The sequence below is a fragment of the Dermacentor albipictus genome, chromosome 5 (genome assembly GCF_038994185.2).
Source record: "Dermacentor albipictus isolate Rhodes 1998 colony chromosome 5, USDA_Dalb.pri_finalv2, whole genome shotgun sequence".
Taxonomy (NCBI): domain Eukaryota; kingdom Metazoa; phylum Arthropoda; class Arachnida; order Ixodida; family Ixodidae; genus Dermacentor; species Dermacentor albipictus.
The window spans coordinates 129,207,121-129,276,814 of record NC_091825.1 but is presented as its reverse complement, the minus strand read 5'-3'; the positions used below and the strand labels follow the sequence as shown (position 1 = coordinate 129,276,814).

General features: G+C 45.5%; 2 protein-coding genes and 1 long non-coding RNA gene across 5 annotated transcripts in view; 1 reads left to right on the top strand and 2 right to left on the bottom strand.

Moving 5' to 3' along the window:
- Window positions 1-9,874: 9,874 nt before the first annotated feature.
- Window positions 9,875-40,151, bottom strand: LOC135906367 (endothelin-converting enzyme 1-like). 2 transcript variants are annotated; one of them, XM_070538889.1, is made up of 9 exons: window positions 38,680-40,151; window positions 37,661-37,802; window positions 26,788-26,888; window positions 25,779-25,869; window positions 20,557-20,718; window positions 19,273-19,435; window positions 18,051-18,268; window positions 17,388-17,674; window positions 9,875-15,687 (listed from the first exon to the last, which is right to left on the bottom strand). In XM_070538889.1, exons 1-9 carry the CDS (start codon window positions 39,978-39,980, stop codon window positions 15,396-15,398), a joined length of 2,757 nt encoding a protein of 918 aa, XP_070394990.1. In that variant the 5' UTR covers window positions 39,981-40,151; the 3' UTR covers window positions 9,875-15,395. The 2 variants fall into 2 exon arrangements, with proteins under 2 accessions (XP_070394990.1, XP_065293787.2); XM_065437715.2 differs by lacking the exons at window positions 9,875-15,687; window positions 17,388-17,674; window positions 18,051-18,268; ... (2 more) ...; window positions 25,779-25,869; window positions 26,788-26,888 and adding an exon at window positions 33,517-36,409 and having other exon boundaries at window positions 38,680-40,148.
- A 5,138-nt stretch (window positions 40,152-45,289) lies between these two features.
- Window positions 45,290-45,925, top strand: LOC135906360 (uncharacterized). Its single transcript, XR_010565704.2, has 3 exons — window positions 45,290-45,541; window positions 45,605-45,732; window positions 45,811-45,925. It is a non-coding gene; the product is annotated as an uncharacterized lncRNA (long non-coding RNA).
- Window positions 45,926-55,592: 9,667 nt separating this feature from the next.
- The window catches only part of LOC135906356 (protein shisa-5-like), a 16,992-nt gene continuing 2,890 nt past the window's right edge, over window positions 55,593-69,694 (bottom strand). The window contains exons 3-4 of one of the 2 annotated variants that reach the window (XM_065437708.2): window positions 64,421-64,554; window positions 55,593-60,233 (exon numbers count right to left, since the gene is read on the bottom strand). In XM_065437708.2, coding sequence (XP_065293780.1) covers window positions 59,944-60,233; window positions 64,421-64,554 — 424 coding nt within the window. In that variant the 3' untranslated portion in view covers window positions 55,593-59,943. Of the gene's footprint in view, window positions 60,237-64,420; window positions 64,555-69,694 lie in introns of both variants that reach the window. The other variant, XM_065437707.2, reaches the window with a different exon arrangement.

The window sequence follows — 69,694 nt, the reverse complement described above, 5'->3', positions numbered from 1 at the left end:
GCTTGTTCGACAGCTGCACCACGTGTCCTCAGTATCAGTTTTCGCAAGCAACAAGGGCGTCAGAAACGAGACAGGGGGCACTGTCATTAGCAGCCAGGCGCTTGAGAAATATAGGCCTGTCTGGCGTTGTCGATAGTGCTCACGAGGGAACGAAAGCATGCAGCACACCCCGCGTTCCTCGTTTTCCCATCTCCTTTTCTCCTAAACCGGCCCCATCCGGTTCCCCGAAAAACGACCATCTGCCAGTACGTGTCGGTAATTACGCCGCGCTGGACCATGCCGATGAGCCCCGTTCAGTTGCCGTCCTCCTTTTTCAGGCCCCACAGAGGGTCCTTCGCCTGTATCAGGTCGTATCTGCAGGCAAGAGCAGTCAAAAACATGCCATCATTTAGTGATTCCACGTGTTCATTTGTTAAAAACGGCGCCACTCTAATGCATGCACGTGTATGTCTTTAGTGCAGTGGGTTGGGACTTGTCTAACTGAACTGTGTGCTTGGGCAGGTTATTTTGGCATAGAGAGAGGAGAGAGAGAGAGAGAGAGAAAGAAAGCAGAGAATCTGATAAGACTTTGTCGACTTTGCTACCTTACACGCGGGTCAGAAGGTGGAAAAGTGAAATAAGAGAGAGGGAGGAAGAGAACGCATGGGTCTAACTCATTCACACACACTAAGCGAAATGTCGAGCATCTATGTACAGTCGGCCACTCAAGACCATCTCTTTCATGCACGAGTGGTTATGCTCTTTTAGTGCAACAAACTAAGAAGATACTGCTAAGGAGAAATTTAAGTGCTGATACTGATAATACTGCATCATACGATAATCATATAATAATAGTGGATCATTTGCTTGATTCTGGATTCACAAATGAATTTATTTTTAGATTAGTCTAAAGCATTTGACAAGGTTAGTCATCATTTACTACTTTTAAAGATTGGCCACTTACATCTAGATCCTAATGTGCATAACTGGATTCGAGCTTTCCTTTCTAACCGTACTTAGTCTGTTTCTGCTAATACTGTTGATTCCCCAGTCCAGCAAATGCTATCGGGTGTTCCCTAGGCGTCTGTATTTGTGTTATTTGTCTGACACCAGACAAATAACACATTTGTCTGGTGTCAAACGTGGAACATGGAATTAAACATTTCAAAATACAAATCAATGCGCGCATCTTCTCCCTCATTAGCATGTCCACACTGTCATCTTGATAATACGTATCTTGAGTTTGTTTCATCTGTCAAATATCTCGGTGTTCATATTTGCAGTAACCTATCATGGAACCACCATGTAAGGTACGTCATCGCCAAAGCTAACCGTTCATTTGGGTACTTTTGAAGAAAGTTCTATATGGTACCCGCATCACTTAAAAAGCTTATCTACACCACTTACTTTCATCCGTCACTTGAGTACGCATCATCTATCTCGAATCCCGGTGGCACTGCGCTGATAAATAAAATTTAAAGAGTGAAGAATCGTTCCATTTGCTTTATCTTATTTAATTTTGACCGCACAGCCAGTGTTACCATGATGAAGTCAGTGCTTAATCTTCCAGAACTTACCATTCGGCGTAAGATAGCCCGGCTCACTGTTCATCGTAAGATAGCCCGGCTCACAACAATCATCTTTGTGAACAGTTTATTAAATCCCTTCCCTTCATATAATATAGAATTGACCACCTCCAAGAAGTTGATGTTCTTCGTTGCAGAACCGTGACCTATTCACACGCATTTTTACCTCGAAACACCTCCGAATGGAATCACCTGCCAGAAGCAACTACTACTACTGCTACGCGCCTTAAGAGTTTTTTTTAATAACATGCTCAACATTGCTTAATTATACGTACTCAATTTGTTCACTTGTTTTTAGCCTGTTTGTTTGTTTTTACTTCTAGATCTTGAAATCACTCTGTTTCTTCTTAGTTGCAGCTGTATATTTTTGTATTAATTTGTTGGTCATCCGCGCTCCTTATTATTATAGTATCAAGTGTTTTTTTTTCGGTTTTGGTCTGTAATGTTCTTCCCCTCTGTAATGTGCAAACCCTGAGGGTGAAGTAAATAAATAAATACATAAATACTAAGGAGACACTGAAGCGTTAGCTGGTTGACTGTTGTTGTTATTGAGGAATCAGTGCAGTTGTGAGCACTTCAAAAATGACAAAAGCAGAGAGACACAAGCGCTTGAGTTTGTTGCTATGGTTGCCTGGGTGCCTAGAAGTGCGGCAGCTGCTTCTACAGAAAGAAGAACGATGACAGCTGTGCGCTTTTTCCCCTTTAAGGTCTCTTTCTACTGCTAGATAAAGGCTGTAAAATACTTTACACTGTAAAGTATCTACTTCTTTGCGCTGGAAGCTTTATAACTGCAAAGTGCGCTATACCGCATGCTTGATATTAATCATTCGCCATACAGTTGCTATAAGCTTTAGCCCAACAACATACTGTTTCGCCACCGCTAAACGCTAACTGACGCCCGCGGCCATGGCAGAGCAGACAATCTCCAGTACCTCATCCACATGGATGAGACAACAGCCTTCAGTATTTCGCCGCAGACGCCCTGGATGGGGGCGTCCAGCTCTCCGTGTTCGGAGACGTGGTACAGAGCATACTGCAATAGAAAGTCAGTAATGCTCAGTGTAGTTTTCCGTGAACGAAAACAATTATCGACTCTTCTCCTTCGTAAAGAAAGTGCGAACGTATTGCACTGAATTCAAATGAGAAGAAACCGCAGCAGCGGGGAAGCTGCGTGCAGTTTGGTAGCACGCGTCACACGCTAAAAGAAAAGCTAACTTTACGGTAGTTCGTAAGCAATTTACTTTGAATTAACAAGCACATGTATTAGCACTGAATTGACGAACGCAAATCACAGCAGTCATTGCCCCAATTATCCCTGTAGTTCACTGCCCTAGACAACTACGTCGGGCCAAAAGACAATGAAACCAAGGAAAGTAATAAAATTTAACTGTGTGTTTTTTTTTAATCATATGGTGAAATAAGCGAAAAATTAAAGCGGACCAAAGGACAACTTGGCGCCGGTGATAGGCGAACCCACATTTTCACATGACGCGTGCTATGCTCTACCGAATAAATTATGGCTGCCGATCTTGCTTGCCACTTGGGCATTTGTGTATGGGTGTTAGATGTGATCCTGAGAGTGTTAGCCAGCGCCACCCAGACCCATGACGGCGGACGTGGAACGTTCCTTTAGACGCGGGCGCCACGCAGTACGTGAACTTAAGATCAGACGACTGACCAATAAACACTTGCCTACTACCTGAATTAAGGCATCAGGCCAGCGAGAGCCTCCGCTAAACAGTTTCGCTCTGCTGACTACCACCCAAAAACAAACACGAGCTCCTTTCCCGCGCATGGAAGCAATTAAGGACACTTTATTCGGCTATTAAGTTACCTCCATGGTCCCGAACTCACAAAGTATTTCATTCGTTAGTGGTATCCGTCACTGGCCGGCAGCCTCTGTCCAGCATCGGGATTGGCTAAGATTTGCTCTTACGAACAATTTTGTCTTAAGAACATTGCGTGAATACGGGCCTTGCTTCGCGGTATGGATCAACATCCCGTCGGCCTTCGTGGTCAGAGTTAGCTGCGACATTCGTAGAGTTATAATCTGGGCAATAATTATGAATTGTTATTTCCTTACTTAAGGTGCGATGATGGACGGTGTTTGGCGGTTGGCAACACAAATCGGGCCTAGTTCTAACATTTTTGATGAGTTCTAACACTTCTAACAGTTTTCGTGAAATATTATTTCACAGTATACACTTGGAAGGCACTGTACCCTTGCCTCCTAAAGTTGACACATTCTTGCAAGCGACACCTAATCTCAATGACTTGTCTATCTCTTGACGAACGCATAAAGTATGCTTCGATCGTGAACTGCTCAACATTAGGTACGCGAGAAGATGCGGGCGATGCATTTTTTGTTCTACTCATGTGTACCACGTTCGAATCTTTCCAAGTACAGCACAATGGCACGTCGACTGTAGCCCGAGAACATGGCAGACAAGCGTTCGACTAATGCGCCTCACGAGACAATAGCGAAATTGCTAGCAATCCGTTACGAGCGCCTCCTCGAAAATATTTGGATTTACCCAAGATGCATACGCAAACACGCCGAGTACAAAAGTGATTATATACTGTACCAAAAGAATATTCAGAGAATTCAAAAGCACTTTGCCGTCATTGAAAATCTTTGCCAAGTCTCAAGCGTCCATCTTAAGTTCAGTATTTCAGAATATGCCTTTTAGAAAAGAGAAGATTCTGGAACTATTGTCTCCCGAGTCTGCTATGTGCAAAGTCACAAAAGGGCTGCCGCACTTCTTTTAGTGCACCAGGCTGTACGACCGCCTCGTGGTGAACTGAACAATGAACATTTCCTTGCGTGTGTCTCTCCATAGAGTGAACTTCTCTTGTTCTCAACTTTCAGCCCACTTCCCCCTTACCTAGTGCAGGGTAGCCAATCCTTCCTGTCCATCCACTGCAATCTCTCTCTCTCTCTCTCTCTCTCTCTCTCTCTCTCTCTCTCTCTCTCTCTCTCTCTATCTATCTATCTATCTATCTATCTATCTATCTATCTATCTATCTATCTATCTATCTATCTATCTATCTATCTATCTATAAGAATAGCTTTGCGCGGCGGATTGAGAAGTTTCTGTTACTGCTTGCATTACTTTTGTCTCTTAAAAAAGGCGTGTTCCCTCTATCTCGCTTTCCTTCTTTCTGTTCCCCTTTCCCTTCCCCCAGTGTAGGGTAGCAAACCGGACGCTCGTCTGGTTGACCTCCCTGCCTTTCCTCTCTTTGCTATCTCTCTCTAAAAAAGGCGTTAGCCATGCTATATAGAAGGCTTTGGCTGTGCGTTGCGGGGGTCAGCTGCTCCGAGCTTTATGCATCTAAGGCGCTCTTACGTCCTTCCCGGCTGTAGCAGACCCTGTCATCGTATCGTTGCGGCTTTTGAAAGCGTAAATTGTTGAGGAAAGACCGACGCTACCTGCCTGCTCGAACACATCTTTTTACTACTTTATTAAAAACAAAACAAAAAGGCTAGAGTACTGAAACGTCACCGTAGCTTTCGCTAACATTTCTGACCAAACCATAGCATTGGACAGGTTGTTTTGTAACCTCCATTCCATTGCACGAAAATAAAGAGATGGCGTATAACGATCTAACGATAGCGCAATGTCGTTTGCTGCATGCAAGGTCATTTGAATAAAGCCATATTTCTGCGGAACGAGTCTTTTCGCGTGGATGGCTAGAGTACTCACCGTGAATGAATGAATGAACTCACCGTGAATTAAATATAAGGCAATGGGCCTCACTTGCTCTGGATAAAAACTGGCGTTGTGCAGGAAACGCGGCACTTAGGCAAATTAGATCCCCGCGGTATCTGATATGCACGAAATATAATTTCAGTAGCTGCGTATTATGTGAGGCATATGCTTTTACTGTAGCTTTTCGTCTGGGGTCCCTTCCAAATCGTTGGAGAATAATGACTTATTGTTATGATTCTGAAACCAAAAGTATATGTTCAGAAGATACGTTTACGCGGCATTTGCACAGTGAATAAAAAGATGGAAATTTGACAGCTGCAAGTTCGTAACTGCGAACTCGTAGCTACAAACGTAAAGCATACAGATATTTAATGCAAAGAGAGGTTATGAGTTAGACATTGTGCCGATTGCTAGCGTGCGTGCGTGCGTGCGTGCGTGCGTGCGTGCGTGCGTGCGTGCGTGCGTGCGTGCGTGCGTGCGTGCGTGCGTGCGTGCGTGCGTTCGTTCGTTCGTTCGTTCGTTCGTTCGTTCGTTCGTTCGTTCGTTCGTCCGTCCGTCCGTCCGTCCGTCCATGAAACTTTGGTTCAGCCACCGAACATTGCGACATAAAAAGCGTCCGCGTAATTTACATTATATATGCATCCGTTTCTGAAGCACTAAACATTGTACGAAAGCGAAAGTTTGCAGACATACTAAGCGTGTTATGCACGCTATGTACACGAAATTACAAAGGTCTGAGATCATTGTAAGAGTACAACAATTTATCATCATCAAATAACAACCATAAAGACGTACTTTTTAAAAGTCCCGTGTAATAACTATCAATAAAATCAGAGTGAATCTTCAAAAGAATACAGTGGATATAGTGCCCGGACTCTACACGAGGAGCTATAGACGTGGTTGGACACTTGAGGGAGTCATCAGAAAGGATCGAAGTCGCACTCATTGGAACGCGCCGCAGAGATCACGGAGAGACAAAAAAATAACATCCCGCTAAATTACGGTAATTACAGCTCGTTACTCCAAAGAGGACCAGAACTTGCAACTCAACAAACTTACCGTGAAGCTGCCAATCCTCAGAACTCTCGAGAAGCTGCTGTTGTCAGCGTGAGCCATAACGCAACAGACGCTCGTGCGCAATGCGCTCACTGGTCATTCTTTTACGGCTAATGCCTACAGCCATGACACACAAAGTGTTCTTGTGACCGGGACAATGTATTTGCCCACCAAAGCACACGTGCTCATTTCGCATCATCGAGTTGCACGACGAGAAATTTGAATTTCCGAAAACCACATCAAACAGAGAAGGTTAGCTATTTTGAGTACTCCTCGCCTTCCCCCTTTAAGTGCGTCAATGACTGCCCCGTAAGTGCCATAGAATATATACGATTCGTCGTTATCTGACATGAGTGCTTCGCTGCAAAGCGTGCGTGAAATCTTTCAGTTCGCATGTGTTCGGTCTGTTTGAACTATTTGTGCCGTAGCCATGTTGAGGATTCAAACCCGGCACAGTGTAAGTTCATTTTGAGGTTGCAGTGTTCTGCATAATTGGTCTGAACAAGAAGCGAATCATTAAGCATCTACACGCTCTTCTTTTTATTTACCTTGAGCAGCGAGTAAGAAAATTAAATAGAAATTTTACAATTTCCCGAGCACGGACACCTTTCTAGTTTCCTTTTTTTTTTGCACAGAGAACCTTTAACAAATGAGTAGGAACATTTCGATTATTCAAAAACAGGCACTTCCTGGCCGACATTAGCGCACGTGTATTCTTCTTCCGGGAGTAAATAAGTATAGTGCAGGTGGAATTCTGGACATGTCTAAGTACTTTCGAGAATCCTGTTTAATGCATATGCTACTAATGCGCAAGTTACGCGATCAATACTGTGTAAAATAATCGTTTGTAGCGTATTGTAACGTTATATGTCCTTAAGCACCCAAAGTGAACCCAACGAGGTTAACCTATTATAAACGCAAGAGCTTCGCAAATAAAGCACAGCAGCAGTACGTTCTTGCATAATTAATGACATTGCCTTTTCTGCAATTCTTGCATAATTTGTTTTTGGACAGTAAGTGAATAGTTTTTAGCGTAACATTAGAGACGCCTTCGTCCGCTTCCCCACACTTGCAAGATGGACTCTGGTAGCTTATGTTTCAAACAGAAAGTACTTCTCATTAGTAACAAGGCGCGAGATAAGATTGGTGCAGTGTTAGACAAAAGACACCACTGGCCTTAGGAATGGATGGCACGAGCCTACCCGATCACAACGGCAGTATTTTTTTTTTAGATTTCATTAATTTCATTAGGAACGAGCTTGGTACTTAGTACCAGATGTTTCTGCTGTCAGCCCTTAAAAATGCGGGTATAAACATGTCGCGAGTGCTCGGAAAGCTATCAGTTTTTCGATTCCTTTCTTCTTCTGTAGCCCTGTAGTTCAGCAGTGAATAATGAAACTCCTTCCCCAATCGTGCAGGCTTACACATGCAAGGACGAAAGCAAACAACTATTGACATAGATGAACACACCTTAGCGACAAGACTATTTCATCGACATGCAAGGACGAAAGCAAACAATTATTGACATAGGCGAACACTCGTTAGTGATAAGACTTTATTTTATCGCTTGTCGTGAACAGCGTACATGCGCAAATTATACATTAAAGTAAATAATAATTCTCAATTTTCTTTTCATGCAATAACATTATTGTGCTAGTAAGCAATTATATCTCTTGCCATGCTACCGCAGTGATAAAGTTCTGGCACTTTAATTTCTTCACTGCCCCGATTGTCTTATAATAATACAAAAATGGTGCTATATCTTTTCTGTCCTGGTTGTTGTTGTTGTTGTTGTTTGTTGTTGTTGTTGTTGTTGTTGTTGTTGTTGTTGTTGTTGTTGTTGTTGTTGTTGTTGTTGTTGTTGTTGTTGTTGTTGTTGTTGTTGTTGTTGTTGTTGTTGTAAACGGAAAGAAAAGGCAAGTAAGGAAAACACGTGGACTCAAAATAAGCACCTCAAACTGGTTATTCCCATCGTGATCGTCATTACTGAGCATGCATGTATAAAAAATGTTAAGTTTCATTAAAATCGCAAGTCTTGTTCGCTCGTTATGACCGGCTTCTTTTTTGTCTGTAATAAACGATTAAAGCGGAAAATGAGTCGTGGACTGCAGTCATACTTCAATATCACTTTTTTATTATTTCTTTTACCAGTGGAATCGCAGTTTGATGGTGGCGCCCGCCGACGCTGATAGGTACTGCTATTGAATACTTATACTTGACGCACATACTATTGCGTTGTAGACCCGCATTTTGCCACGACTATTTCTATATTTAATTACTTCTGCCTATTGTGGTTAGGTGGCACAAAGCCGCGCCTTCGTTCTCGGTTGTATCGGCCGCCGACTGCAACGGATAATAAGAAATGAATAAAATGGAATCAAAATAATCTGCGCATATATTACGGCCTTTGCAAGGTCACACCTGCGACATTTGCGACCGGCTGCGGTTGGAAGATGTTTGAGTAAACGTAGACAGGGTCAATTCTTTCCAAGCTCAAACGAGGGCTCTTGCGTATATCTATCAATCAATCAATCAATCAATCAATCAATCAATCAATCAATCAATCAATCAATCAATCAATCAATCAATCGTATTGATAAACCGCAAGAAATAAATATAAGCTATCTGGGACGATAGCCTGCATTGGCTAGTGGCCGGTCCAGTGAAAGAATGCATTAAACAGCTCACCAGTGAAGAAGATATATATCAATAAAAATATAATAAAGATGTAAAAAGATACGTCCATAATCGAATCGCTGCAGCAGATAATTGGTAGCATAATTAAAATAGTCTGACGGCTGCAAGTGAAAAGAACCGCGGTACCGCGGAATTCAAATAATCGTTCGCTGCATACATTGTAGCACGTAGGAAAATTAAAATTGTTGTTTGATGCGTGTCTGGTGCTACGAGACGGCATGCTGGAGAGACTAACAGATATAGGAAAGCTAGTGGCTATTATTTTGCTAACAACAAGGAGCAACCGTATAGTTACGAAGTGCTGAAAATGATAGTATAGTTTTTTTCCTGAAATGTAGTGTTAATATTCCATTCACGACATTAGTACATAAAACCCTTAGCGCTCTTTTTTGTAGTCACAGTTGCGGCTTTAGATATGTTATTTATATTACGCAGATTAGTTTGTGGATCCTTTTTTTTTGTAATCAGTAATGGTTTGAGTAGACAAATTACAAATAAACGCCAAATAAACGCCTGCAGAGCGTAAAATTTCGTACGAAAGCCGTTTGAATGTTAGCGATTTCACCGCGCCTCGAAATAGTGAGACGTCGGTTCTGTTATGAGCGAACCGCTTGCAGTTAGCATAAGCTTAGATATAAGAGAAAATAGAAACGAAGAGAAGGAAGAAGCGGGCGGACGATCCACCTGACGACATACAAATCATAAACAACTTCATTTGACAGACATGCTTTCCGGACGAAGGCATCGCTGCCGACTGACGATGTCTGAGGTTCAATTCAATTCAATTCAGTTTATTCGGACATATATAGATGGTACAGAATGCCCACGAGGCGCGACAAAAGGAGGCAACAGTGCCTCCTGACAGGGTCTTCACCTCGGGATCACATTATGACAGCAGGTCGGCACGACAAAATACTGCATTCTGCAGATTTTACTACATTGCAAAGTCAAAGAAATCAGTGGAAGTTCAGAAATACAAAACTGTGTCACATATGACAAATTATGCTATGATTTAGTATTATACATTGAATTCATCATTCTAATTCACGGAAACAATGATGTAGAGAATCATTCAAATAGCACTTGCTAAAAATAAAAGAAAGGTACAATTCTAAGAAAAAGAGGCCGGAGAAGAAAGCATCATTTTCATTTTTTTTTTTTAAATTGAGAAAGGGTTTGGCAATCATTTATGCAGTTGATCATTGAAGGATAAGTGTTACAGAGCGTAACTATTTGGTTGTCTATGATCTGAGTACCATAATTTGTGCGTGGCTTAGACCAAACCATAGATACAGTGCGCAAGTTATGGGTGAGGTTCCTGTTTAAGTACTTAGTGCGGAAGGATGTAAAATCTTGTTTAATGTAATGAAAAATGAGTACAGCCAATGAGAAGCTGTAAAGTTGATAGTACGGCAGAACCTTAACTGCGTCGTACAGGGATTCTTTGACAACAGGTGCGGAACGGAATACCGTCTTCAACGCCCTGAACTGAAGCGAGAGGCGGTCTGAATCTGATTTGTTACATGTACCCCAAACTAGCTGACAGTACATAAAGTAGGAGTAAACTACGGAAAAATAAATCTGCTTTCTCAAGCACAGAGGTAAAAGATATTTTACGTGTTGCAACAAACCGATGGACCTAGATGCTTTCAAACGGACCTGATCCGCGTGATCTGTCCATGTTAAGTCATATTTGAAACAGACGCCCAGGAAGCGGCAAGAATTTGTTAGCAATAGATTGGTATTATAGATCTGTAGTTGGACGTGATGATTCAAGGGCTTATTTTTGGGATGGAAAATAATATATTGTGTTTTCTTTATATTTAAGTCAAGTTCATTGTTGTTTAACCAGATCTGTAGCTGACTCAGCCACTGATTTGCATGTTGTTCAAGTGAGGCTAGATTTGAACCAGAAAAGAAGACATTAGTGTCATCCGCGTAAAGGATAATATCAGGTGTCAGGGGGATGTTAACGATGTCATTGATGTATAAAATAAATAACAAAGGCCCAAGAATAGATCCTTGCGGTACACCGTACTTAATTATTCCTATATCTGACAGAAATTGATTCATACTAGTGTATTGTTTTCTTCCTTTGAGATAACTGTCTATCAGTTCATGTGCTATTCCTCTGATACCATACTTTCCCAGTTTTTCCATAAGAATTTCATGTTTAATAGAATCAAAGGCTTTTCGGAAGTCAAGAAAAATACCCAGTGTATATAGTTTTGGTTCAAAGTTTTCCAAAATACGGTCCTTTATGAATAGCAGTGCTGTCTCCGTTGATTTTCCAGCCTGAAATCCATATTGTTGTTTACATATTATATTATGAGCATTTAAAAATTTGTTTAACCTCTTGTATATTATGCGTTCGGGGATATTAGAAAAGAGCGGCAAAACAGAAATACGTCTATAATTATTTAGATCATTTTTTCCTCCTCCTTTGAATATTAAGGTTACGCGTGCAACTTTCATTTTTTCAGGGAATGTACCGGTCTCTAATATGAGATTACAAATATATACTAGAGGACCCACAAGTAATGGAACTACGGCCTTGATGGGGCGTGCAATAATATCGTCATTTCCTGGCGAGCACCCATCCTTCATTGCCTTCACAACACCTACAACTTCTTCCTCCGATGTAGGTATCAGAAACAGTGAATTGCTATTAGTGGAAGGAACATATGAAGTGACAGGCGTTAACGCTTGGCTCATGCGTGAGCAATTTGGTGAACCTGCATTGAGAAAATGTTCGTTAAACTTGTTCGCAAGTGGTACCCCTGAAAATCTTTTACCGTCGATGTAAAAATCCAGCGGAATGCGTGCTTTGCCACCTTTTATGATGTTGTTAGCTGTTTGCCACAACAGTTTAGGGCTGTTCATGACTGTGGAAAATTTGTTGTCGTAGTAAGCTGATTTTGCTTTCTTAAGATCTGAAGTTAAGTTGTTACGAAATTTTTTAAATTCCGTGAAAAGAACCGGATTTGTCGTTTTTATGAAACGAGCAAACAGCCAGTTTTTTCTGTTTATACGTCTGTATAATACCGGAGTAATCCACTCTTTTCTTATCCTCCTGTGCTTTTTTATAGCCACGAGTGGAAAAGCACTGTTATAGTGGCGAAGCACTTTCTCTAAAAAAATGTTATATTCCTTACACGGGTTGCTTTCACTATATATATCATCCCAGACTACGTCAGCCATCAATGAATGGAACTGCGCAATGTTATTCTCATTGATTATTCGTCGGAGGAAATTAGTTCTATCCATTTTTTTCACCAAGGAAAAGAAGGCAAAAAAAGGAAGGTGATAACTTAAGCTCGTCAAAATTACACCGGATGTTATTTTATTTAAAGGTAAATTAGTGAAGCACAAGTCTATGAGCGTTTCAGAGTGTTGACTGATTCGTGTGGGCTTATCTACAATATTTTCACAACCATATGATAACATCAACTCGAGGAGATGCACCTGGCTAGCATTGCTTCTTAATAAATCAATATTCATGTCACCAAATATAATAACATGTCGTTTAGTGAAGGTAGCATATTCAAGAAAGGACTCAACGTAAGTAAAAAAGGTGCTAACTAATCCGTGAGGGGGTCGGTACGTGAGAAATATAATTGTATTCTGATTGGTCACACCAACTGTCTCAAAGTCATCACAAACTACGGTGAATTCCGGAAGAACCCCATAATCAACGTCTTGCTTTATATTCAAAGATACGCCACCGCCACGTCTTTCTTTCCTAAATACAGAGACGTTGTCATAACCTGTTAACTGTGTAACATCGCTATTTGATATATACCACGTTTCTGTAAATCCAATTATGTCAAAGTTACATTTTATGAGCTCGAGATCAGCCTCAATTTCAGCAATCTTATTTCTGAGGCTTTGTGCATTCAAATGATACAAGGAAAAATGTTTGCAATCGCTATTTTCATTTATGAACGTGTTAAGGGAGTCGCTAGTATAGTACATCGTGAAGGTAAACAATAACAGCAGCAATAAAAAAGAAACCAACTTAAGCAATTAGCTCAAGGTCTTGTTCAGAGGTCTCTTCCACATTCGCATTAGCTTAGTGCTTCTGTTGCGACTTCAAATTCACAGGTTATGACATGTAAAGCGCCAAGAGGAAAGCGATAAGGTGAGTACACTTTGTCTCCCATGACATGCAACACAAATGAGGCGCTCCTCATTGGTTGCTATGGTCGATGACGACCTAAGAAGTACAAACAAGCTCCGCCCACAAAACCACAGTACACCTCCCCTTCATCTCTGAAAGAGTACGCAAAACCGCTTCACGCCACAGAAATAAGCGAACCTATTTGCGTATCGCATCTATGCAAAGATTTTTTTTTTACTTGGATAGCGTAAAAGTACCATTTTTTTTTTAGGTTCTCTTCAACCTGTATAGTAGTTGCTAGTATAGATTGGTTCTAGTATATTGTTGCTACAGGGAGGCTTACGGGCTCTAGTTCCTTTTGAAAAATTATCAATACCGTTTCCTTCTAAGACGAAGCTTTCCTAGCATCACCCCCGCACTTTGGTGTCCGTTTCATATCAGCTTATACAGAGCCCGATTCGGATCTCATATTCCTGATCCTTTTGCATACCCTTAACTCGCATGTATTTCTAATCAGCTCCGGTTGACTGGGGCGTTTTACTAAAGAGTGTGCGCTACATGTGTACTTAGTTCACTCACGCGATTTATGACGCATGCGCATAGCAAAGAGCGGTTCAAATGCCCGGAAGTCGACAGCACGGGGTCTTTCGTTACTAGCAAGAGCTGTTTCGCTTCGTAAATAAGTGAAAAAATGTACTCTTAACTACAAAACAATTAGGATGAAGCAATTGGCGTCATCAAACGTATATGAAAGAGACGGCAAAAGGCCCTTTCTCTGAGTTGTAAATGAAGCCCGCCTCGGAAGAGCCAGACACCTGCGGAACCAGAAGAAAAGAAACGACCTGAAACCACGGACACCATCGTAATCTGTAAATAAAAATACCTGCAAATTGTAGTACATACCATGTGTTGTGTTTCAATGCATCGTTCTCCAAAACTAAGAAAGCTTCGCTTACATAGACAACATGAGGAATGTGTTCTGCCTAATTGTTACCTCTTGCTGTTCAGCAATGAATCGGGTCATATCGCTTTTCCACTGCAATCTCTTATTATTTTTCTCTCATTTTCAATAAAGCTTCCATACACACACTTGCTGATTCACTAACTACGGTACTAAGCTGCCAATAGGAGCTTTTCGGTGAATAACAAGACTTACCCCTCCCCAAACCCTCCTTGTGGGTGCGTGCCATCTCATTCAAGCAGCAACTACTACTCTGAAGCGTGCGTGAAATTCCTGTGAGAACTAGAAGACTGCTTTTTTGCATTGTATACATCAGAGTATGAGAAATGTGTTTTTTTTTCTTTAGTGCCGCGTTTACTTGGAACTGCTAAATAGCTGCAATGTCTCGCTTCACTCAGCTGTTATCATCCTTCATTCATTTAATTTTACGTTGTGGAGAAGCTGGTGGCATACTGGGCACAGTAAAAACGTTTGTACACTTAAGGGTGCTGGTATTTTCCGTATGGTATGGTATGGTAAAACTTTAATGAAGTCCTGCAGATCGCGAGTCTTCACGAAGCGGGCCGCTCCCATTTTCCGTGGCCAGAAACTTTTCCCTGAAGGGCAAGATCGAATCGTTGGTGAGGACATGTGAAGCCTTACTTTAGGGCAACTTTTTTGCGGCAGAAAACCATTATGATAGCTGCGGCATAAACGACACGGTAACTTCAAGGAATAAACTTCAACAGATATCCCTGTCGTGCTAAAGTATCCCATATCTTATCACACACCTGTTTAGTCAGAATTGACACACAGTTTTCAACTACGGCTTATCTCGTCGCAGACATACTCTGGGATCGCTGTCGTGTACAGTACACAATTTGTTTATAGCGTTAAGGGTAACGTGCAAAGAATGCCTTTATATGCGTCAAAGAAGCGTCCACGTAGCTGCACTCTTCTGATTAGTGTTTTATGGATACCGCTTTTTGACACGCACGAATTTTATGTCGACGATGTTCCCGCAGTGACGAGATGAAGCGATGGTGCGCACGCGCACAAGATAGCACATATACCGGTGGGTGCCCTGTTAATAAACATTTGATAGCAGGGCCCGTCATTTGTGTTTTTGTTTGTGTCTGCCCGCCATATAGCGCTAGGTTACCATAATCAGAAGGTTCAAAAATATTTACCGTGTAATATCTGTCGCAAACATTTCCAAGACCCTATAAATAAATAAATAAATAAATAAATAAATAAATAAATACTGCAGTGGCTTTGCGCTAAATTTTCCTCCCAAGCACCTAGCCCTAAGTGCGCCTGCTGTAAGCGCCGACTGCTTCCGATCTTCGGAGTGGCCCAACAATTCTCCGCAAAGAGTGACCGACGGCAGCAGTACGAGAGCAAGGAGTGGCACAGGGAGACTCGCAAAGGAACACGGCCGTGGAGATGCCCAGCATAGCGAGCCAGAAGAGCAGCAGGTCCTGGAAGTCCGAGAACGTCAGGCGGCCGTCGCTGGTGACCTGGCCACAGCCTTCCCAGTTGCCCGAAGACTCCTGCCACCACTTGGCCACCAGGCCAGACTCGCGAAGCCACAATATCCTGCGACGTTTTTTTCTTATTATTATTATTTCCTCAACAGCATTTCAGGCAGTTGGGCTGCCCAAATTAAGCGGGAAAGGTTACGTAACATACATAAGATTCTCCAAAGATAGAAGTGTTAGAAGGCCCAGTAACAGTTGCCGGCAGGCGACCGCACAGTGTTCAGCAGCAATAAGAAGAAGAGGATATTCGTACAACTTTTCGCTAGTAACCCACATGAACTTGTACAACTTTTCTGACAGCATCAGTATGAAGACCATTCCGACAGTCGAAACAAGTATTGACACGCTGCAAACTTATGTCGCTGTATATAGCAGAGCAGGTAAAAAAAAAGTGTTTAACCGTTATCTCCTTTATAGAAGGTGGAGCGCTTCAACTAAGAGCTTCCTTAGTGCATGAGAAACCAGCGGCGTATACCTATAGTCCGCGAGTCATAGAATGGGTGCCACCCTTGAAACATAGCCAGTGGGATGCGATCCAGGATAATGAAAGAAGTGTCAAATGTTTAAAGGGCATTAAAAATAATGCGCACGTGTAATTGATTCTTCAAACTCAGTGAGAGAAATCAAGTTTATTTTACAAACGGCGAATGGGCCAGATGACAACAAAGGATAAGCGACTACATCCTAAAGACCGAAAATGTCGTCAATATATCAGTCGCGATTCTAAAGAGAAGCCAAATGCGCTCTAGCTACGAAAGGACTCAAGATAGCAGTGATGCATTACTTGCCCAGGAGGGCAACAAAAACTAACGTCTTGGGGCAACATTTTGTAAAAGCATTTTTCTTAATGCATTCCCGACGCTTGGCATCCCTGATGCACAAAATTCGCGCGTGCTCCTTATCGTGCATGTGGGATGTAGTACCCAGTTCAATCTAGCAATCGCGTGGAAAAGCGCGCATCGACGCACGATATCCCATGATAAAGCTACCCAAGCGGCCCGCTCATTTTTCGTATGTTTCGGCCAACGGGCGCCGAGCACTAAATGGCACTGAAGACAGGTTGAAGTTGTCCTCTTTTGGCGTCCCTCGCACCCGCTTTCATTTAGCAATGGGAAGCAGAACGGCATATACGCTAAGATGTCAAAGAAGCATTGGCTTTGAATAAGGATAAGAAGAAAAAGCAAGATAAGTGTAAGTGGAGGGATATCTTAAAGGGAAAGCAACGCGTACAACTGACGCAAGAGACCCGTTCGCAAGTGAGGCGCCAAACTCGGACACAAATGGTAAAGCAGCAAGAACAGCCAAAACACTGGAGAAGCTGCAGGACGTTTGATCTAAATTTTCCGAAAAGCGCTACAAGTTTATGGCAGGCAAGGCTCGTGAGCCGCTTCATCACAGTTCATCTATAATCAGCGTTCGGCTTTGCGAAGTTTAAAAGTCACAAAGATGATGACAGCGTGAAACGTTTCCGACAGCGCCGGTTAGGCATTGAAGTTCGTCATAGTAAAACACATTTATCAGCCCCACATTACGAAAAACTAATTGCAAATGAAAAAGGGGACAGCCAAAAACACAGCCTGGAGATCTGCTTGATGCACATCGAATACCGGTAACAGGGCAAAGGGCGTACGTACGCTACTGTCGTCCGCCCTTTCCTGTATCGCCGTGTAAGCAAACTAAGTTCTACTTCCTCACAACCTGTTGGCAGATCGCGTGTGTTCACTATCCTGCACTATAGTGCTTCGTGGAAGCGCTGACCTGTTATTGATGGCTTGCCTACGCGCGGGGGACAGCCTTTTGTTGAGGTAGAAGACCGAGTTGAACTTGAACATGGGCTCCCGGGCCAGATAGAACTCCCCGCGCTCGAAGCTGGCGCACGCCGCCGTGGCCCTGGCGGCGACGCTGGCACGACTCAGGATGAGCACCGCCTTGCCTGCCACCACTTCGAGCAAAGTTTGGTCCGAGAGTACCACCGAAGTGGGCAGGTCCGTCTTGTGCGTCTGCATCATACGCCACACCGTCTGGTAGTCGGGGTCCTTCGAATCCTGCACGAAAGACACCAGAAAGCGTAGTTAAAGGGGAACGAAGCCAACGGTTCTTTGCTGGCCAGGGTGCAGGCTTGTGCTTATCTCTCAGCTTGAGCGTAAGCGCGCGTGTGCGTGCGTGCGTGTGTGTGTCTACACACACGCACACCTCCGGGAGTAGCAGAAGGCATGTGATGCGTGATAGGGCTATCTCAACATTTGTGAATTGCAGCAAAGAGAGCGACTTCTGAAAAATCTTATTGAATTACGTGTGTTTCCGCACTCACCCTTCTTCTGGAAAGAACGTCTATATAGCATTATAGAACGACTATGTAATCTTGCAAAGTGGCAAGCTTTTTTATACTTTATTTATTTGAATAGCATGTTTTGTACTCACACGCACGGAGGACACCCCCGCGCTGCCGGCGACGGTGTAAGGCTTCATAGCTGGCCTAGACGCCAGGTGGCGCATGCTGTCGATTCGGTCAGCCTCCTCCCGGACCATCATCATGGCCTTCATCTGGCCGGCCACCACGGTGGTCACCACGATCACCAGGAGCCAGAAGCTGCCCACCACCACGCGCGCCGAGAGCCTCTTGGGCGTATACTTGGAGGCTACACGCGATCATAAAGTGTGCACACAATCGAATGTTGACCGAGTTGATTGCTAGACTTACGAAAAACATTACAGTACGCTCTAAACGAAAAAGTTTAGACCCTTTGTGGAGTATCTTATGCGCCCCAAGAAAAATCAGCTGTCTTGCGTTTTTATTTTTTACTTGAAAACTCTGCCCTTGCTACTTTCCTATCGAAAATGCTATGTCACGCTAATAACGCGCATGCCCTTCGTGACACAGAAATAACGGGCGAGAAAGAAAGATGACGGCTCTTGTTTCGGGGCAAGATCGTTTGCACCCGAATGGTGCAAACTGTTCTTTTAGAGTGTAGTGTCTCGCGGAGCTCCAAGACCCATCTAGAGAGTTGAAAGGGGGACCGCACTTACTGCTGTAGAAACACGAAAAATAACCGATCGTCGCCTTTCCAAAGAATGAGATGTCTGGGGGGTGTCGCCTGACGACCTGCCTTAATGGAAAGGCAGACGCACGTACGGGGAAGTCCTCTAATACGCCGTCGTATTAGAAAGGGCCCCCAAGTGAACGTGACTACCTGCAGTTCCCCAAACGTGCGCCTATACCTAGATAAATTGGCCGTTTCGACACCACCGAAATGCGACGCCACCCTAAATGCAGCCGCCGCGGCCGGGAGTCGAACCTGCGGTGTCGTGTTCAGAAGCAGAACGCCATCGCCGCCTAGCCACCGCGATGTATATCGCTGCCCTGGCAACAGGCACGTGTACAGAAACGGGCTTTCGGGTCGCTTTAGGTCCGGAAATTCTTGGCATCCGTTCTCAGCGTTGCGTTACCGGTCGCTATAAGGCCGTCGTCGAGGGCGGCATCTCTGCGAGCAATGTAGTGTAATTACGATGGATGTTCCGAGCAAAGCCCGTTGTGTCGCAATTCATTCTTTCCCGCCCTCTCCACAGGTCGTATAATGTGCTCGATGTGTCTTTCTCTCAAGGACGACTTCGCGGCATAGGAAAGATTCTTGGATCGTCTTACCTTCGAGGCAGCTGTTTTCGACGAAAGACCAGAAGTGACTCCTGAAAGCTTGCACAAACGTGGAGAGGCGTGGTGACGCAACTCCCACGCCCCAGTGGACCCAGTCGCTGAATGACCACAGAAGCGCCGAAACCACCATGCTGCAGGCGAATAGGAGCCACACCTGGAAACGCGTGTGCCATCGAAGAAGTCCTTCATTCGGAAATGCGCACAGCATGCCAACTGCTGCATGCTACTCTTGCAACTCTGAGGCAACCGCTCCGAACATCTATTATGTATAGATGTCCCGACCTCAACATTATAGATGTCATGACCGCTAGTTGTGTAACGTTTTATGTTAGTTCCATGTCACGCCGAGAAAAGCTTTTACTTAAAGGTGTAACGTCGCGATCGTTTGTCTAAGCAGTCTGCGTTAAGTGAGAGCACGCTGGAATTTGCGATGCAGCTGCCTGGTCGTTGGCTCTGGGACTACTCTCCTTTATTTTCATTACAATGTCTGCTTACAAGCTTCATAAATGTACCAAGATCGTCACGCATTAAGATATTCAGCAGAGGTGTTTTCTTAGTGACACGGTATCAGCGTTTATGCGTTCGTCCTGTCACATACGTGAGGCGAATATGGAAAAACACTTAGGCTGGCCTTAGAATCGCACATATACGTATATGGCAATGCACAGTTGGTGTGACTATGATTTAGCTCGTGCGGCCACATCCATACATGGGATTTCTCGTGTTCCGTCTTTAGCTGTAATTAAGGGTGACAGAACATGTGCTTTCGTAACAATACCAGCTAGGTGCTGCCAAAATGGCAGGCTTCATATCTATATTTATTCACCGCTCCAGTCAGTACATATGCTGAGTTCAGCTTTGTTGAACACCGCTCCTATAGGGATTCCTCAGAAGTTCGTGTCGAGGAAATCGTAATATGTTTAATCGTGGACTTGTCCTTGTGCTTTCCAACAAGTTCACTCTCATGGTCACTTTCTTCCTAATTTGCTCACGTGCTCAAAAACGACACTTTAAATACAAGCTTTTAATTCTACTCTAATTGCCGTAATGCAAGCATGCGCTCATGCTTACCGCGACAGGCTCTCGCGTACTGGTGTACACACGCACATCTACGATGTTACCAATCAGCGAATCAGTCAACGTGTCTGCATAAACACAGAAGGGAATGACAACAAGGTGCCACTTTCTTTGATTGCAGCTCAACAAAAAAAAAACCTAGGCACACGATAATGAAGGCACAAAACAGCCGCTCAACTGGCACACTTTGGAACGCACCTCCCACGTGAGCACCTGGATGATTCCGAATATGTTGCTCTGGTGCTTGGAAAGGCGACCGGCGAGAATCATGAGCTCGATGGGCAGGATGGTCTCCGATTCGACGGCCACATCTCGCTTCTCACTCGTCGGGTTGATCACGGACGCGGCTAGGTCCGCCTCCTGCGGCGTCACAAGAAAGAGCGGCGGGAACGCAAGTACCAACATGGCTGCTCACTTAGGCACATTCTAATCGCAAAACTAGCTACTGCGGTCCAAAGGTTATAATCAGGGATAAGATGCCTCAGAAAGGCTGGCCAACGTTTCGATAGGAGGACCTATCTTCGTCAAAGGCGGCCTCGTCATCCTAGGCAGGTTAGTTTCAACGGGTGAGTAGAGTGACGTCACATGCGGTTGTTGACGATGGCGGCTGGCTGTAAAGGGAAAGACTGCGAAAAAAATGAGCGCTGTCACCTGACGTCTCTAAACGTGGTTTCTAAGACGAGGGGACAAGAGCGGGAAGGCGGGCAGAAAAAGAAAGAGAGACGGAGAAAGAGTAGGAGAAAGAGCAGGAGCGAGAGGTTAGGGAGCCTTCAGAGGTGTCGTTGGCGGCATGCTTTTGTGACTGTAAACGAGCCGGTCAGCCGATCAGTGCACCAGTAACAAAAAAGACACGAGTTAAAGAATGACTTGAGTAGCGTATGAGCAATGCGTCGGGTAATCTTGAAGGAGTTAAAATGGCGACAAAGTGTGTAGGGAGCAATGGATGGGGTAGCTGGAAGGCAGCGGCTTGGTCTTTCAAAGGACGTTAGCCTCAGTAGCTCAATGTAGGCGTGGTCAAGGCGGTGTACCGAAGTGGCGACACCCTGTGTGCTTGAGGCGCCGAAAAAGGTATCCTGGCGTCTGTGACTTGGAATGTGTTGGTGAGGGTGTTTCAAGAAATACAAAAATAAAGAAGACAAAAAGGAAGGGAGGGGGGACCAACACCGGAATAACAATAGGAGGGTGACATGAGTAAAAGTGGGAGGGGGCAGGTGTATAAGGGAAAAGGGGTCGCACACTTGATATGTGCGTAAAAACGTGGAAGAGTATATTAAATTAAGTGGTAGAGGAGAGGAAGGGAAAATTGGAAATGAAGGAATAGGGGAGGTTAAGAATTAAGGTTAGCTGGTGGCATAATGTGTTTTGCGCCTTGGTTGATGTTATGAGAATTTCGGGTTTGTGTTGCAGCGGTTAGCGATTCTAAGTTGCCACGTGCCAAATTAATTCCCTTCCGGTGTAGGCATTTAAACTTGTGCATGAGATATATGATTCCGAATACTTCCTCTCACAAGGTGAACGAAAATTTGTTTGTGGTATATAGTGCATTGCTATGTGACCATGTTCATTCAAATGGCTGGATACTGCTTTAGACAAATTGTATTTTGTATCTGTGCGACGACCGTTGAGACTTGTATGAATTTGTTGTCCAGTCTCAGCTATGTATTGTTTTCTACAAGCGGCACATTCTAGACAGTAGATTACGTTGCTTGATGTACAGTTGAAACTCGAAGTTACCTTATGGGAGTAATTCAACGCTGAACTTTTTACTGTAGTAGTAGATTGAATATGTTTGCACGTAGAGCACTTTGGGCGGCCACAGGGACCGGATGCTAACTTCGTCTTTGTCATCAGTTTGGCATGCACAAGTATATCCTTAAAACGGATGTTGCGTCCGTAGGTTGCTCTGGGTGGGTCGGGAAAGAGCTTACTAAGTTTCTGGTTGCTGGTGAGAATTGGGTAGTATTTACTGAGGATGTTTTTCACGTTTGGGAGTGCGTTTGAGAATTTAGAAGTAAGAAGAGGCATTGTTGTTCTTGTGATCCTAGGGTGGGGCTTGAGGACCTCAGCTCAATAAAGTTTAGTTGCATTGGTGTAGGCTTTTTGAAGGGCACTGTATGGGGTTTGCTGTTCGATAGGGTTTCTTTAAAGTGCTCGAGTCCATGTATGTAGTCTTGGTTTTCAAAGCAAATGCGGCGTAGTCGTGTGGCTTGGCCTTTAAAGATGCCTTGTGTGCAATGTCTGGGATGGTGGCTTGTATATTCTAGGTACTGTTGTTTGTCAACAAGTTTCCTACACAGCGTTGTTTTAGCGTCCCATTGTGTGTGTGTGTGTGTGCGTGTGCGTGTGCGTGTGCGTGTGCGTGTGTGTGTGTGTGTGTGTGTGTGTGTGTGTGTGTGTGTGTGTGTGTGTGTGTGTGTGTGTGTGTGTGTGTGTGTGTGTGTGTGTGTGTGTGTGTGTGTGTTTTGGGAAAGTCGCCAAGGAAGTAGTTAAGGAACGTGGTGTTGTTAAGGAACGGGGTGTTATTGTTACTATCGGGCACCCTGGGGTATTAGCGGTGTAGATGTTCAGTGGATGGACATTTATTAATGTTTGGAGGGATGTAAGAGCTCCCGGCAGTATTGCTGCTTAGATTAAAAAATTTGTATTCTGACGGTGTTATCAATTCATCCGCCAAAAGTTATTTGAGCCTGTTGTGTTGACCCAGAATGGACGGCCAACGTTTAGATATGAGGACCTATCTTCGTCAAAGGCCACCTCCTCATCCTCGGCAGGCTAATTTTAACGGGTCAGTAGAGTGACTTCACGTGCGGTTGTTGGTGGCGGCTAGTTGTAAAGAAAGAGATTGCAAAAAAAAAATGAGCGCTGTCGCCTGACGTCTCTAAGCGTGGTTTCTAAAACGAGGGAACAAGAGCGGGAGAGTGGGAAGGCGGGGAGAAAGATAAAGAAAGCATGATGAAAAAAAACAATAAAAGAAGAACAAGGACATAAGAGGATGTTGGGGGAGCGAGAAGTTAGGGAGCCTTCAGGGGTGGCCTTGGAGGCACGCTTTTGTGGCTTTAGAAGAGCCGGTCAGTGCGCGAGTAACAAAAAAGACGTGAGTTGAAAGAATGACTTGAGTAGCGTAGCAGCAGTGCGTCGAGTAATCTTGAAGGAGTTAGATGACGACAAGGAGTCTGGGATCAATGGATGGGGTAGCTAGAAGACAGCGGCTTGGTCTTTAAAGGGACGTTAGCCTCAGTAGCTCAACGTAGGTGTCATCACAGTGCTCTTTTTTTTTTCGCAATCTCTCCCTTTACAGCCAGCCGCCACAGACAAAAACCGCACGCGACGTGACTCTACTAACCCATTAAAACTAACTTGACGAAAATGACGAGGCTGCCTTTGACGAAAATATGTCCTCCTGTCGAAACATTGGCCAGCCTTTCTGAGGCACTTTATCCCTGTTTATAACATTTATACCACACTGTGCTACTCCATCTGTCAGCCCCGTTCTTAATTTCGGATTACTTACTAGCTAGGACGTTGATAATTACTAAAGCCACTTAGATATAGTGATGGCAAAGCAGCTTGCGATAACTATATTGACCGTAGCGACCTTTGCGCAACTGAGCAATGATGGTTGCACTGCCATCACCAACATTAGCTATAGTGCTTTTTTTTACTTGCCATATAAAGTTAAATGCAGTGTTTGCACTGGTACATGAACGCTCTTGTCTGAAGCCTCCTCTGTATCAAACGTGCCTCTGAGAAGTGTGATCATATGATCATTTTATTTCCGATAGTAAGTTGCATTTAGTGTTCCACACTGGTCCGCATGACCTTGTCTGAAACCTCTTGAGTGAAACATGCCTAATCACCCAAAGAACGAAAACTCCCCAAGCGGAACAAGAAGTTTGATTTGGCACCAAAAGATGCTGTTACATTTAGTGTTTCACGCTGATCCGCATGACCTTGTCTGAAACCCTTTGAGCGGCATATGCCTAATCACCCAAAAAACGAAAACTACCAAGGCGGAACAATATGTTTGATTTGGCACCAAAATATCGGAGGCAGCAGCCGTCATTCACAGAGTGCATGTTACAATGCGCCACAACAATGCACCGCCAAAGAAAACACAGAGGATTCGTCAAAGCGCGTATAGCACCCTCGTGTTGCTTGCGTAAGTTCGTCAATCAATGATGGGGTTTTGCGTGCCAAAACCACTTTCTGATTATGAGGCACGCCGTAGTGGGGGACTCCGGAAATTTCGACCTCCTGGGGTTCTTTAACGTGCACCTAAATCTAAGTACACGGGTGTTTTCGCATTTCGCCCCCATCGAAATGCGGCCGCCGTGGCCGGGATTCGATCCCGCGACCTCGTGCTCAGCAGCCTAACACCACAGCCACTGAGCAACCACGGCGGGTGTAAGTTCGTCGACGCGCACTTGAAGCGATGGTTGGTGGCCAAGAGCACGAAGACGAGATTTTGCGGGATCTGCGAGGGGGCGTGCCAAACTTCATTGTTGCGCCTTCTGACTAAGTAAGCGCATTGTATTACTCAGCACAATGCGTTGGCGGGCTAGTTGGTGCGAAACCATATTTACTTTGTTTAGCGCAAAACAATGGACACAAGAAAGACGACAGGACAAGGCGCTACTCTCAACTCCGCCGTTCATAGACTTATAGACTACTCTCAATTGAGAGCAGCGCCTTCTCCTGTCGTCTTTGTTGTGTCCGTTGTTTTGCGCTAAACAAAGTAATTATTCATTGTATCACGTATTGGCAGGGTCAACACGAGCATGACAGGACGCGCTTGAGCAGTGCCATGTCTCGACTCAAGGCGCTTGCCTTGTCAGAGGTCGCAAGAATGGACGTTTGGCACCCTCCCCCTCCCCCCACCAAAAAAACTCGCTCGCAGATTTCGCAAAATTTTCCTTTCCCCCGATCAGCACGTTAGCGGTATCGTCTGTCAGAGACCTTAACTTGTGATCCTGAGTCATTTCACATTTCGTAATTTGCAATATGTGTCGTAAGGTAATTAGGACGTTATTTAGCGAGTTTTGTTAATTAGTTGAATATATGTGTTTCGATTTTCCGTGCTAGTAACATCCGCCTCTTCGAATAATCCAGCTCAAGGACAAGAATTATGACACCTGCCGCAGGCGATATTTAAAAATTCCGGAAAGCTTACGAATGCAACAGCCATACTTGACGTATGCCTGCGAATAGTAAACGGTTGAAAAATTTGAGCCCAAGTGCGTCCGTTTCATCTATTTTTTTTCCTTTGTGTGAACAGTACAGCACAGTAAACGCAATGAAACCCGAAGCGGCGAATAATGTCCAAGGCGACGTTAGGTCAGTCGTGAAGCAGTGCATGTTTTGCAACTATATACGCCAAGGTGACGAAAAAAGCACCAGAAATGCACTCAACACGTGCTCACGTCTCTCTGAAGCATTCCAAGCACGCCGGTCCAGTTTCCGTCTGCCTTGCGCAGTCCCCAGTAAGAGTCACGTGGGAAGGCGACGGTGTAACTGCGATCGCAAAGGCGTGGTTACATGTATCGTTCTATAAGTAAGCCCTTCGTTCAGTAATGGCAACGCTTTGTTATATGCTGTTCCATCTAAACCCTTCGTTCAGTAATGGTATCACTTTGTTATATCGATGCTTACTTCCCAAATCAACGAAGGAACAATTTTTGTTATAAAACATCCTCATTATAGTTTTTCTTTGTTCTTTTTTATTTTATTTTTCCTTTAGTCATAGGGACGGTGGGTCCTTGACAACATGACAGAGCAGACGCTATGGAAAGGTTTTGTCTTGTTTGTGCGAGTTAGTTCTTTTGCACAAAGAATTACTTAGCCGCATTTTTAGACTCGTCTAAGTTTGCCTCTTGTGCGCTTAGGCGCATAGGTACGCTTACACTTGAGAGTCCGGAATATGAAAGAAAATAAACGCGGAATATATATGAAAAAGAAAAAGAAATGGAAATTTCAAGGAGTGGTTTCCGTAATAAACGATGTGAAGTGACTAGGTAGATCTACGCTGAATCTGTTAGTCCCTAACTGAAACTGTTCGAGTCCAGTCAAGCAGTAAACTAATTCTTAGAAATCCGAAAAATGTTTTTTTAAGTATATTGGTTAAAGAGAGTTGAATTCAAGAGAGCGTTTGCTTTTGGAAACTGCTTGTTTATTGAATGGCACTATGATAATCAACTCGTTACGGCTCCCCCCTTCACTAACAGTCCTTCCATGCAAGTGGCTTTGAGAATTACAGCAGAAACTCGTGACTGGGTTGCCTCCGCGAAACAGCACGGTTATTTTGCCTGGTTTATTCGAAAGAGACTATGACGTTCCAGACGAGGTATGCCAGACCTTCTAATACGATAAGGTTTTGCACACGTTATATATATATCGTGTCATAATTTAAGTTGTTCTATGCAGTTCGCTTACTTTGTCCTGAGAGACGCTGCGATCGCCTTCAGCATTTCGCCACATACGCCACGTATGTCGACATTGAAGCCAGGGTAGTCGATCACGTGGTACGGGGCATACTGCGCATAAAAATCGAAAAAAGAAACGTGCTCCCTTATGTAGGTTTCAGGCCATTCCAAGAGCAACAAAAATCTGAAAGAAAAAGCAACGACCAACCTGCGTTCCAGGGAGGAAGCTGTGTACTTGACAGCTTGATTCTTTATTTTATTTTTCTATTCAGAGGACAGAATATGTAACAAGAACTTTCTGACTTACAGTAAGTCAGCACAACGACCCCTTTTCCTAAGAGCGTATAGTTAGTCCTCGTAGTGATCAACCGACACCTTGTTTTCTTGTTTTTTGACTTTTTATGCGTGCATAAAGTATCCCTGATTTACGGGATTTTACGAGATTCGGGCTTCGCGAAAAAGTCAAATTACAGCCTACAGCCAAGTTATAGATTGCAGCCATTAAAACGTGACAACGCTGTGCTAGAATCGCTCGTAAAAACAAAATTCTAGCCAATCCCAATGCTGCACATGTTATTAACGGAAGCACCCAGCCAATGGCAAAGAGCACTTACGAACAAAAAACTTTGCGAATTCTACCCCTGCTTTATCTCAGTTTACGCGCCCCGTAAACTTTTGACCCGGCATGCACATCCTGGTAAAATCTCGGCTGTTCCTTTAGTCTCTCTTTTGTCAGCAGTTAATGTCACATTGACGATATACACCGCTGATAGGAAGCCTACAAGCCTAACCAATGAGCGATCGCACGGCACCTCGCAACCAGTAGCGATTCACACTCAGTATGATTGCGTCGATATACTATACCTATAATCTCGAAGTTTTGTCAAATGCAAGCCGCGATCGGAGAACGGCTCGCACAAAACTCTCAATGTCGTATTACCGCTTTTTGGTTCCCTCCATCCGGACCCCTCCGAACCCTTTAAGTTCTGTTTCTGTTTTGTAAACAGGACATTTGTTGCTGCGCGCGGGCCTGCTCATGGACGGCGTTCTTGAGCAACTCGTTAAGAACGACATCAGGCGTTTCTTTCTCTTCTTTTCTGAATATACATCTCATGTGTTTACGCCGGGGTATTAGGCACCTAACGGTAACAGTTCCAAGGAAATCTTCGTAGAAACGGCTACCATTCCTTACACACACGCAGCGCGCAGGCAATTTGGGCGAATCTGTACCCGTACGTATGGCGAGCTAAAAACCCAGCACCGGCAATAAATTCACCAAACACAAGACGTGATTCCACTAAAGGTGCCGTGATTCCGAGTGATACAGCCTTGTACGCGGTTACACCAAGAGGCATTTCACCGCGCCCGAACCAAGCAGCGATATGCCACTGGCTTACAAAAACATTCAACCTGCGATCCGGCAGCTGCCAGTAAAGATATCGATGAGCACAAACACGCAGGCGGATACCGTCACCAAAGGCCTGTATAGAGACAGAAACACGTTGAAGCAAGGGGACATAACATCCTCTTACGTGCCTCGAATCTATAGATATATATATATAGAGAGAGGGGCACTAACTAGCTCGGTCTCAAGCCTTCTCTCGAATATAGAACTCTGCAGCCGGACTGATAAGCGTTGATGCGCGTGAATCGCCTGTACATTGGCATTACGGGATCTTTAACAGGCGTGCTGCGTGGCTGGCGTGCGGTATACGACCAGGGCACCGAGTTCTATAGACGTCGCTTCTCGGAAATCTCCTTAGCGAATACGCCCAGCGGCAACAAAGCCAGTAGTTTCATTACTGACGCGGACGAACAAAAAAAGAAAATAAGGGTTTTCATTAGACGGAGTCAGTAATGTAGGATGTCGTCCCGCATACTGTACAAAACACTTTGCGCGCCCTTCACTCTAAAGTTCTTGCGTCACCAAACCGAGGCCTTTCCTGTCCTTGGCCGTCACACGCTAAACTTTTTTCGATAAGAACGCCATTACGGCGTTATCCGCTAGAGGGGCTTATATTTGGCGTATTTTCATAAAGGGAAGCGCAGGCATTCTGGCTGTTATGCTTCCTCTATTTAAGTTTTTTCCCCTTAGTTTTATTTTTTATACGTAGGCTCTCATCTCATCTTGATGCAATCGGCCATCACTTTGCGTAAGAGCCTCAGCAAAAACAGTTTCTAACCCACACTCTGAAGCTTTTTTTTTTTTTGTAGTGGTATCACCGCGGTAGTATATCTTTTTGCGCCGGTTCTCTCAAGCAGCTTTCCTATCTATCTGAATATAGAAACAAATCAAGATTTTTTTTTCATATACAGAAAGAAGAACTGTGACAAAAGGCTGTTTTTCAAAACAGCTTGACTAATTCACAGCCCCATAGAAGAATTTCGCCAAACACTCAATCTCACTCTCTCTCTCTCTCTCTCTCTCTCTCTCTCTCTCTCTCTCTCTCTCTCTCTCTCTCTTTCTCTTGTATCGTTTCCTGAGGGGCGAGAGCTACTTTGTTAGCGACTATGGCCTTCCCGCGCAACGTTTTTGTTCGCCTATCTTTATTTTTAATTAGGCCATTGTGAAAACCTCACCACATATTAAAGGTCCTTCATTTTCGGGTTTTATCGTTTCTGAAATTCGGAGGGTAAAAACCGGACGTTAATATTCAAGAAGAAAACTGCGAAGAAATTGCGAGTTTTGTGGTATGGCAACCCAACGCTCGGCATTTTTCTGGTAACTTTCACAAACCATCACTGGCGTTTGTGGACACAAACGTTCTAGTTAAACAACTGAAACAACTTCCAGGAACATGTAATGGTAAAAAGCTTAAGCTGCTTGCAAATCATGTGACGAGCTCTTCTCTACAAATCCTTGTTGTCGGGAAATATTAAGACATTTAAGATAACCCAGATTAACAGAAACCATAAATAGAAACGAGTTTTGCGATCCGTTTTTTGTTCTCTGCACTTTCTTTTTTTAACAAAACAAAAAATAAGGGTCTGCGAGAAGTACTGCACAAGGCCATGTTTCGCAGAAGGTTGCGGTACTTTTCCTTATCTTACGACCCCTTGCTGACCTACCTTACCATATGTATCAGAAGCATTTTTGTGTTCATCCGGGACCTGTCGGGCCATTCGTTCTTGCCTCTTGTCTTGCTTTGCTGGTTCCCAATACACGCTTTTCCAACAAACTTAGTTGAATACAATCTATATGAATCAACCCTCATTTTTAAACGTAATGCACTTGTGTAAAGGTTTTCTCAACTTCAGAGTTCTATGGGTGTCTTTCTCTTCTTCCTTTTTTTTTTTTGACGCACCAACTTCTTTTTTGATATTGCCTGCGGCACCAGATAGCACAATTCTAACCCACGAGCTAAATTACTCGATGAAGCGGCCATTCTATTTCTACTAAAAATCAAGATGCTTAGTTGAATAGCTAACACGATTACGCTAGATAACGTTTTGATTAATTACTTTAGGGCAAATATTTCAATCTTCTAATTGTAGCTAATGAGTCTGCAAGGCATATCGACTTATAACGAATTCTGAGGACGGCATCGGTTTCTAGATACGCGCCGTCAAACTTGCGATAAAAAATGCCCCGTTGTTTTTCTTACATTTTTATGGAAACGCTGTCTTGTGCATTGAAGCACGAAAGTAAATGGAACAGCAGTGCATTTAGCCGGACACTTTAGAAACTATATGTCGAAACTGGTGCAGCCCTGAGGACTCGTTCCAAGTGGATACGCCTTGCGAACTCGCCGGCTACAAATGTTAAGGTGGAACTATTTGCTTAGCTACGCAAGACGCTTTACGAAACTAGCGTACACACCTCGCACATTCTGGCCACAAACCCGCATCTAGAAACGGGCAGAACTGAAGTAACGAATGAAACGTTTAACATTTTACTCGACACAACAGCTCCTGTTGTTACCACCAGCTGTTGTTTCATCCTCTGACAGTATAGACGCAGTGGGGAAGTGTACCTTTCCATAACGCGAGACGACAGGATCGCGTGTTCTTACCGTACGTGACGTAGCGTTAACGTTAATGTTGCACGCGTTAACCAACTGCAGCCACTTTGCGATTGATCCTTGCGTTCCGTTGACACCGCCGCATCATGCAGTGTAGCGACAAATGAAAAAGTAACGAGTGGAATTGTAGCAAGCGGATGTTAAATTCGTTGTGTCAGACTCTAAATCGGCCATAATAAGCTACTCTATTGGGGCAATCGGCCCCGTTGCAAGCAGACTTCTCAAACCTCAGGACACTACCCGTCTTATGCGGGTGACAGCTCATGCCGGCAATCCGGGTAACGCATAGTTTAGAAGAACTGCTTGCTGGGCGAGCTGATGCGTGGCTACCTTTCACGAAGAGATGCGCCTAAGAAAGAACGAACACAGGGGGAAACGAGGTAGACGAAATGAGCGCCCTTTTCGTCTTTTCGTCTAAGCAGCTCACCTAGCCGCCCCAGCAGCAGATAACCGGGAGGTGGGATCGCTCGATCCGGATGGCAGGCTTGAACCCATCCTCACATATCACGAACTAACTCGATTTTACGAGGATTCGCGCAGAGCGCATGCGTTACCCAGCACGATTCTCTCCCGGGAGCAGGCCACGACTCTACGGCGGGTACAGACTCGATCCGTGTTAAGCCCCAAAAAGTTGGCTGAAATTTCTAAGCAAGTGTTTAAACCTAACTGCAGGCACTGCGAAGCACTAACCGTTGACCAAGATCACATACATTGGGGGTGCCCATCCAAACCCCCACCAAGAACGATTCTTCGGCAACCTTTCACGCTTGAGGCCCGAGAGCGTACGATCAAGACTGATGACCCAAAATGCCAAGTCATGCTGGCAGAGCGTGCTAACCGCGTTGCGGCCACGTGGTCTCCATGCTAGCTCCTCTGCCAGGGTCTCAATAACCAATACGCATGTAATAAAATTTACTTCTCTCATAGCAAGCAGAGAGGCTCAGGTGATATTAGCCGAATATTCGCGCCAAAACTGCGTACCGACAAACACTCAGGGCAGTTCAATGCTTGCAACGAAAATGACAGAAAAAAAATATCCGCGAGGGCATTTGACGAGGAGCTTACGTACAGCGACGTGCTCCGCGCCGAAGGACGGGGATCTAGGAATAAAACATTTCCTGAATAAGCAGCGTACAAAAAATCCTGGAGGGCCAGTGCGCCAGCTGGGGTGCCACATAAGATAGTAATGCCCCGGCCCAACGACAACAAGGACGGTAGCGACATATATATACTTACGACGGCCACTACGATGACGCGACGATGACTACAAAGACAACGACAACATGAAGACGTCGCCTTTGTAATGAAGACGTTTCTCCTCTTAGAGCAATGATTTATCTTAGAGGGAGAGAGAAATAATTTATTTCGAAGAAGAGAGAGTGGTCGGCCTGAGCTAACACGCCTTCTTTCAAATCTCTCTCTCTCTCTCTCTCTCTCTCTCTCTCTCTCTCTATCTCTATCTCTAAGTTATCTACTGCTGTCCGATGCTTGGCCTATCCCCCTTCGTAGGTACGGGCCATAAATGCGGATCGTCATCACCAGGCAACACTGGCACACTAAGCGGTCCCGCCACCCACCTGCAGGACGGTTACGCTCGCTATTTCCCATGATGCACACCTGCGGTATGGCCCCAGGATCAATTTCTGAGCGAGAATGTAGCTTATTTGTTTTCTTGTTTTGTTTTCTTTATTTTTCAAATAAACATTGATAAGGGAAGATAACTATCCTGTTCTTTCTCCTATTTAGCCCGCTCCCCTACAAACGCATTCGAGTAACTCCACTTCTTCAATAAAAATTTATAATGATTCCGGCACTAACACGTCGTCGCGATACCTGCGACAGATGTAAGCATCTGGACTAATAGGTAGAGACGCAAGATTTGTCAACTGTAGAACGTCAATGAAACCCGCCGCAGTTGCTTAGAGCCTATGGTGTTGGGCTGCTAAGCATGGAGGTCGTGGGATCGAATCCCGGCCACGGCGGCCGCATTTCGATGGGGACGTGAGGAGGAAACACCCGTGTACTTAGGTGTACGTTAAAAAACCCCAGGTGGTCCAAATTTCGAGTCCCCCATTACGGCGTGCCTCACAATGAGATCGTGCTTTTGGCACGTAAAACACCATAATTTTTAACGACAGTGGCCACACATTAGACATACCCAACACGCCTATGAGAAAATAAAGCCAGTATTTAACACGAGCCGGTATCTACCGATTTCCTCTACCGCCTTCGTTACTTTCGTCCTTGAAAATCCCCAAGAATACGGCAGCTTCACAGGAAGAGGGAGACGTGAAACGAACCGTAGTGATCGAACACGAAATTTAGCTGGAGCCAGAGTTTTAAGGGGACCTGTGTTCCGGAGGGGACAAGTCCTCTTGTCGAAACGTTGGCTCGAGCGAAATCTCTTGTTCAGTCAGTGCTGATCAACAAGTAGCATGGGTCACGTTGTGTCGGCTCACCAGGAACTTGGTGCTCCACTTCGGCTATAATGTTCCCGGAAATCATCATCATCATATCATTGCTTCCACTGCCTTCATTACTTTCCTCCTTGAAAATCAACAAGTGCTCCCAAGAAGACGGTATTGACGAGAAGCAAATAATCCACTTCTCTCCCGCAATTTGGCACGGCCGCGGATACGAATAACATCCCAAGTTTCCGCAAACAGAATACAGATTAAATTGTCGGCTTTTACGAGTTTCCGCAAACAGAATACAGATTAAATTGTCGGCTTTTACGTGCCCAAAAACCACATATTTATTGGCAAGCCGTACAGTGGGGCGAGACGGTCCGTTTTGACCACGTGAGGTTCTTTACAAAGCACCTAAATCTAAGCAAACTGAAGGCTCTTTTTTTTACTTTCGCCGCCATCAAAATTCTGCCGTCGGAATAGAACCTGGGACCTCATGCCCGACACCGCAACGCCATATAGTCACTGGGCTACAGCAGCGGCTGCGAAAAGAACAAGCACCACAGCGATACACTTCGTACACCTGAATGACGTCCCTTGTCCACGCACAGCATTACAATAGAAGTCTTGCTGCGATCTCGTAGCCTAAGTCACCTGTAGCCTATAGACGGCGTGCCATGGCGTGCAGCACGACGCCTGTGGCTGCGTTGTTTACAGTCTGGCACATATAGCAAAAAAGAAACTGTTGGTCAGTAAGTGTTTTGCTCTCTATTTGCTTTCACCCTCATTTTCCGCGCAGTGCGTGTCCCTTCCGGTTCGCTGCAGGCACTCGAAATCAACCAACAGAAGGTTGAGATATTTTTTTTCTTGCTTATGTTTCCCGTTTAACGGTGCTTCCACAGGGCGCAAAGTGCTTTCAGTTCATTTGTTCAGAAATCTGAAACCACTGGCAAGTAAACTCTGTAGCGTCAAGCATGTAACTGATGGTAGTTTTAGAATGGAGAAGCCAAACATCAGTATAAACCTAGTAAAGAGTAACATATTTAAAGGTGAACTATAGATGGCGACCAATAAAATATACCGGGACAATACATCCGCATATGCACCTGTGCAAGTTAGAAGACAGAAGGATAGCACGACGCGTCGCGAGCCATCCTAACAGAAAATATATCGGCAATATTTACAACAACGAACATTAAACTTGCAGCGTGCATTTGGACACCGGGTTCATGTGCGAGTTTTCGGGGCAGGCGAAGGCCCGAGAAAACCGCGGGTTGTGCCTCAGCGGCGTGTTGCACATGACGCTCCCGCGCTGCGCGTCGCCGCAGTGGAGCCAGCATGCGAACGCGAACATGAATCCGTCGCTAGAAAACAGCGGGCTGCCCACGGGCGCGACGGCAGAGTCCGTGGGCGATTCCTGGTACAGGCTCGCCACGACGTTCAGAGCAGCTGTGAGCGCCTGCAGGTCCCTGCCGTCCCTGCCGCTCGGTGGATCGAGATCGAGGCACTTGCGATTCGCCTCGTACGTGGCGTTGGAGTCGCGCGAGCGCTCCACGTAGTCCATGAACAGCACCGAGGCGAGCCTCAGGACTATGCCTCCAACAAGGACTCCGGGCGGGGCGTCCTTGGCGTACCAAGGGAGTGCGAAGTGCTGCGGGTTTATGAGGAAGCCTTCGATCAAGGTCGAGTCGGATGCACTGTAAGACCAGTACGGCCCGTGCGCGTCCTTCCTGGCGCTGATTGGTCCGGCGCTCCTGAAGTACGACGAGAGCGCCATCTTGTTTGCCAGGGGGTGGTCCTTCACCTCGGAAAAGGCATCGGAAGAACCCTCCTGCTCGGAGGAGAGAGTACCTTCGATGATATCGAAGGCCATCCCCAGTTTACCACCGCTGGGCTCCGGCTCCGGGTTCCCGCGAAGCAGAGTGCCACTCCGCAACATTGCCCTGAAGGCGGGTCGAATGCGGTTTTGAGCGAAGAGTTTCACTCTGTTTATGGCGGCCCCGGCGTCTTCCAGAAAAAGACGGTTCACGGCGTATCCGAAGGCTATGTAGGCTGTCGTGAAGCAAAGCTGTCGATGCTCGTTGCTTGCGATGTCGGGGAATCGGTAGAAACTGTCCATCAATCCTTTGTTCGTGTAATGGATCAAAACTTGGACGCTGAGCCATCCGACGAGGTCGAGCATCTTCTCTTCCCCGTAACGCCCGAGAAGCCGAAACACCGAGGCGAACTGTCGGGGGTCCTCGATGACTAAGCCGTCGACGTCGCGCAAGGTGACGTTGAAGTGAACCTCGAACAGCGCTCTCCACCGGGCTTCCGAAAGTCGCGGTGCGTAACGATGGAGATGAGACATGTTCGCGCTAACGATGTCTTTCGAGGGCTCACCGGCGTAGTAATCGTCGAAAGCGCGTTTCATCTGGACGAAATCGTCGAACAGCCTTTCGCATCGAGTGCGGTTCCCGGGCCCAGCGAACGCCTCGCAGCACACGTGGTAGTGGTCCCGTGCATGTAACGCGCGCACGTGCTCCGTAATCTTGGCGTACGTCGCTTCGTAGGTCGCGTCTCGAGAACACAGTACGGACAGTCGTTCTCGGGCGTCAGTGTGCGTGACATCGAAAAATACCGGAGCTCCGACTCGCCGCGCCATGTAGAAGAGCGCAGAGAGAAAATCGGCTTGTCCCGAGCCCGGCCCGAAGGGCCATGACATTCCGCCCGCTGCCAACACCAGCTTCACTTCGTCCACGTTACTGTGTCTGAGCGGTGCCAGGCACACCTTGATGTATCGAGCAGCGCTGCGAACGGTGTCCTTGGCGTCGCCAGCGCTTCCGGAAGAAGAGCGGTTGGCGATACGCGACATGCTTTCATCCAGAAAACGGGCCCAGTTGGCGTCCGCCACGCTAGGCGTGGCGGGCATCCTCCGCGGCCGCATCCAGCGGCCGCAGACGTGGCCGTAGAAGTTGTCGCAAGGGTTCGCGCGTGCGTCCATAGTCGAAGTGATGAGGTCGGCGTAATAACGGCACGCGGGCGACTGGCAAACGGACGCCATCAGAGCTTGTGACCCGAAATAACGACGCTTCACCAGAGCCCACGTGACGGAGGCCACCAGGGCTATCAGGACGACGGCGAGGGCCGGCTTGCACAGCCAGCAGCGGATGGCCGTGGAGAAACCCTCTCTCCGCGGGGACGAAGTTTTGCCGGGCGATCTCTGCACGAGACGCAGCGCGAAGTGCATTGACACACATGCATGTAGCTTGGCTTTAGGAGCGACCGAAGAAGAAACCGCGCCGTCGACTAGTCAAAGCTCAAAGATGTATATATGACATTTCTGACTCGCTCTTCCTTTTCTACACCGATTTCTTCATCGTTATAATTTGTACATTGTTTGTCAAAAGTAAACGGACTATACGCCCGCAAACGCCCGGCTGGCTACACCCTTACAGAAATTATGCATGGTATACAATTGCGCCTCAACAGATAATTTATTGAATGCAACATAAATCCAATAGAAGCACAACAGTATCTCCATAGGGATGTTGTAAGGGCAGATTTTCTTTTAAGAGAGTTCTTGTGGTATACCATAGGTTCCACCATCCGGAAAATGAAAATAAATATCTTATACCCACCGTTTAATTAGAGGTTGGGCGTGTCCGGAGCATCATGGGAAACGTACCAAAAAATGAAATTATGGGATTTTACGTGCCAAAACCACTTTCTGATAATGAGGCACGCCGTAGTGGAGGACTCCGGAAATTTCTACCACCTGGGGTTCTTTAACGTGCACCTAAATCTAAGCACACGGGTGTTTTCGCATTTCGCCTCCATCGAAATATGGCCACCGGGGCCGGGATTCCATCCCGCGGCCTCGTGCTCAGCAGCCCAACACCATAGCCACTGAGCAACCACGGCGGGTGGAAACGTACCATGTAGTCGAACGACATATATGATGAAGGCGCAGAATATCCCGTGTAATTTTGACAAAGCCTTCACAAACGTACACTTAAGAATGGCGTGACGGCTAAGAAAAAAAAAAGAAAGAAAACTCGATCCCCTACAAGGATGTCAGTTTCCAGATGTCTCTCATAAAAACTCCAGCCTAGTTTCGAAGGCAAAAGAAATTAGTTCGCATGATTAAAGTGCGTGCTTACATTGTTTATAGTCGTTTCTTACCCAGAACAAACCAGAACAAGTATTTTTTTTTCTGTCCACTATCACGCGTTTTGAGCCTGTTATGCCGAGATTAACAAGACTGAACGAAGAACTCTTTGGACTTATTCAAGCTGCCTTCTGTCGCAAACATTGAAAAACAGCAAGACACCTTTCACCCCGTATTCTACTGGTGCGTTCCTAAGAAGCCTTTGCGCATCAAAAATACGGAGGCTACGAAGCAGAATTCTCACGACCAACTATGGTCCCCGTCTCAACACTTTTTTTTTTCTGATGAAGGGCACAAACTTGCCTCGTCTGTTGTCTTCGGGGACGTGAGCGGCGATGGGCTGTTCGTGGCACCGCCGTAAAAGGCGTCTCTGGCCGAGTAGACACCGGGCGAAGACCATGTGGGCACAGAAAGGGCGCTAGCGCAAGGACTCGAAAACGCCTGCCTGCAGACCAGGCAGGAGGCAGTCCCATAGTAAACTTCACATTCTCAACTTCTGAAGTCGTGGTTTAAAGCAGAGGCACATTGCCCCATTGCAGCTTGGACAAAGGCTGCAGAGCACGCTCTAGCCATTTAACTGTCTGGTCCCTTCTTTAGAAATGTAGGACATTTTATGGCCTAATCTGAAGACATGCGGCGATTCAGTTATTAATTATTTTAACGTAACTGTGGCATTCACATTGCTTCAGCCATTGCCTAGCAAGCTTTTCTTCGTTTCACATGAATTTTCATTAGCAAAACTTGGGCTCGAATCCGCAACACCTTTGTAGTCCATAGAAACTGTTTCCATCCCGCCCCTCTCCCTTGCGCCAGCAGCCTTCACTGTTGACTTACCCCACCGGCTGGTGGTGAAATCTGGTGGTGAAAATGTGCCCTTTCCCCCGACAGCTGAATTTTTTTTCATAAAGGTGAAATCTGGGCAATCGTAAACACGAACGAGAAAACACCAAAGCCGCTGGGACCATAAGAACACGTTATGACTGAAATGCTCCCTGAATCCGGCCAGGGACCTGTATTTACAAACTTTGCTTTCATAAACCTGTAACAGCTGTCAACGTTGAACAGGTGTAAGAACCATCAAGGTGGCCGACTAAGGGCGAATATAGCCAGGGAGGAAGCAGCACACCTCATACGTTGCCCTGGCATGGTTTCTGCGTGCGTGCGTGCGTGCGTGCGTGCGTGCGTGCGTGCGTGCGTGCGTGCGTGCGTGCGTGCGTGCGTGCGTGCGTGCGTGCGTGCGTGCGTGCGTGCGTGCGTGCGTGCGTGCGTGCGAAAAGCGTTGTGAATGCGGCTTCGCATGCCTATTTTCCGCTTGCCCGTACCTCGGAGAAGCGGACGATCCACGACCAAGCAGCGGGGGGCGCTGGGAAGCTTTCATCCGTGGTTCAGATGTTACAACACGTCCAAGCCCTTGCGGTCGGGGTCTTCCTCTCCATTGTGTAGGCAGCCGAGGAGCAGCTTCGCCGGCAGGAATCAACCCAGGGATCGCCGAGGACCCTCCGGAAGCAAAACGGGGATAGTCATCCGGTGAACCCCGAGAATTCCTGGAGCTCATTGACGACGGCGATTCTCCCGGCCGTTCTGCGCCACTCGTGATGCCTGGACCCCCGTAGCCCGATGGAGTGTGCCCAGGGTTCGGAGATTGCTTCGGCGGTGTCGAGAAGCCTTTCGCTGCGACGCGGCGTTCTTGCGGAAGAGGACCCGTAGAACGAACATCACTCTGCGGGGTGCGCTTGACTGATGTGGAATTTTCCTTGGGTGAAGTCGCACCCTGCTTCTGGGACAAAGAACGCTGTGCAGCTGTGGATACTTTCTTCTCTGAAAGGGCAATTGATTCGGACGCAAGTGAATCCTTCCCGTTAACGGCGCCGTCCGTACCCGATGGAAATTTCGAGTGGTCGCTTCTGTTGCACTGAGGGTTCTTGGGAAGCGCCTGAGCGTTTTTAACCGCAACATTCGTGGGTGCCGGCAATGTAGCGTTTACTTCGGAAATTCCGGGAGAAGACATCCGTTGTGAACGAACGGAACTCTTGGGAATTCCACTTGCCAGCGGAGACGCGCTCCTTCTTGTATTGGCCTGTTTGGCTGTGCGGGAGGCGTTGACATGTGGGGGAGATAAATGCGCGGACGGGCGGCCTATCTTCGGTGGGGAGCCTATGGGCGAGCCATCTCGTTGTGAAGACGGAGAACCCTTGCGTGACACGAAAGCGTTACGTGGCGTCGATTTCAATGCCTTGCCGGCTACTACTTCCCTTGCTTCTTGAAGTTCCGAATGCTCTTCGGCAACCTGTGCGGCTGAATTGCGCTGCGAAAGGTCACTAGACAAACGTGAACGACAATTCGACTTGGGACTTTTAGGTGGAAGCGAGCTGCCGGCGGGAGAAACTAAACCGGACGGTGACTGTGCTGGCGAAAATTCCTTCTTACCGCCAGTGCCTCTTGAAGCTCGTCCGCTTCCTGGAACCAGGGAAGCGTTCGAGCCCATTTGCACCGGGGAACCGGTTGGATGAATGGGATCGGGGCCTTTGCTATATGGGGAGTTTTGACCGGCCGCCGAGTGCCGTGCCCCACCTGGAGGTGTCGCAGCTCCGTAGTCGCGCTTCGGGCCTATCTCGTCGTTCATGGTGTCGCAGTGTCTTCGGGAGGCTGCCGGCCCAGCGAGCAACTGCGTCCTGCGGCTTCGTAAGAGTCGTGTCGAGGAGACCGTCTTCTTGCTGTGGCCGGCGGTCGCCGTTCGAAATCTCCTTCTCCTTCTTCACGCGCTTTTCCAGCCGCGAGTTCGTGCCCTCGTGCGTGCGCGAGCACGTGCACTGATGATGATGGTGATTATGATGATGATGATCTCATACAATGGCACATGCCCACAACGGGGATTGGTCAAGGAGCGTGCAGTAGAACGATGGCCAAGAAGAAAAAAAGAAGGTGGGAGGAGCAGCAGTAATAGTGATCATGAGAATATTAAAACTAGAAATTGTATTAATATTACTATTCGTAAATGTTGACTTACGAACGGAGGAATAACAAGAATGTCTTGTTTAGCCGTCAGTCTACTATAGGAAAAGCACAAGGAATATCAAGGCTGGACAGAGATTACTTGAAAATGAATAATATAAAACTCGAAATTAGCGTTAAATTTTTGAAGAACGAAAAAAAATGGCTAATGTCTGATTAGCGCAGCAATCATTTTGTGTTACAAAGAAAATCGCACATGGCAAAACTGCAGCTAGCTCATGTCCGTTCCATTGGGGCCACTGTATGCGCCACTGTTCGCCGTGGTGGACACCACACCGCAGTGGTGCAGGGCCAAGGTCCCGGGAGAAATGATACTTGGCGAAGTTAAGAAAAGCCCAAGCTGGCGAAACGGAGCTTCGAGAAGTCCTGTCAAAAGAAAGGACGAGCGGCTTGTTTGTCCGACTCCGTAATGTTACGTGTCATATGCTAGAACATCGGCAATGACGACCGCGTTGTTCTGACAGAAAAGATAAATAAATATGGTCGAATACCAACCGCTTCTGATTAGCATTTAACCTTTATGGTGATAGCAACTACACAGACGCCCGTGGGCGCGTTCTCGCCATCGACGATCTGCCACGGTATCGATGGAAGAGAGTGTGTTTATCTACAAAAAAAAAATTGGAGGACGCTTAAGCTTCGCCTTCAAGAGTGGAACGCGACAGCGTTCCCGTCGACCCGCCAAGGGGTGTAAGACAATGGGCTACGATACAGCGACTACGCGCCCCGCATTGGACGCGGTGAGCGTCGAGCAACGCAGCGTTCGGCGCAGCAACGAAATGTGCGCCTGAGCAAGCGACGCACACCTGAACCTTAGAAACAGCTCGTTCCAAAGGCAACACCGCATTCACTAGAGGCGCTTTTGTACCGCGTTGAAGCATCGAACTCGTGGCTCAGTTAGTGTCTTATTCAGCACGATGTTTACTATGCAGTCATTGTATATAATTTTTAGAATTATATTTAGAATTGACGCGGTGAGCGTCGAGCAACGCAGCGTTCGGCGCAGCAACGAAATGTGCGCCTGAGCAAGCGACGCACACCTGAACCTTAGAAACAGCTCGTTCCAAAGGCAACACCGCATTCACTAGAGGCGCTTTTGTACCGCGTTGAAGCATCGAACTCGTGGCTCAGTTAGTGTCTTATTCAGCACGATGTTTACTATGCAGTCATTGTATATAATTTTTAGACCATCGAGTATAACTGTGCCTATGTTAACGTGTTCAAGGATACAAAAAAGAGCTTCATGCGACACACGGTCAAGTGCCTTTGCTAAGTCCAGCTGCAACATGGCGACCCGTCCGCCAAAATTGTCACAGCACTCAAGAATACTACGGGCTACATGCACATTTGTAGAGATAGAGCGACCTTTTATGCCACATGTCTGATGTGGTCCGACTAGAAATTTGATGACGCTCTGCAGTCGTTTTGCCAGCACTTTCGTATAAACTTTGTAGTCGGTGTTCGTGAGCGTTATCGGACGGTACGCGCCCACAGATAGCAGCGTAGCATGGTCGTCGGTTTTAGGAATCAGCACCACGTGAGCAGCACGGAAAGAGAGCGGCATTTCTTTCGTTTCGTACGCCTCCATGATGACTGCGTGTAAAATGGGCGCCAGTTCATCGGCATAAGCTTTGTAGAATGCGGCACCGAGGCCGTCTGGCCCAGGTGTCTTCCCCAGCGGTAGTTCAGTTATCGCCTGTTTTATTTCGTCTACGCTAATGGGTTTCTCCAAAAGGGCTCGAGTATCACCATCTAACCATGGCATTAAATCAAGGGTATCCTGTGTCAACGGAATGCTCCCACTTCTTTTTACACCTATTAAGTTCTCATAGTGCTCGACAAATGCACGTTCAATTTCTTCAATATCGCTGGTAATAGTGTTCTGATACGTAATTTCTTTGATTTCATTTTGTGTTGCGTATCTCCTTTCGTCACACAATGCGCGCTTATTAGGAGTTTCCCCCAACCAGATCTTCTCAGCTCGCGCCCTTATTACTGCGGATCGATACTTTTCGACGTCCATAGCCTCGAGCTCACCCTTAACTTCACAGATGTCTTTACCGTATATCCCGGGATTTGAGGCTTCCATGCTGATCATAAAATCAAGCTGGCATTGCAATTCCTCGGTTTTTTCCCTTTCTTTATGACGGAGCAGTGTTCCCCTTTCGATAGCTATCAATTTGACTTCGTTCTTGAATTGGTCCCATTCAGCCGCACGCGATTTTGCTGCAATGCCGGCCATGCTTTCTATTTTTTTCTTTACTTTTTCGTTAAATATCCCGTCACCCAGTAATTTAACATTAAACTTCCATAACTGCCAATTGAATTGCGTTTTCTTTCTCTTGCCCCCAACTGTCACCGTTACAAGACTGTGATCACTAAAAGAGACATGCTTTACCTCATACTTAGTGCACATGCTCACAAAGTCAACCGTGGCGTACACTCTATCGAGCCGTGCACTGCTGCCACGCTGGAAGTGTGTGAACACGGGTCGATTTCCGTCTGAAAGCAGCCAGCCGAGGTCCTCCAAATCATTCTCTTGGATTAGTGTATCTAGTACCTTTGCACTTTTGTCGCGGCAAAGTACAGCTTTAGCTCTGTCCTCTGCCATCAGCACACAATTGAAATCACCAAGCATAACAGTACGTTTCGAACACTGCAGATAAGACTCGATTCTTTCGAAGAAGGCTACGCGCTCAGTCGCGCTATTCAGTGCATAAACACAGATCACTCGCCAGGGGTGACCAGAAAATAAAAAGTCTATAATAAGCAAGCGTCCTGCTTCCGAGCTAACAATGCTCACATCAGAGATGCCTATGTTGTTACGAATGAATATCGCGCAACCACCAGATGTGCCCACAGCATGACAAATACAAACATTGTAGCGCGTTCGAAAGGTTTCCACCATGCGGGCCGTCTGATCCTCACTCTCGATTTTAGTTTCTTGCACTGTGACTACATCTAAGTCATTTTCCAAAAACAGGCGGGTCACTTGGTACTGCCTTCTCCGGGCCGCTAAGCCCCTGACATTCAGTGTGGCTTCAGTGTCAGCGTCGGCGGCCAACGCCGCCGACGCTGACACTGACACTGACGCCGACGACACCGGCTTTTCTGCGACACGAGCTCCTGAACGCTGTCGCGTTAAAATGAGGAAGCCAAGTGGGCGCACCATCGTGCTCCATTCTGTCGGTTCTGCATGCGGAGCCGTAGCATGAGCGTTCTGTTTCTCGCCGTTGTCGAGACCTTTGTGCGCACAAACACCATCGCTCTTGCTGAACGGTTGTACGCGCGTCACACTGAGCTGCGGGCAATGGTCCGCGAATGGAACGTACAGTACGCTTATTCAGGCCACAAACTTCGGTCTCATCTCGTACACCATTGAGGCAATTGAGGCATGCGCGCGTGTTGATGCCTGTGTTGACAGACGACAGCAGAAAGTGCCCTCGCGGGGCTGTCGTCCCCGCGCATTCTTATGTAAACTACCAGTGTTCAATGCGCTAGAATTATAATTGTCGAAGTAGGGGAAAATATGTGTGTGTGTGTAATATATATATATATATGCTTATATGGCGGGCAGTAAATGCGCGTTTTATCTTTCGCAGTCCCGTCGCTTCTCGGATTCTTGGTTTCAGACCTTCGGTATCATTCAGATCAACATTTCGTGGGTTTTATCTGATTACGAGGCACGCCATACAGTGGGGGCTCCGGATTTACTTTGATCACCGGGGGTTATTTAACGTGCACCTAATGCATGGTGCAAGGGCGTTTTTGCACTTTGCCCCCATCGTAATGCGGCCGCAGTGGCCGGGATGTGATCCCACGCACTTGGGCTTCGCAACGCACTACTACTACCACTACCACTACTACTACTAGTGGTAGTAGTAGAAGTAGTGTGTGATTCTTATAGGAAGGAAACCGAAAAGTGCAGCGCCGTAAATGTCTCTCGCTGTGAGGACATCTCAACAGCACTGCACATGGGAGGGGTAATTCCTTTTTTTATGCGAAGCATATTACGAGAGCTCAACCCAGCTCCTCAGGCGCGGCGGTGTCGCCATGAAATCACGTGACACCGTGACGTCACGACAGAGGAGAAGTGGCTTTCGCTCAACTCTTGCAAGACGGGCTGGGTGGGAATCGAACCAGGGTCTCCGGAGTGTGGGACGGAGACGCTACCACTGAGCCACGAGTACGATGCTTCAAAGCGGTACAAAAGCGCCTCTAGTGAATGCGGTGTTGCCTTAGAAACGAGCTGTTTCTAAGGCGTGCGTCTCTTGCTCAGGCGCACATTTCGTTGCCGCGCCGAACGCTGCTTTGCTCGACGCTCACCGCGTCCAATGCGGGGCGCGTAGTCGCTGCCCTGTAGCCCATTGTCTTACACCCCTTGGCGGGTCGACGGGAACGCTGTCGTGTTCCACTCTTGAAGGCGAAGCAGTAATGCATGAGTTGTTTCTTCGTCTAGCCGAACCAAATATAGCCAAGCAATAGCAGTTCACCAGGCTAAACAGTGGTTCAACAACTAAAATAAAGGCTAGTATGCTTCGCATCCTGGGCTTAACCTTACCTAAGCCACAGCCATTTTTTTTACTTTTAAATTAATGATTACTCATTCAATATGACCGTCCTAATTTTATTTCAACAGGTAATTCTGCGCTATTCAATGCTATTTCAATAGATATTAGGACATTTATACTCCATATTATTTTGGAATAATCCACCTATTTCTTGGCCAATCTCCCTCCCACCGTGGGTAGGAGCCCACGCGTCACAGGCTACAACAGCAACAACAACAACGACCACCCGAAGAAGCTGCCCGCAACGCCATGACTACTACGCCACCACGACGGGTATCAGGTACTTGGGCGACAACGCCATCTTCGGCTTTGGCGACGCTGCATACGGCTAGCGTTGCAGACGAGAAACGCGGTCGGCGTCCGAGCACGTGCCACTCATCCACGCGAAAGAAAAAGGAACCGCATCCAATCCAAAGCCTATCCGTGGCAGAAAGCCTGAGCAGCCCCCTGAGTGACAAAGCGACGTCATCATTCGAAGCTAACGAAGAGCTCAAGCATGTCCCGCGTTGCCCGAATGGCTCTCTTCTCGCGGAAATTCACCACCTCGGTCGTCCGCAGGAGCGCCCACGATGATCACGACACGTCCGGCATCGTTGGCTCGGTATGACGAAAACAACGCTGACGGTGTTCACGTGTGATGTCGTGCTTTTTCCTGTCTTTGCAGAATCTGCCGTTTAAGACCGACAACCGCTTCGGGCTAACCATTAAGTTCGCCCTGTTCTTCGGCATTCCTTTCGCGATACCTTACTACGCTGTTAGGTTCCATTTGACAAAGAAGGCCGCTTGAAGTGGGTGAGTTCTGCTGCCTGTTGTGTCTCGCGTCACTTGGTCACTCTTTTTTTTTTGCTTATGGTGTTCGTCTTTTTACAGGATTATGTTGCGCAAGAGCAAGTTCGTGTCTCTTTACCGGACTCTGTTCAAGAGCACAAGCTAAGCTGTAAGCGTTCATGTAAAAAAAAAATGAACACAATTTTGTTCTGTGCTAGTTTTTTTTCTGAATTCATGTATACGTTTGTGCTTGCACGGCTACAGCGCCACATGGGCGTATTAAAGTACACCAATAACCAACACGTGGAACCAGGTTTGTACAGTATATGGAGGACCAGGCCAACTTCACATCAGTGTCGATGGTTGGAGACGAGGTACCTTCTAGGAAGACCACGAATGTTCGTAAATTTCAAGAAAGGACAGATTAGAAGAGGCGATCGTGGGGCCAGCACAGTGCCATTTACAGCTAAGCTGTTAAGGGGAGTTCTCGTGCGACCACAATAGTTCTCGTGCGGTGGCGTGGTCTGTATCAAATGTCTGCAAAAAAAACAAAAAAAAAACAGCCAACAACGCAATCTGCGTCGAGTACCCGAAGCAGCCGTATGACCGAGGCGTCCATAAGAACGCACAGGCGCCAGCCTGCGCGTTCATTTCTATTGCCGTTCATTTCTATTGCCATTCATTTCTATTACAATTCATCTCTATTACCGGCCAACAACGCAGCCATATGCCAGGCCATCGAAACGCTCAGCTTGCACAGTGGCCAAGCAGGGCGCCGTTGTCGCTAGAGCCAGTGGTGTCTGGCGCACATCACCGGCTCCAGTGACATCGGCCGGCTCTATAGTGAAACAGTCGAAACGTGCGTCGGATATAACGGAGAGTAATACGCACTAAGTTCAGATATTATGAAGCGATTTTGCAAAGGCGTGAGTGAATTTAGATTAGCTGCAAATCGTAACGGGACTTACGAAGGGTTTGAGAACTTCCTTGAACAGCTTCGCGGTCTTTGATGCATGTCCTGCTCGGACTGGCATACATCTGCGCAGGCACTCCTCATTGCTTCACATTTCGGATGACGATGACTGCCCTGTCGCGCCTAATTCAAAGGACCATTTAGATTGAGCCAGTTTCCAAAATTTTTGTCGCCGTTTGTAGGTCACTCTCAAGGAGTGCGATCATCAAAACCATCTAACAGTTTTCTGGTATACAGGGTGTCCCAACTATCGTGCATCACGATTTAAAAATCTGCAAACGCCACGTAACTGAACAGCACCAAGGTAATGTTTGCCCTCGCTTGAAGATACTCAGATTATTCTTTATAGGAGCCCGATGTAATCGAGACACCTGCGAAACCACCTGCCGATCAGGCAGTTCGATTTTCGGTGCCTGTAAACGATCATTTGCTGTGCCCTTGTGGCGCCCGCGGTGCTGAATTAACGGATTCACGCGGAGACCTCTGTGACGTGCACCTCTACGCCTATAAACCGGCGAATACAAGTTGGATGCAACTGGTCTCCTCATCGGCGTACTCTGACCATCAAGCAGTAAACCTACATGCCAACTAAAGAACCCGCAAGACGAAGGTGAGGGAAGGTTTGTCGCATTGTGCGCTGATTTACAGCGATGCTGTTAACGCTCAAAAACGTTACGCGCGCATTTTGACGGCTTCTTGAAAGAAAAAGATCATTCACCGAGTTTATACCAAGAGGAAATGGAGGACCTGTTAGGACCGATGCGCAGACGAGTTTTGAAGTGTGCTGGTTAATTAGGGGACAAATAAACATGTATATTTTTTTTTCGACCTGCTTAGAGGTGGTGTACATGTATAATAGGGCGCTTACAAAATTTGCCCGATGCGCTGGAAGAACAAACGGGAGCCGCAATTTTATATTTGAAGGGAATGTGGGCCGTGTTATAGGGGTGATGTGCTGAATGCTTGAAGTGTGTACGTTAATTATATGTTTTGAAAATAATTACTGAATACTCGTTTTCTTCGAGAGCGGATCGAACTGCTCGAGGAATAAGCATCCGAACACCGGTCGGGCATTTCTAGGAAACGCCGATCCACCCGCACGACGCCCTCTAAAACCAAAGAAAAGGGAAAAATACAGCCGCCCACACCCAGACATTACGGGATGACAGGCCAGTGACTGGTGCCGCGTACAAACACATATCCACACCTCCAAACACTTAGTAAGATACACCCTGCACTCAATATACCGATCTTGGTGCGGGGAGCGGCCAACTCTTGCCTGCACGTCGCGTGGACGTGTAAACTAGGGCCTCCAAATTCCGATTCGCCCCTTGCGGCCCAAATTCAGAGTAACAGGCAGTGGAAGTTTTGGCTTGCTAGCGAAGATCCAGAGAGCCAGAGAGCTCTCGATAAAGCCCAGCGAACCGCAGAAACCACTGGAGCCCTGGACGGAGGGACCCATCTACCACCCAAAACTCCTAACATAAAGAAAGTTTATCCTACTACTACTACTACTACTCGTTTGCTTCCTATTTTCATGCGTTATTCGACGCGCGCAGCTCGTTGTCCCGGTCTTGTCGGTGAAATCGAAGAGGCACGTACGACGTTTATATTTCGTTATAATCGAAAGTGTCATGTGGCTTTCGTGCGATAAATGTTTGAACTACGTAGGTTAATTAACGCCTTAGTAGCAAATTACTTATACAAGCACTACAAAGCTTTGAAAACGTACATTACGAATCTCCTGAAAGAACTCAGTGTGCCACAAAGTTGAAATTTCCAGGGAAAAAGGAGCGTCTTATGGGTGATGGGGATGAAGTTTTAGGCGCGTCAGTTGTTAATTGCGGGCTTTACAAAAAAATCTTAAGCAAGTACTCAAATGCGTTATACGCACGTTATCCGCAATATCTCCCAGTGTCCTATACGAGAACTATATAGGTGGCAACGAAGTCCCCATTCGGGGTAAATTGAGTTCATGTTGAGAAAACAATCTTTGCCGCTCAAAAGCGCTACATACGGGGTACGTTTCGAACAGCTGTCATATGCGAAGAACATTTTACAACGTGAGGTGCGTGGTTTAATTAGAGGCAACTGAAGTTCTCAACGCAGCTGCTCGAAAGAAGCCGCTTCGGTGAAAATTGGGTGCGATTCTGCAAGGTCGCACAAGTATGCTGTCGTTCTGTATGTTTGCATAGGGAAACAAGTTCCACATGCGCAATATTTACATTAGACGCGCAATAATTACAACGGAATTTTTTACACAAAGTGACACAAACTATACAGGTCAACATGGCTTTCAGCGTCTTCTAGTTCTCAGCTACCTGTACGTAATAATGCCGCTTTTCACAATAAGAGCGAAATGTTTATTGATAGAACTAAGGGCTAGATGTAAAGCATTCGTTTTATTCAATTAAGACTCTCACCCCTAAGTACATTAGTTCGCTAATGGATCCCGGACTATAGCCCCAGGTGTTGACGGTCCGGACATTACTGTGCTTGTTGAGAAAAAAAACATTGATGAAACGACGCACTCACAGAAAAGCTGGTCACTCTTAGTGGGCCAGGTTCTTCCATTGTTTTACAGCGTTTGTTTACGCTTCGAGGATTTTTTTGCTGCAATTGAAGAAAGACACCAACGAGGACTTTGCCTGTAGATGGCTCTCCAATTAGGTCTCTCTGCCACAGAGTGAATAAAAAGCGTAGGAATTGCAGAATATATACCAAACCAGAGAGAGAGAGAGAGAGAGATGACTGGGGAGGCGGGGAAGGGGGGGGGGGGAGGTACTATGTATCAGCCTACTGTAGGCATCGTTGACAGCCTTGTGGTTCTGTTGCTAGGCCGCCGGGCTGGGTTATATGATTTGCGGTCCTACCGGATTCTTTTTCATCTTTTTTTTTCTTTTTAATAGAGACGGCGCAAATTTCTCACACGCAGTGTCAGTGAAAGATATCCTAAAATGGGTCGCAGTGGTAACGGCGCTTCGTCAAATCGAAGAATTTCGCCGCTAATCTAATGACCACGTTATCGCAAGCTGCGAGCTTTATTTCGAGTTTGTAAAGCACCATGCAGTGCCCTATAGAAGGCCAACTAAAAAAAAAGAAAAGAAATATCTAGCGCCGCGGAAATGAGAGATCGCCAAGTTCGTCGATTCTCGGGAACCGCGCGTTAAGATCCTCATGCATGTTTTATTGTTCTACAGATAAGGTCGTGGATAGAACACGCAAGCAGTTCATTACTGAAGCCTGTGGTATAGATTGGTGCCAATGATGGGTCGTATGTAAATCATTCTCATAATTGAAGGTGCGATCGGTGAGGTTTCCTACTCTCCCTATATCTCTCTCTTTGAGCCACGCAGATCCCATATCAGCGAAAAAATTATGCAGCCTGATAATGTGCCAAGCTGTTTATCGTGGCCCACGCATTCTGACACACGAATCTAAGCTGCAAGGGCTCGCCCGCAATGCAGATCGCAGAGCGTCTACCATTGGTACTCAATAAGGTTTTTGTGCGAAGGTAGGAGAGGGGGAGTGCTTATTGCATAAACAAAATGGACAAAGCATAGGAATAGATATATAAATGCCGCGGAAATCGTAACAATATCTCCTTGCGGTGGATAGCTTAGCTGTCGCGCTGAAGCTACAAGAGAAAGCGCAAATTATGGCGGGGGAAAATTAGTAAGACGCAGTACGATCATGAAAGAGTCACGCAGAACATAATTAATACATAGAATAGTGAGTGCCAAAAACTGAAATGAAGCTGCCAGCTAGGACAATCAAAGTAGGACATAAAGTTAGCGAAGAAAAATATGCAGATCCAAACCGCAGAGATAAACTCTCTTTTCTCGGCGCTACATCCCCGTCGCTCATTTAATGAACTCAGAACGGATATTTTCCGATGCTATTCCTTTTCGTACATCGTCGGTTGTTCGTACGGCGCTGCACCTGCGTTATCACCGAGATCGATCGGTCGTAAACCGTGAACGATGAGAAAGGAGTAGAGTCGAGCGAAAGGAATTCGTACATTATACCAGCCGAATAGAATGGAGTGAATGGAAACCTTATATTACACTGGCACCAGAAAGGAATCCGTTCATCATATCTATAATGAACGGATTTCCTTTTGCTCAATCACTTCGATTCCTTCCTATCATTAACTGTTCACGACCGGTCAATTCCGGCGACAACGAGGGCGGAGTACCGCACGGACTACTTAAGAAAATAAATGACCTCGGAAAGAAATTGTTAGATCAGGTTTACCGTGCTGCCATCGCGGTTTCTGTCTTCAAATGTCTGCTTTCTTCCAGATCGGCCGTCCATTGTGCCTGGAGTATACTGTATACGTATTCACGAGAGAGAAAGAGAGAGAGAAAAAAAAGAAAATAAACAAATCACCACCAACGCACTCCGTACAGATGATTAACCAGTGAAGTTGAAACGTGCTGCCCCGGCATTTATCACTGGGTCAATCCCGACGGTTCAATAAACGACGGCTTACGACGGCTGCTGGATCCTTGGTACGCAGTTTCTACTTGCACTCGGCTGCACGAGCCTGTTCACGCACCCGGGCTGCAGCATCGGCACGGTGTACACGCGCTCGTTCTCGGTTCTGCTCGCGGATTTGCTGATAGAAAGCTGCCTGCTCCTCAGGAGTACCTATGACGCGTGGCCTCCCCATTTCGGAGCCGGAGAGAAACTGCTGCACGCGCGCTCGGCTGCTACGGAGAGCAACGACGTCACTACTGGTGCAGCCAATCGCGCGCCTCTCTTTCTCTTTTTTCTTTCGTGCATGCGCATGGGGTTGCACCGGAGGAGTTTTCGGCGTACAGGCGACAGACGGACGGACTAATCGGCTAGTCATATACAGCTTCACTGTAAAACGGGAACCATGCAATCATTTCTGGAAGCCCGCCTGCTTAATCCCCACCTCCATCTTCACGTTGAATAGGTGTACACTCCAGTCAGTTGATACTAACCTAACGCTCGAACAGTGCCTGGAGTCATTGTGAAAATCTGCTGTAAGCTTAATCCTCGAAAGCTTAATTTTGTGAGCGCGAAAGCGGCGGCATGTGTCGGGGATCGCTCTGCCGTATATATGTAAATACTGTAGTTGCAGGGGAACTGACTTCCTGCCTTCATCGCACATGGTTCTTGAATCTCAACAAGATATACCGCGTCCCAATTAAGAGTCCCCCTCATGGCCACTACGATCAGCGCGTGATGTCACCCAACAGAACCAGCTATAAAAAATATGAGTGCTCTCCTGTCATACAAAACAGCTTCGTCGCAAGAGCTGGGCAGTGCAAGAGCTGGGCAAGAGCTGGGCTGCAGTAGTTTGTGAATAAAAAGAAATGTTTTCTTCTGTAATATATTCTCTGTCCCTGTCCTTTTACCCACTACTGGCCACCGTTCAGGTGTCGGCAGCTTCAGGTAGACAATTACGGTGAGGTCAGCACTAACTTCTCTGCTATACTTTTTTATTGATTTTAAATAAACATTCACTTTATTATTATTATTATTATTATTATTATTATTATTATTATTATTATTATTATTATTATTATTATTATTATTATTATTATTATTATTAAACTACTTTTTAGTCCCCTTTCTGGCTACTCGGAAGCAAACGAGTTAAGCAGGCTTCTCCATACAAAATCTCTAACTGCAGAGAAGCCAGCTTTGAAGGCGCGCATTCATCAGAGTTTCTTACGTGCGTCGCAAAGTTGCTTGACATTCACTACAAACTGCAGCACGGGGATTACTATTATATTATTTTAAACACTTAACCACACCTACAATACAACTGCAACATAGAGCAAGAAAACAGGAAGCACGCTGGCAACTATCACCGAAACGGTACAACGCCTTCCTATTCTTCAGGAAGGAAGGGAAACCGTGTAGCGCAGCGACGTTACTGAACTAATCGAATTTGCCAAAGTAAAATACGTCAGAAAAATCGTAAAGTACGACTTACGCAGAACCTGCAGACACGATAGCGTCGGACTGAAATTTGAGTATACGCGAAAACGTAATCCTGTTACGCGGAAACTCAAATACAAACCCCTTCTCCAACGTTTCCACCATTCGTAAAGCGGCCACGGCGTCCAAAACTAGCGCGCGCCGGCGTGCGCGAATCTCGGAGGCCACGGAGCGGCGCGCCCGGTTCCTTGCCACCAGAGTTACTGTAACCCTACTTGCAGGCCACTTGCCGTGCCACTCTACAAGTCCACTTGTCGAAACGTTGGCTCCTGCTTTCACCTTGTTCTCGTTTTGCTCATCGTCTTGAACTTCCATCTCCCGCCTTTCCCGTGTTTTCCCTGTAACTCTACTTGCAACACCTACGGACGGCGCTCGTCTCCGCCGCGTTACGGCCCACGAAAGAGGCCGCGTTTCTACCAGAAAACTCACCTTCATGCATAGCGCTCGCCGCCAGCGTTTCCCGGTAAACATTACGGTTACCTAAGCTGCAGTCGCCGGGAAGCATGAGAAGCAGTCGGGGATCTTTGAATGCTGTCGTACTCCACTTTTAAAGGCGAAGCTTAAGGGTCCTCCGATTTTTTCAAGTACAATATGTATTTTGCGCTCTGGACAAATCAAGGCGTCAGAATAAGATCAATGCGTTAACGTTTGCCTACCAAATAATAATAATAAACTAACTAAATAAATAAAACTGACAAGATTTCGGAAGCAGTACTCCTCCAGACAGCTTAAATCTTTTTGTAACAGAACGGCAAGCGCAGTAATCACTGCGTTTGCCATATTTTATACTTGAGCGAATATGTATATCATTTGGGCCATATTTTATCGATTACTCAAATTAAGAATAGGACACCTCAGTCGCCTCTTGGCACCTAATAGCTTGGCTTTTAAGTGTAGTATAACTAATGAACCACTTTTGCTAGAAAGGAACTCATGACAATGTGGAACTTTCCGTATCGAAGTGTTATTCAAACAAAAGAAAATACACTTCCAGAAATTCGAACACGAAAATGAAAATAATTCACCGACGATTACGATACACCCTAATGCGAAATAATAATGCACGTATAGAGCGCAGCTCTATACGTGCTTTCATTTCCGCAATATATTAAAGAAAACAACTTGAGAGAGAGATGTAGCAGAGTCGCCGATCGAGCGTTGAAAATCGGATCTGCGGGTCAAGCGCATCAGTTTTCATACAGGACTCGTCGAAGGTTCCAGTGTAGTCGCTGGTCACGCGTGGCTTCCAGAGAGTACTACACAATTCGCGGCGCGCGTACAATCAGATTACAAAACAATCGCAAACCATCAGGACAATCGAAACAAGCGTGAATGAGGCCAAACCAAGCAAACCAAACAAGCGCGAGCGAGGGCGGACGCGAGCAGACGATACTACGAAACGAGCGGTCCGGCTGAGACCAATTATGAGTACGCATCGAGCGGTTGGGCGGGTCCGCATAATACCAGTTTCGCGCGCGAACGTCACTGGCATGGCCACTGGCGTCGTTCATATCCCGCTCCTAAACCCGCTCCGCGTACGCTCTTTCATCTTTCGCTGTGCTCATTCGCTCAGTTATGCAGTCGACGCTAGCCACAGGAACGAGCGCCTTGGAGCTGCACCCCAAAATGCTTCGGAACTTTTGAATCGGGTCGGCTAGAAAAATGTCATGGTACATTGATGTGCATAACGGTCTGCATCGAGCCTCGATTCAAACTTTCTTTATTTGACGGTCAGACGAAAATTAAAAATGCACCTGAACTTTCCAATTTTTGCTAGAAGGATGCCCATCATCACAGCTTACGGATGGCAGGGTCGGATCCAAGGTAGCAACAGGGAAGGTGGGGCATGGGTGTGCTGTCCAATTCACAAATAGGGAATACGATGGCAGGAAAGGACTCATTTCTTGCTCAATTGTGTCGCAGTGCGAATTATTTCACATGCATCAGAAGGCAGGTTTACAGAAGGTAGGATATGTAGGCGTTCCTCTTGACAGAGTATGGCGCGTGAGAGTATGTTATCTGCTGCACCATTATAACCTGCCTATAAAACTAATTGAAAGTAGACGAAACTATAAACGAGCTAAAGCTATTCTGTTCCGTGTCTGAAGTTCCATTACCGTGGAAGATTGTGTTAGAAAAAAAGTTTGGATGCACACATTTGAAGAGCTACAACCTGTAGCACCTGCTGACAAATACAAAGTTCTAAACAACACCAGTGACATAAAAATTGCCATTTTCACTTTTATTGCAATTAGCATACCCAGCCTACTTCACCCAATTTGACAGGCTGTTGCTGTCAGCTATCCATTCCCTCAATCTTTGCTCTCGCTTGTGAAACAAAGGAAAATTACATGTCCAACTGATAAGAATGAGAAAGTGCACTCTTCCAGCTGCCAATAAAAGATTGTACACCTGAAAAAGATGCCACAGATGTAATTGCACTATATTTGATTCAAAGTTTGGTATACTGAGCCCCAATTCTAGTGCCAGTGGCAGCAGTACAAAACTAGCTGCGGTTTCGACACCACATTGAATGAAGCTTTCGTCTTGGCGTGCAAAGGGGTGAATACTGATCCGAGGTGCCACTGTGGTGCATGGGTGCATTAGTCCGATTAGCATTATCAGCCCACTTTTCCCAATACAGATTGTAAATAAAGCTGCCTTCAGAAATATTGTGTGTCGTTGCATTGCTTGAATGCTAATTGCATTAATGTCGACAGTCATCCCGAGATAGGTTCTGCGGGTATGTTTTGTCCGTCTTTGGAAGAGTCGTAGGACTAGAAATAAACAGAATTGTTGCTGCAGTTGAATTTCTCATTTGCGCCCACTTGCGGAATGCACTTGAATCATCCTTGCACAGTGCGCAGTCACACGAGTTTTGTGCGATGCCTGTGGCATGCAGCACCAGGGCTCCAACATAAAAAGGGGAATGAAAATTTCTTGTACACATTTTATTGGAGCAAAAACCACCAACAATGTGACAAATTGGCATTCTGAACACAAACTTTCGAAAAGTGAACAGACCATGCAGTCACTTAACTGACAAAGGTAGATGTGAACACGGCTGATAGAAGTTCTAAACCTCGTCTAGTGGTTTGTGTATAATTAAATGGCACGCGTGTTATTTGTTCTTGTTGCAGTGCTTTCAACACTCCTACTTCCGATACAGAGACCAGAAAACTGAAATCGGAAGCGAGCTGTAGCTGTACAAACCACATGAAGAAAAACATCCAGATCACGAAATTACAAATCACTTTCAGATAAGGAAGCAGGCTTAAAAAACAAAAATGTTTGCTGCAATTGTCAGAACTATATGACTAGCAAAAGGCAATTGAAGACCTTGGGAAGATGGGGGAAAGGAGAAAGCAGCATAAACTATTAACACAAAATAGAAGATAAATGGCTAACATTAAAAACTTTTTACATCATTTAGGTTTGTCCCGTTCTACAACAACGATCCTCATCAATGTCACATGCATGTGTGTCCTTCAATACTGCACAGGAACTTTTTCATCAGCAATGCAATGTCCATCTCAAGAGTGCCATAGTGTTCACAACAGTAAAGTATCAGATGCAGAGCATTAAATAAACAAATTGCATGCAGGATTGATGGTGATTCTTGCTGTGCAACAAGATAAACCCCTAAAGGGTGTAAAAATTTTTAAAGTGACATTATGCTGAGCTGACCAGTCAGCCCAGCAAAAAGGCAAGTGACCATGCGCAAGAACAGAAACATTGCTCATTTCACAATATGCAACAATCTTACCTTAAAAGTAAGCACATCAAAATAGCAACCAGTCAGGGCAAGAGAATAAAAAATTCACTTTTCTTTACAAGCGTAGATCGCCTTGTAAACAGATCACAAACAAAAGATAAACGTATGTTGTTGCACAAAACAGATTTCATTGTCCTTTGGTGACCTAGCCTCGGAGGATGCTAAATGGCTTGTGGACAAAACAGCAACCCAATCTTTTACGCAAACAAACAAGCAAAGAAAAAAGGGAAGCATTACATGTATTAGGTGCAAAGTACCAATCCTCTTAAACATTTTTAACCCAACAGGGTGCCCAGATGCACAGTTTCCATGTCTGTGTGCTGCCACAATATGTGTCAACATGAGAAAAACAATCCAACAGTACATTAGGGCCAACATCACACCAGCACATTCTTATGAGACTGAATGATTCAAAATCCTCCCTTAATACCACAGCATAAAAAAACATCAGGTAGTGCTATTGGATGGAAACCCAAGCTTCCAGGAACAGGCAACTTATTGCAGTGCATATGGCGCATATTTTACTTCGGTTCCTTGAATGTCTTGGACTAAAGACAATCGGAAGAGTATTTCCATTTCTAAAGAGCCAGAAATTAGTACTTCTTTACCAAGCAGCCTGGAATGCAACTTCACTTCAGCCACTGAACGAATTGACAGCTCAGCAAGTGCCAACACAGAAATGAAACAAGTAAAGGTATTTGACTAACAAGATCAAGATTAAGCCAGACCAACTCAGTCTTCGGACATCACACAAGAGCCAGATATTTTTTTACCTGTAATTTGGCACATGTGGTCGTTATGCTAAACACGAGGCACCATTATTATTTTCCTGACAAAAAAAGATAGAATCTGTCATAGTTAACGTATAAGTAAGCTTGCACAACAATGTTGGACACACGAAAAGCAAGACAACAGCACCATCATGATGTAAATTTAACAGCAGCTATTTGTGCTTGTCGGAACATAAGAAAGGAAATGAGCTGAACGACAAGGATTCACTGCAGTATTCAGGCATCTGTAGTGAAGCACGGCTTGTGCACACTTCAGAGGCTGCAAATGTGCGAATGGACCGGTTGTGTCTATGGCATGGGGATTATGTTTGCAAGTCATTCAAAACAAAACTAGGCTGCAAACCCATAAAGAACTGTACATAAACAAACTGCTGAATGACAGCAGAAGTTCTTCAACTTTTGCATCAAAGGCAGCCGAGGGCCGCAGGCAATAATATGCATGTGCAGTCACAGTCCTTGCTTTGCTCAGGTGCATATGGTACATTCAGTCACTGCATTTAGATTACAAAAACATTTCCCAAACTCAAGCTTTAGCTGTAGCCACCACGGGCTTTATATAAAGATCACATTAGACAGTCACATCTGTTCTGGCTCACTGAACTTAACTATTACAATATGGGCAAACCACAGTGGGCCCCTGCAAATGGTCAACAAACTTAGTAAACCTACCCTATGGAGTATTTTACAGTTCTCTGGCACGAAAATAAACTTGGCAAGAAACACAGCCACAAACAAGCCACCATAGCACTGAAGCTTCACAATGATTGTATAGTCTTTCCCTGCCCACGCACACGCAACGTGGCTTGAAGAGGGCACATTGCATACTGCCAAGTTTGAAGAGGGCATACTGCCTGGCACCTGTGCTGAGAAAACGCACGTGAAACTAAAAAGAATTTTGTATACATTTGAGTACTATGCGACAGGAATACATTGGATAAAAGACTGGCTGCAGAACTCGTGCTCTCAACTCACTGCATCCTGTTTCAAGTTGGGGGTCAGTTAAACTAAAAACATGTGGGAGCAAGTGCAACAAGTGCACAGACACCTGTTAGCCCTGTGTTGCACCGAGATACTTCTCGCACTGTATGCAATCCTTGGCCTATAGCTTGAAATTATATCCTCTATCTGGCTGCTTCTAGGTAGCATGATCCCTCGCACTGCTAATTTGTCATGTCTATGCATGTGCTGCTGGAATGGATTATGCAACAAAAATCCCAACCATCAACGGTGGGTTTCTTGAAGCCATCATTACCTCTTTTCATACAATCACTGCTTCCCAACCTAAGCTCAATAGGTTGACAAACCCTTAACAAAGGAGAAAGACTTCCAAGAAAGGATTCTGGTGAAATTTTGGCAGTAGACATCTGGAATGCAAAGGCAGCTTCTTCAAAGGAACACAAACATCACTCTGAATACCTTTGACTAATGTAAACTAATTTTTTCCAGACCACAGGGGAGGTTAAGGCCTGTAGGTGGCCTTTACGAGCATGGGTGCACACTCAGCTGTGTGCCAATGCTTCGGCAAGCATACTTGTCTTCGTCTAGAATGGCTGCGATAGAAAGATCTTCCCTTGTCAAAGCACTGGCACCATGCTGAAACTCCAACCCCGCCTTCATCTTAGTTTTCACAAGTCTCCATCTACTGCTCCTCTGTTTTACCAAGTTTGCAAGAGTTCGCAAGAGTCATTTGCTCTTTTATTTGTTCCTTGCTCACTCTTCAGTGCTATATTCAAAACTATGCATTGAGAAAACCTGAATAGACAATAACGAAGCGACTGTGACAAAGCAAAATTAGGAAGATTTAAGTGGTGTGCTGCGACAAGGCAAACTGCAGCACTCAGAACTCCCACTGAGCATTCCATTGTGCTGCAAAGCCGACAAAGTAAGCTCCATAATGCCACTGGAATAGAGAAAAGCAAACTATCAAGTCACAGCTTGTACAGCCTTCACTAAAAACATCACAAAATGTCTGAAAAGTAAAAATGAGTAAGGTTCTGACCTTCAAGACCAAAAAGTTCCGACAGTCTCCATGTGTGTATACGTCCAATAGCTAGACTAAAAATTAAGGACAATGCCACATTGATCGCAGCATGTGCACAGTAACTATACAGCACTGTAATCTGTTACAACGTATCTTGACATGCATTTTCTGCGCTGTCTGTAGACATTTTTTCATGTTTATAGTGTCACCATCATAGATATCTGGCACCATGATACGTAAATGACACAACAATACTGTGGAAAGTACTGTGCTGTCGATGCTACAATTTCCATGACAAGGGCTTCCCTTGGTATTGTCTCCATAAACATTTAACATCCAACACATGCACATACCCAGCATTATGAGTTCAGCCAACGTCCCACAAATACACGTTAAGAAGTGCAATAACTGCTCCCATGATTTTCGCAACAGTTCTCTCTGTGAATCGCTGTGTGTGTCAGGATGTAGTTACAGAGTATGGCAGCTTCTTTTGAGTAACTTCTGCCACTACTTGTTCAGATACAGTCCAATACTCGGCATACATTACGAGGAAAGACAAATCATGTGCCCGCACACTCCTTTGTAAATCAAGACAACGTGACAAACCTACAACAGTGTCAAACATAGCCTGAATGTGATCACTACTAACGCTGGCCACCTGCCCCAGAACCAACCTTGACGCCAGTCCATGGTTCGGGATGTCACACTTTACACCGCACGCATGCACTCTGTGCCTTCACTTTGCCGGATAGCTAGGGTTGAACGGAGGTTGCTGCATCGGCGGTGGCTGCTGCACGGGCATCACATTGTCCGTGTATGGAGGCGGATTTCCATATGGTGATGCATAGTAGCCAAACCCAGGAGCAGGCGTGGCAGGTACCATCGGTGCCGGCTGCACTGGGTAGCCGGCTGGCGGCTGCTGAGGATATGGCTGTTGAGGGTACGGCTGCTGAGGGTACGGGGTCATCGTAGGAGGCACCATGGGCTGTGCTGCTGTGGCTGCTGTACCTCCCGTCTGGCCACCTCCTACTTCACAGACAAAAATGCAGAAAAATATGGAATGGTTCACAAAACAGTGACTCGTTCACTCTATCTGCATTTCACCTTGTTTACTGCTGCATGCTCACATCTACACTTGCAATTCGCTATGGTTGTGCATACTGTTTTAAGGCTATCAGCATCATGAAAACTGATTTCTAGCTCATTTGTTCTCTCAAAGTGTTACCATGAGATGACTGCTTGTATGGTGCTCCCTTAGGCATGCGATTACTTTGATTACAGGTGGGTACTTAATAACTGAAGATAGTGCCATGCATGCATCTCCTTTCAAGAGACACAAGATCTGGTTGTAGATAGTTTAGCAATCCAGCAAATGATTAGTGTAAGTTTCTCACAGGTGTGCCAGCACAGAATTCATTTGCATGTGCTCTTATAACATCCTTGTTAACACTATGGTCATATGTGCTAGGACCATATTTTCCGTCAATCAATTTCATATTCCATGCTTTTTGCTCTTTGCCGCTGGCTCGGGACAACACGTGGACAAACCCAGCTCATCCAAGGTACGGAATGGGTTAATGAAATTAACCCTGAAAAGGCTGAGTTAGTTAAGTTGCAGGCACTTCCATAAAAACCACGGATAGACATGTAGTGTCACATATCCGGAAAGATGAGTAGTGGACGTGCAATAACAGTCATTTGTGAAGCAAGCCACTAGAATAAAAGATTACACAGATCTCACCACTGAGGGGCTCTACAACAGGTACGCATCAAACAACACATTTGCAGATTAAATAGCTGTGAAAACAAAAATTAAAGCCTCCTCCACTCACTTCTTCCACTCGGATGATTCTGGTAGAATCATACCTCACTACAACTACTAAATGCAGACAGAAATGCCAATACAAACTTTTCGAAATGAGAGTGCCCAAAGCTACAATTACATAATGTGTGAACTTGGTGCTGCAAGTCATGGATTATCCTGAAGTGCCACAAATACCCACATTTTTGCAGAAAGTCAAGATCAAATCTATATGGCGCATCTTGGTGCAGTCAATGCATAGCCTGCCAGCTTGAATTACCTTAGGGCAGCCATGTACATAGTCAAATAATTTTTAACAATTACTCACACACTTACAATTGCAAGGTTCTGAGTGCCATGGGGCCCCCTGCCAACTACTGAATTTGTGGCAAAGGGCTTCAATAAGAATTGAATAACTTCACTGGGAACTTCTTTATTGTTTCTCGCTTAATTTCTCATTCAGACACAGAGACTGTAAACTTATTCCTTCAACAACGTTTGGACTGAGAAGCATTAATTTGCCTCCAAAATAGCTTCAAGATGCTTTGAAGTTTGCTTTGAAATTATTAAGGACACATCAAAGGCAAATATTAAAGGGCCTCTAAAACACTCCCAGCTCGAAAACTTGTGTAGCGGAAAGAGTGTACCTGTCTAAATGAACATTTCATTTCATGAAAATTTCACGATATTACACCACAGCAACAAAGTTACAGGAGTTTGATGAATCACTATGCAGCCACTGCATTTTCTTGCTCGCCTTCAATATCCTCCCCACATGTGCTCACTCCCCCTTGCGGTATACTCCACCTCAACTCCATACAGGGCAGTGAAAACGAGTTGGGACAAGAGGGTTTCCTCCTTAGTTCATCTTTGATCACCCTGCGCGCATCACCAACTGAATAGAAGCTTCATAGAAGGGTCAGTGGCACAAAATGGACAGCTTCATTTCACACAGGACATGGCCTCTTCACATCACATTAATGCTCTTATCCCTTGCCAATTGACAAATTGGCAGCTTTTGCCCTGGTGACGTCATGCACATGACCATTCTGGCGATGGGCAAAGAAAGGACCAGAAAATCTCAGAGGGAGGCATGGGATTTCTTTTTCTTCTTTAATTTGCGGCTTCTCCAAAGTGCATTGCCATGTTTACTAAAGATGATAATCACAGTGTTCTGTACACAATAGGTGTTTAATATGCGTTCAAAATGTCAGAGGTGGTTTAGAAGCCCTTTAAAGCCAAGTTTAAGTGTTAGATTTGTGCTTAACACTGTAATTTTAATTCACAAACACAGTTCCAGATCAAGGAAAATTAGAACTTGTGCAGGTTTACTTCTGGCCATGGAGCACAATTTGCGCAAAAGAAAAAACGATGACATAGTCAGTAACTTGTTTCCAGAAATATAAAGAACTGAAAACTCGCTTAGCATATCAAAAAAGCTACTATAAGCTATGCATCAAGTTTCCCGTGCCTAGATAAGAATTTTGGGGTATTGGAACATTGTAGAATATACGACATGTTGAGCTTTAACGGTCAAGGTAATGGCATATTTAACAGGACAGAGGTTTTCGAAACAGAAATACGTAAGCACCAGTCAGGACTGGTACAACTGCTGTGAAAATGCAGCACCAGCTGCGATGAGATAACATGTTCCACTTATAATTAGTAAATTGTAGTGAAGAGTAAATAAAGATACAGTCAAACCCGGCTATATCGAACTCGCAAAAAAACGCCTATCAATTCGATATAAGCCTGCTAAAGAATTGGATGTCATAAAAGCACATACCATTTATAAAAATCACTTTATTGATGAAACTAGCTTAGTTTCCCATGAAATAGTCCTGTATTTTCTTCTGCTTGGGCAATTTCACTGCCTGTGACGCATGCACTTCTCCAGATTGTCTAAGGAGTTGGTGAAGATGAGGCCACAACTTTTCACATTCGCGCACAAGCACCGGGCTAATGTGAGTGCACCAATTACCTCGGAGGATGTGGGCAAAGGACCGTCGTTGCTTTCCTCATTGTGCCCATGTTCATTTGTGCTCAGTACCATATCAGCAATGTATTCTTCATTTTCGGGCTCTCTCATGGTCGCAACACTATCATCTGCTCTGACAAACTCGTCGATTGTTGATTCGTCAACAGCTTACAAAAATTCTGACAGCTCGCTCCAAACTTCGGCAACACAGGCAACGGCTTCGTCGCATTCATCAGAATTTACAGTCATCACAGAGCACGCGGAAGCTGGCACGTCTGAAGCAATTTTGGATGAATTACTTGTACACGGCTGTGCGTAAGCGTCGGGCGCCACAGGCACCGGGTCGAGAGTTTGGCCGCTTTAGCCCTAATCTCTCCATTATTCTTCAAGATCGTGCTGAGAGAGCTCGGAATCTTGCACACTGCGGGGACATCCGACTTCTCACCATGTTCAACCCAATTTATTCTTTCGAGCTTCACAACGAAAGGCGAATTCTGCCGCTTCGTGACAGCAACACTGCGGGAGAAGGCCCACAAGGCGCAAACACAATGAACCAGAAAAGCAGCAAGTAGACACTACAGCGAGACAACTAGCAGTTGCGCCATCTTGCACGATGAGGGCGCAAGAGCCTCTCATTGGCTGTCTGACCAAGCGCTGCGGGTGGGCCAGGATAATTTTTTGCAGGGGGGTGTCGACGGCTCGCCCGAGGCAGCATGGTCACGGTAGGGAGATAAGTTGGATGGAGCCGCACTGCCGGGTTTCTCCGCCGCCACGAGGGAAAGCCAACTTCTGGGGGCACTTTTCCACCGCTTCATATTCGATATATCAGGAGTCGCTGATATTTTTGTTCAATGTAAGCATAATTTTTGCTATATATACTCATTGTAGCTATACCGTGTTCAGAAATTGTTCGATATATAGAATTATTCAATGTAAACAGGTTCGATATAGTCGCGTTCAACTGTAGTTTCAGTGCATTAAAGGAATACTGGCATGACATTTTCATATTGTCATTCTATTGCATTCCAGCCCTCTAAACCTAGAAGAAAAACCAGAAAGTGTCAGAGTGCCCTAAATAAGTTACTATAATACCTGTTTATACAAAGCAGTCTTAGTTTTAGTACCCAGGAGGTCAATGCATCACGACACACTGGCTTTCTCTGCTGCTGCAATAGCTGCGGCTGCAAGATGCCAGTGCAGCCAGACTCACTTACCTTTGCATAAGCAGCGTTACACATTTTCAAACTGCATTAGCAAGTGTTGCTGTGTCACAATCTCACGCTAATAGACGCCAGGTGCGACATTAAGACCAACTCTACTACCACAATAAAATGCCTCGTAGGCATCGTGTTACACGAGTGGAGCATGTGGTAGAGCTTCTACGACACCAAGGACATGCATCTGTGCTCCTTTAAAATGGCCATAAATACTCACCAAGGACACGGCCCCTCTGCTGTCTCCGCCTGGCCAGGAGACAGCAGCTACAGCAGAAGCAGGAAACAATGACAACCACCACCACGGCTATGATGATCACTATGATCACACCGATGATTGCTCCCACAGACTTGCTACAAAGACACAGAAACAAAGAAAAAAAAGAGATTGCGGTCAGCATATCGGTGGATAAGTGCTGTTCCCTGAGAAGCAAATGCAGTCAATGTCACTGGAATGACATGACAGGAAGCCACTACATGGAATAAAGTCAAGAGGAAGGCAGAGCACCAATATGCAAAGTGGCAATGGCTGCGCAGATATTAAAGGGACACTAAAGTGAAAAATGATTTCTTCTGCGTCAGTAAATTACCGTTCTACAACACCAAAAACACCACTCTTACACTGATAAGACGTTTGGTAAGCCAGAAGAAGTGCAAGAACGAAATACAGGTGGTGACGCCTACTTAAGTTCTCGCACCTGGGGGCTCTGACGTTTAGGATTTTGATGGCATCTTCTAGGGCCTACTAATTATATGTAGCGCTACAGATTGACTACACTGTGTTCTAAAGGAATGAAGTATTAAACATGGCAAGTTTCGGGAACCTTTATTCAGCCAACGCGGCCCAAATGCGAAAACATACTTTGGAATCCCTGACGTCACGCTGACGTACAGGCACTGGGGTTTCGGCGCGAAATTCAAATACTGATACTTGTACCTTCATTTTCTCGTCTAATAATCGAACTATTTTTTTTAATGACTGCCTACAGGGTACTCAAACAATGCTTCATTAGTCTAAACTGATTTATTGTTTCTCTTTAGAGTCCCTTTAACAAACACATATGTGGATAATGCATGCATTGATAGTGACAGCCACACGCTTGAGATGACAAGGGTGGCCACTATGGCAACAAGAGCAAGCAAGCACTACAATTCTTGTGAGGTTGCGCCATGTAATTCATCAGAGTAAGTTACAGGATTTTCACACTTGTGATTCATGCCTATACAACTTGTGTCCTCATTTCTTCAATTAGGAATCACTTTGCAACAATGTAACCTGCATTGCCACGAAGATGCACCTAAAGGCAAAATTCTAGTATAACTTAAACATATGCTTTGCAACTAAACTTTGTGAACATTGGTGTGGGACGTAGTTGATAAAATATGGTATTTGTGCATATGAAGACAAACAATTCCTTATTAGCACTGCAGCACTAGCTTGCGGCATTTTTGAGTGCTGCAAACAAGACTTGGCCAAGGAAAAACAAGAAATAAAGTCGATGTTTCAAGACACATCAGTATCCGTCCTCTGCACTTTCACAAGTAAACAAACGCACAGAAAAGCTTAAAGGGACACTAAAGAGAAAAATTATTTCTTGTACATCATAAAATTACCCTTCTAAAACAGCAAAAACATCAATCTCACCACGATAAGATGCTTAGTAAACAAGAAAAAGCGCAAAAGCGAAATACAGGTGGCGACGCCTACTTGAAGTTCCTGCACCAGTCCGCTGTGACGTCATGAATCTTGATAGAGTCTTCCAGGGCCTATTTACTCATTTAGCGATACAGATTGACTCTGTAGTGTTCTAAATTAACCAAATATTAGACATGGCAAGTTTGGGGAACCTTTACTGAGCCAACGCTGACCAAATACGAAAACATACTTCGGAATTTCTGACGTCACACTGACGTACCGGCGTAAGGGTTTAGGCGCGAAATTCAAATATTGGTACTTTAATCTTCATTTTCTCATCCAATATTCAAACTATTATTTTGAAATGACCGCCTGCAGAGTTCTCAAGCAATGCTTTATCAGTCTAAACTGATTTATTGTTTTCCTTTAATGTCCCTTTAAGCATCACATTGGTGTTGCATGTCTCCTATTCACCTATAGAAACCCACTCGTGCATGCGAAATGCATATTACAGCAATAACAGCATCAAATAGTATAACGAATTGAGGAAATTCTCTGAGCAGGGCCAAAGTAGCAACCAGACTGCATTGCGAGATTGCAGAGATATTCAGCTTTCTCTCAGACCTCGTGCCCTGCAATATTTTGTCGCCGGGTGTACACGGCAGAGTGTCAATAAACTGCATATGGTTAGCAACAGAATAAGGCCTCATTTACACTGGCGACTTGTAGAGGTCATGCAACTAAGTTGGTCGCAAATGGTCCCTTTGGTTGAAAAGTGACTGTTTTGGGCGAGTTGTTCAGTGTTCCAATTTTCACACACGACTGCAGTTGCAAAGTTGCTGAACCAATCAGTGGTGCAGCAGCAGGACATTGAAACATACTGACGGTTATTTTTCATGGTGATGGCGGTGCAAACAGATGCAAATGACAGCAATTGCGAGATATCCTAGTGTAACAAAGCATGCTTGCCAGTGTGAACATTGGTTGCCACGAATCGCTCCTTGGTCGTCAGTTGCAGTCGGTGACACGGTCCATCGCCAGTGTGAATGCAACCTATGAGTGCAGTGGCAAGCACCCTCCAAAGAGCCACATATGTCTCACTCTCCATTATACTTTATATCCACATCCCCACCTTTTCTTTGCTGAGGTGCTTCTTTGAAGAGAACCTCCTCACCCTAAATCACGATGCTTTCTTTTTACAAGATGCAAGTTATCGCTGTCCGTGAATGATCTTCTTGGCAGTGTCACGCACACAATCATTATTATCTTTTAATCTTTAAGCTTGCCATTTTCTTCTCGTTCACATTCTTTCTATTGTTAAGAGTCGTGTTTGTCACCTTCCTTAGAACATGTTTAATATCCTCCCTTCCTTTTATAAACAGACATATCCCACATCTCTTAACATTCCTTTCATTGCTTGCTTTATTTGACTTGACATTATGTGACAGTGTCACTTTTCATTGCTTTCTTTTTTCCAACTATGTTACAGCCATCCACCCGATTCTCATAATTACTTACCCACCATGAACTCATCTTTCATAATAGGCACAGCTGCTGTACAAACCCAACTTTATGACATTGCTTATTTGACAAATAAATTCTCTGCACGAGGACCTGCTGCGCTTGTTGACCAAGCCCTAGGATGCAAAGTATGCCAGGACAACTTTTCTTTCTCAATTGGCATTTTCCCAAAATAAATAGGCAGTTTGGGCATTACTTGAAAGCCCCTTTTCAATTTTCCTTGATAGGCTTTATGCCTGCTGTTGTCATATAGTGGAGGTGGGTGGTCCCCATTTCATTTATTTCTTTTGCTCTTAATGAGGGACAAAGAATCCACCAGAGTGGAGAAGGAGGGAGACAGAAGGCAGACCGCCTGTCTCAACCTCCACTGTGCCCTGGCCTTAAATATGGAATTCCTTGCTGCCATTTCCTTTTCTTCATTAAAATATAATAAGCACATTCCTATAAAGAAAACAAAACATTGCCAAGTGCCATGTCATTTGATTCAGCCATTATGTGATGTGCACATGGGAAGATGTAAAAGACAAAATACTTCCACATCCTCAATAAAGAAAAATGAAAAGATGTTCTAGAACTTTTAGAATTGAATTACTCAATGCGTACATCTTAATTACACAGACATTTCAAACTACTTATTCAGCCTCACACCGCTAACCTCCTGGATATATAGGAGAATGTGCCATAGTATGATGGTGGACTATTATTTACAGTCATCACCGAGCATGCGAAAGCTGGCATGTCTGAAGCAATTCCGGATGAATCACTTGTACACGGCCGCGCGTACGCATCGGGCGCCACAGGCACCGGTTCGCAAGTTTGGCCGCTTCCACCTGAAAATGGTGGAATTTTCTAGTGAGGCTGTGCACTATATCCGGGATCGGCCCAATCAAGAGACTGCGTTTCTTCCACAAAGCTCACCTTCGTGCATAGTGTTCGCCTCCAGTAAACATTACGGTTACATAAGCTGCAGTTGCCGGGAAGCATGTGAAGTGGGCAGTTGCCATCATAGATATCTGGCACGTGAAGCATGTGAAGTGGTCAGCGGTCTTTGAATGCTACTGCGTTCCACTCCTAAAGGCAAAGCTTAAGCGTCCTCCAAAGTTTTGAACCCTTCTGCTCCACCACAAGAGCCAAAATACAAGAATACACTTTGAAATCCATGATGACCTTGGTGTACCAGTGCTAAGAGGATTCAGCTGGTGATTAAAAGAAATTAAAGCTTGGCCTTCAATTTCTTTTTTATTCATCAATATCTTTCTGTAAAATTAATGAATATAGAGTTTTAAAAGAATACTAACCGATTAAGTTTGTCTTTGGTGTCCCTCAGTTAACTGCCATTTTAAAAGTCTTCATGCGAACCCAAATTTGAAAGTATATGCCTACAAGGCTCCCTTTGGCAGCTGAACAGGCCAATACCATATTTTTCCCTGTTGCATTCAGTGCCAGGTACTATTGTAGAGAACTGCACCTGCAGGCTTGACTTGCTGCATCTAGGCTGAATTCTGGCTCGGCACCAGCAGTAGTACGCACAAAAGCAGCACAAAATACAACCTCATTGGAACAGTAGCCATGAAGACATGATGTGGACATTTGTTCACTTCATGCACACCACAACAATGCACACAAGGCAGAATTGGTAAGTGGTGGTTAAACACTGATATCTTGGTTATCAGTGCCAGATGGCTGCGATTAATTGACTTTCTTACTCACAAAAATAAATGATAGATGAATTCACTACGCACAGGTTGCAACGAATTTCATTAAGTCAAAAATTGAATTCTGGGACTTTATGCACCAAAATTAAGATGTGATTATGAGGATAATGAGGCACGCCATAGTGTGGGACTCCAGATTACTTTTGACAACCTGGGTTTCTTTGTATGCACTTATATCTAAGTAGCCAAGCGCTTCAGCATTTTACCCCCATCAAAATCCGGCCACCGCAGCTGTACTGACTCGCGTCATCTCAGAGGCTCACAGAAGCAGATGAGAGCACACCAAGGAAATGCATATACGCATAGAGCAACAAGCCATGGCAGCAAAAACAAACCCAATAAGAAAACAAGCTTGCATACAGCGGCAGCTAGCAAGTCATAAGCCACAAGGTAAGAGAGCACCAATGAAGACAACAAAACGGATGGTGATTATCACCTGATAATCCGTTTGGGAGAATGAACACCGTTAAATAACTTGTTTCGGTCTTTGTTTTTGTAGCCGTGCTTGTAACTTGAGCCCCGGAATGTGTCGCAAAGAGAGAAAGAAAGAATAGAGAAAACAAGGGAACACCAAGTTTCTAAGAAGGCAATGAAATACAGGTTAAAAGAGAGAGGCAATATA

What these genes read in the sequence shown, in the direction of transcription:
- LOC135906367 (XM_065437715.2), bottom strand. Translation starts at nt 39,980, where the DNA reads ATGAACGACGAGATAGGCCCGAAGCGCGACTACGGAGCTGCGACACCT. An exon ending in GGATCGTCCGCTTCTCCGAG is followed by an intron (nt 37,803 to 38,679) that starts GTACGGGCAAGC and finishes CCTGGTCTGCAG; the next exon opens with GCAGGCGTTTTCGAGTCCTT. An exon ending in CCCCGAAGACAACAGACGAG is followed by an intron (nt 36,410 to 37,660) that starts GCAAGTTTGTGC and finishes CGTCTCGTGCAG; the next exon opens with AGATCGCCCGGCAAAACTTC.